Below are 72,089 nucleotides of genomic sequence, written 5' to 3'. Positions count from 1 at the left end.
AAGACCACATGACAGCCGTGATTGGCTGTCATGGCAGTCTAGAGATCTGAAAACTGAGTGATTGGGAGCTTTCGGTTAGGCGATGGTAACTGTGCCGGGAGCGCGCACGCTCTCGGCATAGGTGTATTGGTGGCAATTCACGCAAATATGCAGCCCCTCGATGCTAAGGACCAGGCACAGAGGGGTCACACATTTGTATAGCCAGCACCAAAGGGGTTAAAAAAATAAATAAAAAATCATCCTTTATTACTATCTTCTGCAGCCTTTTTGAACCCATGCCATACCTACAAATATGCAGCAGCTGAAAAAAGCATGGATGTTAACGTGTCCTATAGGAAACTATGTATATGAACTGTAGTGTTTCTGCAAAAAGCACCAAAAAACAGAGGTGTGACCTAGCCAATCACGGCTGAGATGTTTAGTAACATAATGGGGTAAAAAAACTAAAATGAGTAAAAAAAAAAAGAGCAAATAATCGCTACTGTAAGGGGTTAATTTTTTACTGTGGTACAGTGACTGTAATATTTACAGTAGCGATTTGATCTTTTTGTAATATAAAGGGATATTATTTAAAAAAATGTTAACCTCATTATGTTACTGACCGATTAATCGATTATGAAATTAATCAATTAGTAGTTTTGGCTATAATAAGCATACACGTGTGTGTGTGTGTGTGTGTGTGTGTGTGTGTGTGTATATATATATATATATATATATATATATATATATATATACATATATATATATATATATATATATATATACATACAGCCCTCAAAATTTCCACTCGCCTACTAGCATTTGGCGAGTGGATTTAAGCTGGGGGCGAGTGATGACAGGGCTACATGACCAATCTCCCTCCAATCAGACTTAGAGTCCCAATGAGATTGGCGGCCGAAGAGGAAAGGTGCATGCTCGGGAAAAGTAGTCTGGTGAGCCGCGCACAGGCAGAGCACTACACAGGTGCTCTACTTACAATTCTCATTGAGCCATGGGACCTAACAGTATGACCTCTCTGAGCCTGCCCCCCTCCCCCGGGCCCCGACCAATGTAGCTGGAGAGCAGAAAGTAATGAGTGAGGTGGAGGATTGCGAAAATTACCACTCCGGTGCAGCGCTCACTGAAAGTTGCCCTGACATGACAGCGGCAGCCTTCCAGTTTGTGCAGTTTTCTTCTCCTTGTGCTCTATGTAAGTGTCCAGCAGTTCAGCCTGAGCACTGTGAACAGACTGGTCTCAATGTGTGCTGTGCGCTGTCAGTGTGCGCTGTGCTATGGTGTCAATGGCTGTGCAGTTGTGTGGATCTTAGCGCTGGATTGTACTCCTTCCCGCTGTGCTGCACCTCCTCTCCTCACTGCCAGCCTGAATAAAAGGGGGAAGTGGGGACATGCAAGCGTGGAGCCGCACACACAGGCTCCTGATGATGAATGGGAGAGAGAGAAGATGGATGGGAGTTGCAGAGGAGACAGCAAGAGAATGGGCAAGAGACCCAGTTCTAGTGCCCTGTCCCTCTGGTCTGCCCCCAGTGCCCTGTCCCTCTGGTCTGCCCCCAGTGCCCTGTCCCATTTTGTTAAAGTTGTTGTTGTTGGTAATATTTAATTTTGTAACTTGATTCTGCATAAAACATTTAACAGTGTCATTCCATGAGATAATCTATGAGGGCGTGTTCACAGGCGCAATTAGGCGCAGGGCAGTGTATGAATTAGGTGGGGCAACTGGTGGCGAGTAACTCTTGAGGCCTGGCTAGTAGCTCAGGACTTGAAATTTTGAGATATATATATATATATATAATTATATTTTGTTTGTGTGACAGTAGGCAGGTTAAATCCCCTGGTTGCATCCAAGATGCTGTATATATTTCTCCTAGGTTCAGGCTTTATGCCAGTTTATACTTCTAGGGGGAGTGCTGGGAGGACTTGATGAGCCCAACTGTATCAGGTGGGCTCGTTGGGTCCTCTACAAAAACTCCCAGCATCCTAAGGGCTCTTTCACACGGAGCAGACCGTTTCTCCGTCGGCTCAGCGGGGATCCCCGCTGAGCTGTCGGAGCATAGGGCGGTCCCCGCACACAGTGCAGGGACCGCCCTGTCTCAGCTCCGCTCTGCCCTATGGGGAACCGGATGCAGACGGACCGTCTTTCCGTCTGCATCCGTTCCGCCGGACGGAAGAAAAATAGGGTTTTCTTCCGTCCGAAAACCGGATCCCGACGGACGCTAGCGGATGCTCCATCCGCTAACGGACACGATCCCATAGGGATGTATTACAAGTCCGTTAACGGACAGGCGGAGCGGACGTCTGAAAGGGGCCTAAGAGATCTGCTCCAACCTGGAACCAGACCTGTGTGAATAGTCTGGGGAGTGATCTTTGTGCGGTGAGACAAAGCCTGTGTGGCTACTATTACCAAAACTCTAACCAGCAGGGAGTTGGGGACTGGGGCAGCACTAGGCTGTACCCAGGCGTTAGTTAGGGACACCAATGTGTTTAGTAAGCGGTCAAGTGACCAGGATTTATTTCTTTATCGTACATCACGGGACACAGAGCGGCATTCATTACTATATGGGTTATATGGAGTACCTTCAGGTGTAGACACTGGCAATCTCAAACAGGAAATGCCCCTCCCTATATAACCCCCTCCCATAGGAGGAGTACCTCAGTTTTTACGCCAGTGTCTTAGGTGTTAGTCATGGTTTAGCTTGCCTCCGCATCCTTGGGATTAGGTGAGCTACCGGTTCTGTCCAAAAAAGCCTCAGCGCTAAAGTGGTCAGTAACCGGACCCCAAACCCTTGGGGTATAGCCCATAATGCTTTTCTTTTTAGAGAGCTGGACCCTGGGCCCAGAACTTAGAAACCTTTGGGTACCTAAAGTTTTCTGTTGCCAGGGTGCTATATGGGCCCAGGACAGTGGATCCTTCATAGGAACCCAGGGCCTGAAGGTCTAGACATCCCCACGGAGATGGGGGAAGATTGGGCCTCTTGCTTGGCAAAGTCCTGCGGCATGGAGCAGGTAAGTGAGGGGAAAACTTGCGGAACTTGGTTCTTAGCAGGTTTTTTTCTGGGGGGTCACAGGGGACATGCCTAAAGTTATGCACTGCATCTGGCAAACTAGTCACATATCATAAAGATAGGATGGCTCTCTATGTATTATTCCCCATAAGATGTGACCTCCCTTGTAGTGTTGGAAAAGCATTGAGTGGGGCCTGTGTTATATAAAAATATATGTGTGTGTCAGAGAGCTTTGCTTACCTGCAGGCCTCCAGGCGATGCTCCATTCAGTCTTCCTCCTCAGAGCCTGCAAGCAGGCAAAACGCTGACCTCCTCATGGTTCCAGGCTGCAGGCTGCAGTTTGCTGGAACAGAGAGGTCCCTTCCTCCCAAAATCCCCCCCCCTCCCCCTGTCGGGAGGGGCATTTCCTGTTTGAGATTGCTGGGGGGGAAGGGCGGGTCAGTGGCTTAAAGGAAGGGGCGGCCCTTTCTTGTTTGTTCCATTCAATACTTTGGAACTGAGGAGAAAGACCAGAGCGGCAGCACGGGGCGCCGAGGACACACAGTGGCCAGAAAGGATATTGCAGTCTTCAGAGGACTGTTTTTCAAGCCTAGAAATAGGCTGTTTCTTTTCCATCTCATAGTTTTTCTTTGCAATACTACTCAGGGGGACAGAATGTTTTTTCTTTCCTGGATTTGAAACAAAAACGAAAAAAAAAAAAAAAAAAAAAAAAGTCATCTAGGGGAGAGGAAGCATTTTTTATCCCCCAAACAGGTGTTTGGGCAATTAACTTTTATAGTTCCAAATACCAATAGGTAGCAGGTGTACCTCGGTATTGTACCATGGCATCCGGGTCAGAGGGTACAAGAGGTGGGGATTCCCCCAGAGAGTCTGAGGTCTCAGACATATGCCGCTGCTTTCCCTACAGGGAGCCTTGGGGCCATCGGGATCTGGGGCTGGAGCTGACGCGGGTCAGTCCAACCCTAAGATGGTCACGGAGGAGGTATTACTCACCTCTTTAAAAGAGATGCAGAAAAGCATGGGAAAAAATGATAGCCGCAGCTATGCGGGGCAGTAAGCGGAATAGATCTCCGTCGCCCGAGCGCGGACCCTCAGAAGAGGAGGTCCTTTCCTCAGGGGAATTGGACGACCTCTTGGACAAGGACCAAGTAGGTTCAGGGATCGAAGATCCGGATACAGAGGAGTCTGGGGCAGTCTTGTCAGACTTGGTCCATAGGGCATTCAACTTGCCAGTACCAGATCTCCAGGTATCAACGGTTTCAGCTTTGGGCTCACTGAGGGCGCCTCAAAGCAATGCTGTGTTTCCGATCCATCCTCTATTAGAGGGAATTTTGTTCCAAGATTGGAACAAGCCAGATAAGATCTTCTTACCACCTAAAAGGTTCTCTGTCCTATATCCTATGGAAGAAAAATTTTCCAAAAGATGGGCTACTCCTGCAGTGGACGCAGCCATCTCATGTATTAACAGATCGTTAACATGCCCTGTAGAAAACATACAGGTGTTCAAGGATCCAGTTGATAAGCGCTTGGAAGCACTACTTAAGAACTCCTTCACTACTGCAGGGGCAGTAGTACAGCCAGCTGTGGCTGCGATTGGGGTCGCTCAAGCATTATCGGATCAATTTAAGCAGATGCTTAAACTTATTCCGGCCCAGCAGGCAGAAAAATTTTCGGATGTCCCTAAGGCCATATGTTTTACGGTAGACGCAATCAAGGATTCTATCCAGCAAGCGTCACGTTTATCGTTATCCCTTATCCATATGAGAAGACTCTTATGGTTAAAAAGCTGGGAGGCTGAGCCCCCATGCAAGAAGCTCCTGGTAGGGTTCCCCTTCCATGGAGGACGACTCTTCGGAGAAGACAGGAAGAAGGTTCAGGGACCTGCGTTTAAACGACAGTATTCCCCTGGGCAGGGGCCCTCTAATGCCAAGCAGTATCGACGGCCTCCTGCAAAAGCAAACTTCGGCTTCAACAGCAGATCACAAGGACAGGCTGTTAGAGGCAAAAGGCAGTGGTTTCGCAAACCAGCAAAACCAGCCCCCAAGCCAACCTTATGAAGGGGCGCCCCCACCCACGAAGGTGGGGGGAAGGCTGCGACTCTTTTCAGAGATTTGGGAAGCCAGCATTCCCGACGAGTGGGTACGGTCTTCCGTGGCCACAGGCTACAAATTAGATTTCCTAAGGTTTCCTCCTCCTCATTTCCAGAAGTCGAGGATTCCAAACGATCCAGAAAAGGGAGCCGCATTAAGATCGGCATTAGATCATCTACTTTCCCAGGAAGTAATAGTAGAGGTACCAGTCCTGGAACAGGGGCTGGGTTTCTACTCCAACCTATTCATCATCCCAAAATCCAATGGAGATGTCAGGCCAATTTTGGACCTAAAGATGGTAAATGCATATCTAAAGATCCGCTCATTTCGGATGGAATCCGTGCGGTCAGCAGCTGCCACACTCCAGAAGGACGACTTCATGGCGTCCATAGACATAAAGGATGCCTACCTTCATGTTCCAATTTATCAGCCACATCAAAGATATTTACGCTTCATGGTGGCTTCGCGTCACTTCCAATTCGTGGCGCTTCCCTTCGGGTTGGCTACGGCCCCCCGGGTGTTCACGAAGGTCCTAGCTCCAATCCTAGCCAAACTAAGGATCCAAGGGGTCACGATCCTAGCATACCTGGACGACCTCCTAGTCATAGATCACTCGTCTCCCGGCTTGGAGCGAGCAGTGGCCCTCACGGTCCAATACCTCGAGAGGTTCGGCTGGGTCCTAAATCGAGAAAAGTCAGCTTTCCAGCCCACAAGGCAGTTGGAATATCTCGGCATGAGATTAGACACAGAACAACAAGGAGTGTTCCTACCTCTGAGGAAGGTAAAAGCCATCAAGGAATTAATCCTACTGGTTCTAAGCAAGAAAGAACCGACTATTCGCCTATGTATGAGGTTACTAGGCAAGATGGTGGCCACATTCGAGGCGGTACCATACGCCCAGAGCCACACTCGCATCCTACAGGCAGCCATCCTGTCAGCATGGAGCAGAAGGCCACAGGCCTTGGATATCCCGTTGCCGCTCTCATCAAGAGTCCGACAAAGTCTGTGTTGGTGGTTAGACCCCCAGAATCTACTGAAGGGGAAGTCTTTCAGCCCAGTGGCTTGGAAGATAGTGACCACAGACGCCAGCCTGACGGGCTGGGGAGCAATTTTGGATGGTTGCACTCGCCAAGGTACTTGGGCAAAGCCAGAGAAGCAGTTGCCCATCAACATCTTGGAGCTCAGAGCTGCTCGACTAGCCCTCAGGGCTTGGACGTCAAAATTGCAGGGGTTCCCGGTGAGAATTCAATCAGACAATGCCACGGCCGTGGCATACATAAATCACCAAGGGGGAACCAGGAGTCAAGCCGCTCAAAGAGAGGTGAGCTTGATTCTCCTATGGGCAGAGGCTCATGTGCCCTGCATATCGGCAATATTCATTCCAGGAGTGGACAACTTTCAGGCGGACTTCTTAAGCCGCCAGACTCTATGGCCGGGGGAATGGTCTCTGCATCCACAAGTCTTTCAAGCACTCTGCCAAAGATGGGGAGTGCCGGACGTGGATATCATGGCATCGAGACTCAACAAGAAACTAGACAGGTTCATATCCCGTTCAAGGGATCCAATGGCCTGCGGAACCGATGCGTTGGTTTGCCCTTGGCATCAGTTCAAACTTCTTTATGCGTTTCCCCCGCTCCAGTTACTACCCCGCCTGCTGCGCAGGATCCGGGTGGAGCACATACCAGTCATCCTGGTAGCTCCAGCATGGCCCAGAAGAGCATGGTACTCACTAATCTTAAGGATGGTAGTGGGAGACCCGTGGACTCTTCCTCTACGGCCAGACCTGCTATCGCAAGGTCCGATCCTCCACCCTGCCTTACGGCATCTAAATTTGATGGCCTGGAAGCTGAATCCCTGATTCTCAGGGGTAGAGGTCTGTCTCAGAAAGTAATCTCTACCCTAATCAGAGCCAGGAAACCGGTCTCTAGGGTGATTTATTACAGGGTCTGGAAGGCCTATGTAGGCTGGTGTGAGTCCAAGCGATGGCTTTCTCGCAAATTTACCATCGATAGAGTATTAAGTTTTCTCCAGCTAGGAGTGGATAAAGGATTGGCATTAAGCACAATCAAAGGACAGATTCTGCTCTGTCAGTGTGGTTTCAGCGGCCGCTGGCCACCCACTCGCTGGTTAAGACCTTCCTTCAAGGGGTCTTACGTATTAGACCTCCAGTTAAATCCCCGCTTTGTCCGTGGGATTTAAATCTTGTTCTGTCAAGTTTACAGAAACAACCGTTTGAGCCGTTGGCTGATATTCCTTTGGTTCTACTGACAAGGAAGTTAGTATTTTTGGTTGCCATAGTTTCCACAAGAAGAGTTTCGGAGCTGGCAGCCTTATCCTGTAAGGAACCATATCTTGTTTTTCATAAGGACAGGGTCGTTCTCCGCCCTCATCCTTCCTTCCTTCCGAAGGTCATATCCAGTTTTCATTTGAACCAGGATTTGGTATTACCATCCTTCTTCCCTAAACCTACTTCCAGAAAGGAAGGGTTGCTGCATACCTTGGATATTGTCAGGGCCATGAAGGCCTATCTTAAAGCTACAAAGAAGATCCGGAAGACAGATGTGCTGTTCATTCTACCGGATGGGCCCAAGAAGGGGCAGGCAGCTGCAAAGTCCACCATTTCTAGGTGGATTAAGCAATTAATCACTCAGGCCTACGGCTTGAAAGGGTTGCCTCCTCCAGTATCATTAAAGGCTCATTCTACTAGAGCCATGGGCGCCTCCTGGGCAGCACACCACCAGATCTCTATGGCTCAAGTTTGCAAGGCGGCAACCTGGTCTTCTGTCCACACGTTTACAAAATTCTACAAGTTGGACGTAAGAAGGAATACTGATAATGCCTTCGGGCAGGCAGTGCTGCAGGCTGCAGTTTGAGACCCTCGGATTCCGGGGGCTCCTCTTGTTTGAGTTAAATTTAAAAATTTTATTTTTCTCAACTAAGTTGGATTTATTATGATTTGAGTATATCTCTAAATTAAATCCTTTTGTCTTGGAGATGTTCTCCCTCCCCTCATTGTAAGCATTGCTTTGGGACATCCCATATAGTAATGAATGCCGCTCTGTGTCCCGTGATGTACGATAAAGAAAAAGAGATTTTTAATACAGCTTACCTGTAAAATCTTTTTCTTGGAGTACATCACGGGACACAGAGCTCCCACCCCTCTTTTTTGAGGACCATTTTGGGAGGCATACTGCTTGCTACAAAACTGAGGTACTCCTCCTATGGGAGGGGGTTATATAGGGAGGGGCATTTCCTGTTTGAGATTGCCAGTGTCTACACCTGAAGGTACTCCATATAACCCATATAGTAATGAATGCCGCTCTGTGTCCCGTGATGTACTCCAAGAAAAAGATTTTACAGGTAAGCTGTATTAAAAATCTCTTTTTTTGTATTTCTTTTGTTTCTGTCACATTTGTTTTGTATATAGTTCAAATGAAATCCGCACCTTTTTGTTTTCCTCCTACCATCGTCTGCTGTGCCTAATTGTTTTTGTGTGCTGAACCCGTCCAGGGGGTCACACACACCCGCTGACGGGCTAAACCCCCTCACAAAATTAGATAGATATCTATCTATCTCGCTAACAGTTTGCGCAGCGCTTTACATCAGGGAAGACCGTACAGTCACAATACAGGAGGGATCAGAGGGCCCTGCTCGTTAGAGCTTACAGTCTAGAAGGGAGGGTCAAGTGGAACAAAGGGTAGTTGGCTGTGGGGGATGATCAGATGGACTTAAATGAAAATACAGTTAGGTGTGGGTAGGATGGGCTTCTCTGAAGAGGAGGATTTTCAGGGATCCTCTAAAAGCTAATGGAGAAGATAGATAGACAGATTGGGGTAAGGAGTTCCATAGGCTTGGAGAGGCTCTGGAAAAGGCCTGGAGACAAGCATGGGAGAAGGTGTTGAGAGAGCTAGAGAGCAGGAGGTCTTGAGAAAAACGAAGAGAACGATTAGCTTGGTATTTAGAGACTAGGTCATTGATGTAGCTGGGGGCAGAGTTGTGGATGGCTTTGTAGGTAATTGTCAGTAGTTTGAATTTAATTTGTTGGGTGACCGGAAGCCAGTGGAGGGATTGACAGAGAGGAGTAGCAGAGACGGATCGGTTGGTAAGGTGGATGAGTCTGGCAGATGCATTCATGATGGACTGAAGGGGGGATAGAGTATGCAGAGGTAAGCCGATGAGGACGGAGTTGCAGTAATTGAGGCGAGAAATTACCAGGGAGTGAATTAGGAATTTTGTGGTGTCATTGGTAAGAAAGGGGCATATTTTGGAGATGTTGTGGAGGTTGAGGCGGCAAGATTTGGACAGTGATTGAACGTGAGGCTTAAAGGACAGTTCAGAGTCCAGGAGTACTCCTAGGACCTTGGCATGTGGGGATGGGCCGAGTTTTTCAGCACTTTTTTTTTGTGCTAAAAAAGCCCTCCTCGGCTTATACTCGAGTCACCTTTTTGCGCCTGATCTCCCAGACTTTGGGGACTGGGTATCAGCCGGCCGTAGGTCCCCTGGACCCCAGACTTGCCCCACTCTTCCTCTACTAGTGTGCAAAGTTGTCTGAGGGACCTACGACTGGGGAGCACCGATCAAGGCATATGAAAGTCAGGCAGGCTGCATTTTCCCACAGGGCAATGCTGTAGCGACAGCATTACTCCCTCTCTGGCTAAACCAAGCTTTCACTCCATTGCTGATCTCTCTCAGTGGTAAATGTGCAACATTTTATCTCTCAAAGTAGCAACGCTGTAGGGTTAAACTAGTTGTCACTAGTGATCGATCCTGTTGCTTGCAACATTGGTACCAATGACAAGATCTCTAAAGAGCGATGACTATTAGGGCATTGATGCAGCACCATTTGATGGATTACAAGTCATTATCAATTAAAGTTTTTGGTTAAAGCTGAAGTCTTGTAGTTCTAGGTTAGGTAGGCAGCATTTCTCCTTGTACTACTATTAGGTTTTTGTGTATGATGATTGTATGTTCTTAGTTTGCTAAATCTGTTATCTATATACAGTATACACTGGATTGCTCTTCAAATATCATGTCTCTATTCCCTATAGACTCTGTGCGTTCCTTCCTAAAGAAGAATAAGATGGGGAAGTTCAATGAGGAGGAGACGGCTCAGAAAGCAGAAGAGCAGCAGCGTAAGCTGGAGGAGGAGAGGCTGGCATCTGAATCAATTAAAGTAGGGTCTCGATGTGAGGTGCGGGCAGTTGGACAGCCTAATAAGCGGGGCACAGTTCTGTATGTTGGTGAGTAATCATCCTTGGGATGGCACAGAGATTTTTCTGGAAACTGATTTTATATCCCTCATGAAACTGTTAAAATCTAAAACTGTTCACACACCTAGCACTGAAGAAGGTTTTATTTCAAGCTGATTTATACATACGGTATTGTAGTTTCTACATTTATAACAGGATGACCACTAAACATGATCAGATGCAATTAGCCTGTTGTTGGCTGGTATTGCTGTTTGTAAATAGCTCCTATAGCAAGGTCAAATTAAAGGGGTTGTAAAGGTACAATTTTTTTTTTCCCCCTAAATAGCTTCCTTTACCTTAGTGCAGTCCTCCTTCACTTACCTCTTCACAAGGTTGTCACACACTATTGCTGGTATGTTGGCCCATTCCTCCATGCAGATCTCCTCTAGAGCAGTGATGTTTTGGGGCTGTCGCTGGACAACATGGACTTTCAACTCTCTCCAAAGGTTTTCGATGAGGTTGAGATCTGGAGACTGGCTAGGCGCTCCAGGACTTTGAAATGCTTCTTACAAAGCCACTCCTTCATTGCCCGGGGAGTGTGTTTGGGATAATTGTCATGCTGAAAGACCCAGCCACGTGTTATCTTCAATGCCCTTGCTGATGGGAGGAGATTTGCACTTAAAATCTCACGATACATGGCCCTATTCATTCTTTCATGTACATAGATCCTGTTCCCTTTGCAGGGAAACGGCCCCAAAGCATTATGTTGCCATCCCCCCATGCTTCACAGTAGGTACGGTGTTCTTTGGTTGCAACTCGGCATTCTCTCTCCTCCAACCATGATGAGCTGTGTTTCTACCAAACCGTTCTACTTTGGTTTCATCTGACCATATGACATTCTCCCAATCCTCTTTTGGATCATCCAAATGCTCTCTAGCAAACCTCAGACGGGTCCGGACATGTACTGGCTTAAGCAGGGGGACACGACTGGCACTGCAGGATCTGAGTCCCTGGCGGCGCTGACAGCGTGAGGAGAAAAAAAAAGCCGATCACCGGCTTATGTGCAAGGGACATCGGTCCCGAAGAGGATGGAGGCAATTCTGCCTCATCTGTAAAACCGTGCAATCTGTGCCACCTGCCAGTGCCGACGAGTGCCAAATAGGTGATCAAATACCACCAAAAGAAAGCTCCATTTCTGGGGGAAAAAAATGATAAAAATGTCACTTGGGTACAGTGTTGTATGACTGCAATTGTCATTCAAAGTGCATCAGCGCCGAAAGCTGAAAATTAGTCTGGGGCAGTAAGCAAGTGGTTAAATGAGTTGTAAAGTCTCAAGGTTTTTCACCTTGATGCATTCTAGCCGCCAAAGAAAGGGTTAATGGCACCCGTGTCGTGGCACCGTCCAAATCGCTTTGCAGGTGCTTCGGCAGCGCTGCCCATTCATATCAATGGGCAGGGCGTTTTGGGAGCGGTGTATACACCGCTGCCCCAAAGATGCTGTTTGCAGGCCTTTTTTTTTCCTGCAAACACATCACCCCAGTGTGAAGGCACTCAGGCTTTCACACTTCGGTGGCATGAGAGGTGCTTTTCAGGTGCTATTTTTAGCATTAAAATGCCTGAAAAGCACCCCAGTGTGAAAGGGGTCTTGGTGATACTTTTTGGGGACCAGTGACACCAATACAGTGATCGGTGCTAAAAAAATAAATAAACTGTCACTGTATAAATGACTGAGTAAAAATGTGGTTGCATAAGTGTGCACACCCTTTTATAACTAGAGATATGGATGTGTTTTTAGAATTAAGCTATCGCATTCAAACGGATGTTAACTAGGAGTCAGTACACACCTGCCATCATTTAAAGTGCCCCTGATTAACCAAAAATAAAGTTCAGCTATTTTCGTAGGTCTTCCTGAGATTTTTAGTCTCATCCTACAGAAAAAGCCATGGTCTGCAAAAAAGCATCAGAGGTATCTCGTTGTTAAAAGGTATCAGTCAGGAGAAGGGTACAAAAGAATTTTCAAGGCATTGGATATACTATGGAATACAGTGAAGACAGTCATCAAGTGGAGAAAATGTGACACAACAGTGACATTACAAAGAACTGGAAATCCCTCCAAAATTGATGGAAAAGACCAAAAGAAAATTGGTCAGGGAGGCTGCCAAGAGGCCTACAGCAACATTAAAAGAGCTACTGTAATATCTGGCAAGTACTGGCTGTGTGGTACATGTGACAACAATCTCCCGTATTCTTCATATGTCTGGGCTATGGGGTAGAGTGGGAAGACGGAAGCCTTTTCTTATAAAGAAAAACATTCAAGTCAAGCTACATTTTGCAAAAACGCATCAGAAGTCTCCCAATAGCGCGTGGGAAAATGTGTTCTGGTCTGATGAAGTTGAAATTTTTGGCCATCATTCCAAAAGATATATTTGGTCCAAAAACATCACCAAAAGAACACCATACCACAGTGAAGCATGGTGGTGGCATGCTTTTTCTTCAGCAGGAATAGGGGTCTTAGTCAAGGTAAGGCAAATTATGAACAGTTCCAAATGCCAGTCAATATTGGCACAAACCCTTCAGGCTTCACAGCGCATGCGCTGATGACATCATCTGCGCACTACAAGGTAAATATCTCTTAAACGGTGCGCGTTTAGGAGATATTTCCACTTCCTATAGGTAAGTCTAGAATAAGGCTTGCCTATAGGTAAAAGTGACACAGAAGTATTTACAACCATTTTAATCATTCCATGCCCCTTGGTTGAGTCTTTAAAACATAAATATTTGTTACTCCAGTGCTGGTCACATGAACATTGTCAAGGCATTTGTCACATGGTTTTTACTGAAGGAGCAGGAAGGAATGATCCTATAAATGCCAGTCAGTAGGTATGCCTCAGTTCTAATATTCCTTTTAGCAGAGAACATGTGACCACTGTGTTGGTACTGACCATGTGACTGGTACCAGAGTAAACTGTTTCTAGGATTCCAAGGTAAAGGTAAGTGTTTTGAAATATTCTGTAACTTTTTATTTTTATATTTTTTTTATTTTTTTTAACTCTGTTGGAGGATTACCCATAGTGTAAGCTTCATCTCTCCGTTGCTGTATTCAATACAGGGAATTACTGGGTCACATCACCTTTCTGATGCCTGTTTTTATTTGGTCTCCTTTTTTAGGTCTAACTGATTTTAAACCTGGGCACTGGGTTGGTGTTAAATATGATGAACCTTTGGGGAAGCATGATGGAAGGTAAGAAACATTTCTGCTAAAGGTTGGGTGAAAATCAAACTCTAGCATAAATTACCTAGAAAGATGTTTACATTTCCAAACCCAAACTTAAAGTGGCAGTAAACCGCTGAAACACCCCCCCCCCCCCCCCCACAAGACAATGGCATAATTTGGTAGTAGGCATCGCCTACTAGCACATTTTGAAATACTTGCCTTAGAACAAAGCTTCTGCAGTGCGCCTGGTCACCGCTGAGGGGGCTGACATGTTCCCTCTGCATTTTATTCCAGGTTTGTGGTCTCAGGCGCTGTAAAAGGGCTGAAGCCGTGATTACATCACTGCTGCGCATGTGAGCCGGAGTCCTTTGATCCTCTGGACCTAGAGACCGCTCAGGTTTAGGAGATATTTTCATTTTTACCTACAGGTAAGCCTTTATTATAGGCTTGACAAATAAAAAGAACCCCGTGCTAGGGATACCAAGTAAGAGCTGCTCCCCTCAAAGTGCTGGGTAGCTAACTATGTGGGGTGTATATTACAAGGGGCGCTTTTTAAATCTAAACTGTTTAAATGGCATAAGCCAATAAAGTGCACAGTGCTTTAATAATTCATAGTCATAAGTAAAAAATACAATGCTTGAAAATGTTATTCAAATAGAAAGTGCATAAAAAACAGCAAATAAGGTGATAAATGTTTGTATATATCAAAAAAGTCTATAAAATTTGGTGAAGCAACGTTGGTCTTTAACGCCATCACCACTGCCAGACAATTTTAAAGGACAACACCCGGTGAATACGGGTAAGTATCCTACTCACCAGACCACCATGACCTCGCTAATTAAAAAAAAAAGTCAGGTGGGGCTTTGTATGGTTGGGATCTGTGATCTGTGTTGGGTCCAAAGGAATATGCCTGGAAATTGCTCTGCCACAGGTGATTTGTGAAGCCGCTGTGGAGGCGCGTCCCGGTCACATTTGTACTTCCAGGTCCTGTATCTCCAGGCGGTGGAACACGCGCTGATCCACCACAGCGCGAGACAGCAGCTTCACAGCTCACCTGGTAATACAAGCAATCGCCATCAGTGCCGAGGAAAGGCACTTTTAAAGTAAGCGGCCATTTAGCTTGTTTTTACTACTCATTTTAATAAAAATTGAATTGCGCTATGGTCCCCCGCCTTTTTTTTAATTATAATATATATATATATATATATATATATATATATATATATATATATATATATATATATATATATATAATTTTTTTTTTTTTTTGTATAGCAACACTGTGGCAGAGCAATTTCCAGGCATATCCCTTTATTATAGGCTTACCTGTAAGTAAAAATGACCAAGCGGGTATACAACTGCTTTAAAGAGTTGGTTAACATTTATGAAAAAAACTGCATATGCAGATAAGGGATGTCTGTAGATTAAAAAAACAAAACAAAAAAACTCTACAGTTTTGACTAAAGTTGAATAAACCTCTTGCTATAGGTGTAGGCCATTTACATACCTCATGAATCCTGACTGGAATACTTCCAGAACGTTGCTGAGTGAGGCCTAGTCGTTACTGTTCACCTCCACCATCTTAGGAGTGAGCTATTAAACATTGAGTTCAGAGTTATTGAATTGGAGTAGAGGGAAAGCAGAGAGGGGGTTTGAATTGGAGATAAAGCTCACTCCTGTGATGAGAGGTGAGCAGTAATGACTAGGCCTCACTTGGCAATGTCCTGGGAGTATTCCAGTCCGGTTTTGGGAGGTATTTAAATGGCCTACACCTATAGCAAGGGTATTATTCAATTTTATTCCTGACTGTTAAAGAGAAAAAAAAACATAAACTACTGCACCTTCTTTTTATCCTCCACGTAAGCATTGGAGTCTGCCAGTGTCGGGTATGTCATAGTGAAAGCCAATCCTGACACTGGCAGACTGCAATGCTGGGCACCACCAGTAGGTCATTGACAACACTACTTTGTAGTAAAGTAAAATTTTTGCCTTGCTGATGCCACCATCTCTTGGAACTCCTGATGGTCCTGCAGCAAAAAAAAAATAATGGTAATTTAGGTGTGTCTGTGTGTCTGTGTGTGTGTGTTTGTTTTTTTTTTTTTTTTTTTCACTGTACATACTGTTTTTATATAGTTCTTTTTCTTTTCTCACTCCCACGGGGAATAGGCGTTCCTATGGAGAGGTGTAGATGATTGACGTGCGGATAAGGCGCGTCATGCGTTCTGAAAATAGCCGGACTGGGACTCGGCTCTATACGGCGCCTGCGCACAGACTAGGAGCCGTGTAGAGCTGACTGTGCAGGCGCCCTATATAGCCCAGTCCCAGTTTGGCTATTTTCGGAACGCGTGACGCGCCTTTTCCGCACGTCAATCATCTATGCCTCTTCATAGGAACGCCTATTCCCCGCGGGAGTGAGAAAAGAAAAAGAACTATATAACGGTATGTACAGCAAAAAAAAAAACAGCATACTGTAGCTGACGGAAGTATGCTGTATGTAATGGTATATAGATGTTTTAGGGTGAACCTCCGCTTTAAGGTTTTAAACCCGAAACTACTAAGCAACTAGAATTTTGGCAGAGGCTTGCGGTGAATAGTCTACATATTGGAATCGTTCCTATCTTGCTTTTTTGACCAGATTGAGTGACAGTGGATTTTCCCCGATGCAGCTTCTGGTCAGTCTTTGTTAAGAGAAAAAGCAATCATGCAGGTTAAAAACCCATCCAATCACTTGTTTCCCCATAATAAGCAGGCACTGGCTCTCTCCTTCTATTCTCTCTCCACTAATAGTTTAAGTGTTCTGCAGTGCTTGGCAAACAGGTAGACCCTGAAGCCTAGTAATCATGGGCTGAATGTTGGCTGCCATTGGCCGGTTCAATAGAAACCGGCCAACATTTGGCCTTTGTGTACTGGAGTCGGTCTATCGTTCGATCAGCTTCTGTCAATGGGTCATGACTGAAAGGCCAGCTCCACTGACTAAGAGTGCTGACCGGTGTTCTGGTGGGGGGTGTCCCCCAGTCAGAACACAATGAAACAGCAGGGGAGATCGCTGTACTAACATTGCATAATTAGTACCGTGGCTCCTTGTGACCTGTCAGGTTTTTGTTTTCATTCAGCCCTGTTGGGTTGAATGGGAAAAGGAAAATCGACTAGTGTGTATGAGGCTTTAGGGGAAGAGTTGTGCCAACAAGATCTACATTCCTAACTGTATAATTTAAATAGTCTGTCTGATCATATATCTTTTTTTTTTTTTTTCCCAGAGTTGAAGGAAAGCGTTACTTCGAATGTGCTCCAAAGTATGGCGCTTTTGTCAAACCGCAGTTTGTGGTTGTTGGGGACTTTCCAGAAGAGGATTATGGTCTTGATGATGAAATGTGAAAGCTTTGTGCGATTTCCTACCTTGGTGCCTCCTTGAAATTCGATCTACAACCTTCATCACTGCGTGTTTCATTCAGTGTATTTAATATTGTGAGGAAAGTAATATTTTTTATTTGTATGCACTCGGCAATGATCTCGTGCCCTTGCTTGGATAACTCGATGCTGCAGACCTGGGGACCCTGGCGATAATCAATTTATGTCACCGATGATAAAGAGGCGATTTCAAGGAACAAATCAGACTTTTGCTTAAATGGCTGTATCCATACAGACTTGAGTAGAATTTAAAGCATGTGTGATCATAACATATTAAACTAGCTTCTTGTACATTTCTGCACGTTTCTGGTAATTTGAACAGAGCCGTTTAGACTGATTTTTATTTTTTTAATATGGATTTGCAGAAAAGCAGAGCCAATTGGTGAAAATAGTAATCCTTCTCTGGACATTGATTGCGTTTTTATGAGATTTTCCTCTAAATATTGTACTGATGCCAGTGCAGGTGAAATGTTGCCCAGATGTGATCAGTGAACCAAACCGCTCTTTATTTCCAGTGTAAAAAAATAATCAAACATATCCACTCCCACTGTTGGTTCTCTTATGTTTGGAACGTTATTGGTATTAAAGGAGATACTGCCAGTCAAATATTTACCTGCCATACCTGACCTGATATTTCCAAGCAATATCGTGTATAGCTAGCAATGGTTGGGTGGTTCTAAAAGTCATAATTGTTTTTTTATCTAAATGCAGTCAATCAGATCCTGTGGGAAGAGAGTGGGGGTGGACCCAAGCCATGCTATGGGAGTCTATTCAGATGCAGCTCAAGAGCGAGCTTGCAGGTGTACCATCATAGCACACAACTTCCTATGGGGGCATACTCGGAAAAGGAGGTGAGCTGGGGGGGGGGGGGGGAGGTAAGGGGCTGCTCTGTGCAATAATATTGCACAGAGCAGGCAAGTTTAAAACCTTTTTTTATTTAGGTAAAAAAAAAAAAAATCCTTTTAGTACCACTTTAACTAATATTGGCCAAACTGAAGGGAATTAAAAAACATAACTTTTTATAATTTGTAGGTCGTCAGACTGAACATGGAGCCATCTTTCTCATTCATAGGTAAAATTGTCTGGCCACTCTGTTACACAAGCTATGGTAAAAACTTTGTTATGGCTAGTATACAGAAGACTATAGATTAAAGGATAAGGTTGCCTTTTGACCAAAAAATATAATAAATGCACTTTTTTTTTTTTGGTAACATTTTTAGCATTTATTACTTTTTGTTTTGGGAGCCTGTAAAGCATTGCACCAGCAATCAGCCTGTCTCCTGCAGATCTGTCTGTGTATTGACTTGCTCATACCTCGTATGAGGAAGATGATACATTCTGACAGGAAGACTCAATGAACTAACATAGTGCTCACTGCGCAGTGGTGGTGCATTGAAAAACTGCAAGCCAACAGCAGCAAGGGCTGCCGGACCTTGTTGTTTTTCCATTCACAGAGGACTTTGAATGAGACACACACCAGGCCTGTGTCTTTTTTGAATTGTAGCAGCAGAGAGGAGGAGAAGATCCCTGTCTGCTGTCACGGAGGGGAGGGTGCATTCATAGCATGTTGCACCCTTATTTTTGGGCGTAACATGTTCTGAAAGGTGAAATTATCATTTAATAGGTTACATCCGGTGGTGCAAGTTATACAGTAGCATGTGGCTTTAAATAATGATCTAAAAATTAAGCACTGTGCGATTAATCGTGGTTATATGCCATTTAGCTTGCGCTGTAGAAAGACCACAGTTGCCTCTGTTAATAATCACTAAGTTTCCATGATTAATGTTAGGTGCAAAATAAAGCTTAGATTCATGCAAGACCCTCATTTTCTTCAGTATGAAGAATGCCTGTGTCACACAAGCTCCCATACTCATGTAAAATTAAAATGCAACTATCCAAGGGCCATGCTAAAATGCATTGCATTATACACTGTAAATGTAGCGTGTTTGTTAATCAAAGGTTTGTTTGTGCAGCTTTAAGGATGCACTTCTGCAGCATTGCATTATACAATATCCTGCACATTGGTTGTCCTCTTTATTATGCAAGTTCCCTAGCATAGGTTGTGTCGTCCAATAGCTTGCTGAGGATCTGTCCACAAGTGCAGAGGTTTACACAATTCTAGGTGTATAGAAGTAGACATGTGTTATTTTACATTGTACATTGCTGATACTTTGCATTTTGTGATTAAATGTATAGTGTGTGAACTCACTTCTTGCACTGCTAATTCAAAGAGAAGCATTAAAAAAAAAAAAATAATTAAAGAGATAACTAGTACTTCTAATATTGCTATCCAGCAAACACTGCAAGCATGATTTTAAATATGTCTTTTACTGCACCCTTGTTTTGAGAATCAATATTTGCAATGAGCCTAGCACACTTATTAATTCAGTATTATGATTTTTTTTGTTTTCTATATAAGCTAAGATATTGCTTTAGTCTGCCTAACTTAAAGCCTTATACACACGGTTTGTTTGAGGACGATTTGAGAGTCAGATTTTTGCCAAAAAAGCGTGTGCAGGATTTTGTCTTGCATACTAACTGTATGCAAATTGACGTTTGACAAACGCGGACGTAATTACCGTATTTATCGGCGTATACCACGCACTTTTTTGCCCTGAAAATCAGGGCAAAATCGTGGGTGTGCGGTATACGCCGATGCCCGCTTTCCTACACCGAGTTTTGAATACTGCGCCGACATATACCGAGCGCAGTACATTCGGATATAGTCGGGCAGTCTCGGCTCCTTCCGCACTCACGTCCAGGACGTCAGCGCGGGTAGCCGAGCATTGCCGACAATACACGAGTGTACTGCACTCTGTATATGTCGGCGCAGTATTCAAAACTTGATGCGAGGACGCCGGACCCGACGAAGAGGACACCCGAAGCCGCAGAAGGACGCCGGACCCGACGAAGAGGACACCCGAAGCCGCAGACGAACGCCGGACCCGACGAGGCCGCCGCGCAAGACACCAAAACTGTAAGTACAAAAAAAAAATTTTTTTCCACAGGATCTGGGGCAACTTTAGGGGTGCACGTTATACCGCGATAAATACGGTACGTACTACGAGTGTATAAAGAGGAAGTTAATTTCCCAAGCGCCACCCTTTGGGCTCCTTTATGCTAATTTCATGTTAGAAGTTTGGTACAGTGTTAATTTTGTCGACTAAAATGAATACTTATTTTTTTAACAGTAAAAGAATACTTATTTTTAATAGACTAAAATATGACTAAAACAATTGAGATGTCTAAAATGCCATTTTAGCCAAAAGACTAAAATGGGACTAAAACGCCATTTTAGTTTTAGGACGAAGACAAAAACGAAATCGAAATTTGCTGCCAAGCTTGCCACTTGGTGAGCGTTGATTTACGATTTTCAGATCGTACAAAACGAATGCCTTTTTAAAATACGTTTGGCATAACTACAGGTGAAACTCAAAAAATTTGAATATCGTGCAAAACGTCATTTATTTCACAAATGCAGCTATGAACAGTAGTTTACGAGACCGAACTCTTCCGGCTCGTTCCTTGATTCCGAGCATGCATGTTTGTACTTTTGTGTGACGGACTTCTGTACTGACCATCAGAAAATTACACTGAGTTCACATCAGACAAATAGGCCCGGATTCTTAAAGCACTTACTCCGACGTATCTTTATATACGCCGCGTAAGTGCTCAAATGCGGCGTCGTATCTCTGCGCCTGATTCTTGAAATAAGATACACCTGAAATTTGGTTCTATCTGACCAACGTAAGTCTCCTACGCCATCATATCTTGGGCGCATATTTACGCTGGGTACGCTTCCATTGTTTTACATGTCGAATATGTAAATGAGCGAGATACGCCAATTCACGAACGTACTTACGCCTGTCGCAGTAGTCTACGCCGTTTACCTAAGGCGTACGTCCGGCGTAGAGTTAAGCCACATAAAGCAGGTGTAAGTCATGTTAGGGTATGGACGACGGAACAGCCGTCGTATACGTAAGTCGTACGTGAATGGGGCTGGGCATAGGTTACGTTCACTTCGTAGGCATTGAGCCGTCGTATCTTAGGGAGTATATGCGACGTGATTCTGAGCATGCGTCGTTCGTTTGGCCCTTCATGTACATGGGGTCACACTTAATTTTAATAGAGCACGCCCACTACCTTCCTACTTTGAATTAGGCGGGCGCAACAAAGGGCGCAAGTGCTTTGTGAATACTGTTCTTGCCTCTCTGTTATGCCGGCGTAGCGCATATGACATGCGCTACGCCGATCTACGTGAATCCGGGCTCTAGTTTTTTTTTTTTTTAGCCTGCACATCCATCTTTTTGTCTGATATAAAATCGTCTTTCGAATGCACCGTACTAACGATCCATAAATCCGCAGACCGCTCGTCTTCAGACTTTGCCCTTCTGATTTTCGTACCGTGTGTAAAAGCTTTTATTCTGTTGCTGAAATGGTGGCCATTTACATAATCGCTAAATAACCAGCCAGGCTCCTATGGAGGAAAATGTACATGGGAAGCACTTTGCTGTGCTCTACAAGTTCCAACATTCACTGCAACTGAGTAAACTGCTAACAAATTGGCAGGTGAATGGAATGAAGCTGACAGGTTGAAACTTGAAGATTAGAAAAATCCTGTATGCTTACTGACTCGCTTTCATTCCTGGGGATATTGGTGAGCAGAACAATTAGAGAGAGTTCTTCTCCCTAATGGGGACACAAAAAGTAACAAAAACATCAGGAGGTAAAAGAAAGGTGTGGGGTGCTGGATTGTTTAAAGAAGTCTGTGTTACTAAACCCAGGACCCTGCATTCGCTATATCTGGTCTCCCACAGAACATGGAAATGCAATCATTTTAGTAAATATAAACTGCTACATACCTTTTCTCCTCAGCAGTATATAGCAGACACAGTCTTGTGACTTCTAGAAGTGTCGGACCGAGCACTGGATAAAGCTTGTCGGAGTGTTCATTCTCTTTGACTGTCCTATGAGGCTTCATGACCCCTGGCCCTCTGGACAGTGCTGATCACATGCACCCTATCCCCCCCCCCCCCCCCCCAAAAAAAAACTCTCTAGCAACACACATCAAATGGAGCATGTGTAGAGTGCCCCTAAGGCTCTGTACTAGCTGCAGATGGATTGGAAGAGGAGAGGACAGGATCAAACAGCCTTTTTACACAATGTGGAGAATAAACTCCTTAGGTTCCACGGTGAGAACAAAAAACATGCTTTACTGCATATACAGACGGATTTTAACTGTTGTGGTTTTAGTAAGTCCCCTTTCGCACTTATACGACTTGTCCCACGATTTTGGACTGCAAAAATCGCATGACAAGTCATTCTTCATGATTTTCAATGACTTCCATTTATTTTTGCATGACTTTAAGTCGTGCCAACTTCAAAGTAGTCCCTACACTACTTTGGTCCAACTTCCATGCGAGTTGATGTCCATAGACCTCAATGTTAAACCCTCAAGTAGCATGCAAATCGTACTTGAATAATATAGATACAATTTCAGTACAACTTTGTAAGCACAAGCAGCTTTTTGACCCTTGTCCCACCCAATCCTTTCAACATAGTAGACCCTCCAAAGCACATTTTTCTAGCATACATTCACTTCCTGGTTATTCCCTCAGGAACAATGTGCTCCAAACAGCCCAAAAAAATTGACATCCTTGTCCTTCACTTCTCCGCCTCTTCTTCCTCATGCACTGCTACTGCTGCAGCAGCAGCAGCAATGACAACTGCCGTGGCAATACATTGAGTAGCAAACATTTTCTGTCACAACAACCAGGAAGCAAACAGGAACTGGAAAAACAACTATGGCAGTAAAAGGAATTACCTCACACCATGTATTTTTTCATTGGTTAATGCCAAAGTTGTGGCAAAGTAGTACTGATCCAAAATCACGGCAAAGTCGTACGACTTTGAAGTCGTAGAAGTGTGAAAGGGGCCTAACACTTTAAGTAGTGTCAAGGGAATGATTCTACTTAGGCCCCTTTCACACTTGTATGACTTTTCCCACGATTTTGGACTGCAAAGTAGCATGACAAGTCGTTCCCCATGATTTCCAATGACAACCATTCATAATAGTACAACTTCAAAGTAGTCCCTGCACTACTTTGGTCCAACTTTGATGTGAGTTACACAGGCATTCCCTAAAATCGCGCAACTTCGAAGTAGCGCTAGTGTGAAAGGGGCCTTAAGCAGTTCTTTCAGGACTGGTGACCAAATGTAAGCTCTGTGCTGGCATCTGGAACAATCATGAAAATTACCCATCACAATCCCTTCCATTTTAGTCCCATACTCAGCGTTGACCAGTGCCAACTCCTGAGGCAGGGGGACCCTTTGACCCCTCAAATGCATTGGCTTTTATAATATACAGTAAGAGGGAAAAGAAGTATTTGATCCCCTGCTGATTTTGTATGTTTGCCCACTGACAAAGAAATGATTAAGTCTATATTTTAATGGTAGGTTTATTTTACCGGTGAGAGACAGAATAACAAAATATCCTGAAAAGCACTTTTCAAAAAAGTTTTAAATTGATTTGCATTTTAATGAGTGAAGTATTTGATCCCCTATCGATCAGCAAGATTTCTGGCTCCCAGGTGTCTTCTATACAGGTAACAAGCTGAGATTAGGAGCATTCTCTGTGCTCCTAATCTCAGCTTGTTACCTATATAATATAACACCTGTCTACAGAAGCAATCAATCGGATTCCTATCTCTCCACCATGGCCAAGACCAAAGAGCTGTCCAAGGATGTCGGGGACAAAACTGTAGACCTACACAAGGCTGGAATGCGCTACAGGACCATCGCCAAGCAGCTTGGCGAGTGGGTGACAACAGTTGGTGCAATTATTTGCAAATGGAAGAAACACAAAATAGCTGTCAATCTTCCTTGGTATGGGGCTCCATGCAAGATCTCGCTTCATGGAGTTTCAATGATCATGAGAATGGTGAAGAATCGGACCAGAACTACAAGGGAGAATCTTGTCAATGATCTTAAGGTAGCTGTGACCATAGTCACCAAGAAAATAATTGGTAACCTACTACGCCGTGAAAGACTGAAATCCTGCAGCGTCCGCAAGGTCCCTCTGCTCAAGAAAACACATGTACAGGCCAGTCTGAAGTTTGCTAATAAACATCTGAATGGGTCAGAGAAGAATTGGGTGGAAGTGTGGTCAGATGAGACCAAAATCAAGCTTTTTGGCATCACCTTAACCCGCCATGTTTGGAGGAGGAATGCTTCCTATGACCCCAAGAACACCTTTGGGGGTGTTTTTCTACTAAGGGGACAGGACAACTTCGACGCATCAAAGGAACGATGGATGGGGCCATGTACTGTCTTGGGTGAGAACCTTCTTCCCTCAGCCAGGGCATTGAAAATGGGTCGTGGATGGGTATTCCAGCATGACAATGACCCAAAACACACGGCCAAGGCAATAAAGGAGTGGCTCAAAAAAAGCACATTAAAGTGGAGTTCCACCCATAAATATAACATTACATCAGTAGTTTTAAAAAAATGTCATTAGTCCTTTAAGAAAAAAAAAAAATATTTTTTTAGATGCCTTCAAAGTGTTGTTGCTAGGCAGAATAGTTAATCTTCCCACTTCCTGCACCTAGGTGCTTAAGCTTCCTAACCTACACCGCACAGACTCCTGGGAATGTAGTGGGTGTAACTTTCCAGGAGTCTGTGCACTCCCCAGTCTCGAAGAATCATGTGACTTGGACAGTACAGGTGCTGAAACCTGATCTGAAACCTATTACACTGCTTGTGCAACACTGAGCATGTGCGAGATCTGCAAGGTTGAAATCCAGGAAGTCATACAGTCTGGCTTCATGATGCCCACACTTAAGATGGCCCCAGTCAATTTCTATTTTATAAAGTGTCTAAATGCTGTAACAACCTAACAAAACGGACCTTAGTTTACAGACTAACTTTACTAGAATACATTAAGCTTGTGTATTACAGGGGTATTTATATATAAAAAGTGAAATTGTGTCCGGAACTCCGCTTTAAGGTCCTGGAGTGGCCTAGCCAGTCTCCAGACCTTACTCCCATAGAAAATATGTGGAGGGAGGTGAAGGTTAAAGTTACCAAACGTCACCCTGGAAACCTTAATGACATGGAGAGGATCTACAAAAAGGAGTGGGACAAAATCCCTCCTGAGATTTGTGTAATACTGGTGGCCAACTACAAGAAACGTCTGACCTCTGTGATTCACACCTGTGCAGTTTTATTGCTTTTTGCATTTTGCAGATTTGCACTATGGTCCATTTAACATTGTTTCCTATGGAACACGTTCTGTAGTGCAAATCTGCAAAATGCAAAAAGCACTAAAAATGCATAGATGTGAATCCAGCCTAAGTACTATGTTTTGAGAAGGGGTCAAATACTTATTTCACTCATTAAAATGCAAATCAATTTATAACTTTTTTGAAATGTGTTTTTCAGAATATTTGTATTATTCTGTCTCTCGCTGTTAAAAAAAAACTACCATTAAAATTTAGACTGATCATTTCTTTGTCAGTGGGCAAATGTACAAAATCAGCAGGGGATCAAATACTTTTTTTTCCCCTTACTGTAGGAGTCTGAATAAAACTGAATCTGAACTTTATATGTTCTGCTTTTGGAGCATTCCTCTGTGTATACACAACAATAAAACCTGACAGTGGTGGCATAGCGCCGCTATTTTTAGCGGTACTATACCGTCTGAATTGCGGCGGTATTCGGCGGCTAGCGGTGCCGTATTAACCCCCGCTAATGGACAAAAAAGAGTTAATACCGCCGGCAATACGCATCTTTTATTTTGGCGTTTTTGCTGTGGCCAATAGAAACCTGTGTTAAGCTGGATACACATTATGCAATTTTTGAAACGCTTGAAAAAAATGCAAATTTCTTGCTGTTCGGGCATATTTCATGAAAGTCTATGGCAGTGATGGCGAACCTTGGCACCCCAGATGTTTTGAAACTACATTTCCCATGATGCTCATCTACACTGCAGAGTGCATGAGCATCATGGGAAATGTAGTTCCAAAACATCTGGGGTGCCAAGGTTCGCCATCACTGGTCTATGGGGACAAAACTCTTAAATCTGCCTGAAAAGTAGCTCATGTACTTTTTTGAGTGACAGGCATTTTGCTACAGGTGATGGAATGCATTAGGCCCCTTTCACACTGGGGTGGGAGGTGCGGTGGTGTTAAAGCACCACAATTTTTAGCTGCGCTTTACCGCTAATTTTGCGGCCCTATTCGGCTGCTAACGGGGCGGTTTTACCCGAGAAAGGGTTAAAACCGCCCGCAATCAACTCTGCAAAGGCGCATAGCCGCGGTGTCCCATTGAAATTTCAATGGGCAGGAGCGGTATACACACCGCTCCTTCACTGCTCCAAAGATTTGGCTAGCAGGACTTTTTATTCCGTCCTGCCAGTGCACCGCTCCAGTGTGAAAGCCCTCGGGCTTTCACACTGGAGAAACAGCTGCCACTGTTTCAGGTCGATTTGCAGGCGCTATTTTTAGCGCAATAGTGCCTTGCAAACCGCCCCAGTGTGAAAGGGGTCTAACGGGCCATTGAAATGTCTCCAAGGTCTAATAATGCTTTACTTTGGATGCAATAAAATTGATTTTTTCCTGTGATTATCGACGGTATATTATGGCCATAGTATAGTATTGTTCTTGAAATACCTGGAAAAATACCACATTATGGCCACTAGATGGCAGAGCCAATCATATGAAATAATTCTACTGTATTAGAAATATTTGTATCAGTCTGTGCAAATGTTTGTTACATTTGTAACATCAAGATTTTTTTAGAAATAAACCCCAACGTGAGATTTCTCTGTGGTGACCTATCCTACGCCCTCACCTACCTGCATAAACTTTTATGTAGCTGCCAGGGGAGGCAAAAAGGGGAATAATAGAGTATAACTTCAGTAACAGTTTTGTGTTCGTTGGCGCTGCTGACATCATATCCAAAATGGTGGCACCCAGCAGAAGACTTCGGAACTTCGGTTAAATAACATGCATTAAGGGCCGGTTCACACCAGGAATCACACAGGAACATGCTTGTATTTCTGTGCAATTCCTTTGCGATTTGAGGGCAGTGCATTTTTAGCACATTCATTTGAATAGGCTGAAATCGTACTGCATTGCAAGAAAAGCAATGCATTCATTATTTTTAAAACATACCAACTGGATTGCGTGGCACGTTGGTACCGTTTGTTCTGGTACAGGCAAACACCACTGCCTTTGCTATTTGTGTTTGTGGTGACGTTAACTTTTCACTGACACCCGCTGCAGATTGTGGACTGTGCGTTTTGAGTGTGGTGTGGGAAACGCACACAGAACACAGGTTTCCTGCACCACGATACAGTGTGAACTGGCATGAAATACTTGTTTGACCTTGCTTCTGCCTGCCGCTCCTGCTACCTCGCTGCCAGCCCAATACCAACCCAGCCTGCACCTTGACTCCGCTCCTGCCTCCGCTTCGATTCCTGACGTGCCCGCCAGTGTATGACCCAGCCTGCCTGCACCCGCTTCCTTCTCAGTCCTGTTGAGCATCCATCCATCCGCAGCTTCTTCTGCCCTACTGCCTGTGGTGCTCCCGCATGAAGCCGTTCCTGCTATCTGCTGACAGCTGCTCTTGGGCTTCTCCTGCACCAGTGTCCTCCTGCAGTTCTTCAGAGATTCCAGCCCAGCGACTTCATCAGCGATTCTGCCAGGCACTCGTGCGACTCTGCACTCTTGCGCTTCCTGTCTGCTCTACCAGGGGCTCGGAGTCACAGCTGTAAGAGAGGCCGTCCTCTGCACATCAGGCTCTACCGCCAGGGACGTGACACTGGTAAGTAAGTTCTAATTTTCTTATCATTACCTTTCTCTCTATACAACTTTTATAATCTGTTTGCTTGCAAACTTCTTCCCTACTTATCCAACCTAGCTTAGGTGTGTAATTGCATGCCACCTAAGGCCCCTTTCACACTGGGGCGGGAGGCACGGTGGCGGTATAGCGCCGATAAAAATAGCGGCGCTATACCGTCAGAATTGCCGCGGTATTTGGCAGCTATCGGTGCGGTATTAACCCCCCGCTAGCAGCCGATAAAGGGTTAATATCGCCCGCAATGCGCCTCTGTAGAGGCGCATTGCGGGCGGTATTACTGCGGTTTCCCATTGTTTTAAATGGGAAGGAGCGGTGAAGGAGCGGTATACATACCGCTCCTCTGCAAAGAAGGAGAGTTGGGACTTTAAATGAAGCAATTTAAAATGCAGAGGTAAGAGTACATAACAAATAATTTATTAGTAACAAAATTGTAGTAAACCAATAATTTCATGTATATACATATTTGAATTGCACAAGGTATAAAATATGATGTATAAGAGAGTACATGTAAATCCAAACATAAAACATAATCATAATAGATACATAATAGTTGATATAATTATACAAGAATGACCGGTAAACTGGCCTACAAGTGCCAAGGAGGCATGCCCGTTGGCTGTGTCTATATTCACAAAATATATAAATATATTATATATTGGGTAGATGGATGACGGATCATATCAAGTATGACTGTGGCATCAAATATAGCTCGACGCGTTTCGTGGATGTCTCCACTCATCAGGATCAGATGCGACAGAATCCTATAGGATATTAAAGTATAATAGTATATTAAACCACACTCTGTATATAGAGGGGAGAGGTAAAGTATGTGATCTTTTTCTGTAGATGGTTAACCAACCACACTTACCAACATGGGCAGTAAATGTAGCATGTGGTAACTGGTACATGGTGAGCCGGGAGCACCGACCCCGCCACGGGAGCTGAGGTGGCGATATATGTGGCCGCAGCATCAGAAGATGTTGGGAAAAGCCTGGGTGTGGGGATAATCTCCAAGTGACAACAGTGATAGTTGTAGCTCATCAGGCATGAATATTTAGGAACAAGTATTAAATATATAAATGATTGAAGTAATAAAGGATTGCAAGTAGTTCATAGAGATTAATCACAATGTGGCTACATCTAAAGTGATATTGGGAGTAGGACTGATGAGCGGCCAGGTGAGGACATCGCTGGATGCTGGGGCAGGTGAGTGTTCTATTATTAAAAGTTAGCAGGTACAGTTTTTGTAGCTGCTGACCTAAAAAAATGTATTACTAATCAACCGATTTTAGCCTTGGTGTGTGATTTCCGACTTTACTGATAGTTACCTTGGTAAAACCAAAGTCAGCAAAGGCGTCTTGTTGCACAATTTTCTTTTTCATGTCATTATGCAAATCATACTATTACTACCAAGTCCGGTACAGAGGGCAGGAGCCATTACAACTGACGGAGTCAATGGCTAGACGAACTAATTACTGCTTGAAAGTAGCTTAACACGAGTAAGTGGAATGTTTTCTTGTATTTCAGAAGGGGTATAAAAGCGAGCATTTATTTCAAAATGTCTTAGTTTATATTTTAACTATTTGGCTTTCTTGTGAAGGGGCTGATAGTGATTGATTGTTATGCTGCAAATGGATATCTATTATATAGTATAGCCAGAGAAAATGACAGCAGAAACTAGAATTGAGGTAACACACATTACTTCCGGATCCTTACTAGCTAAAGAATATCAGTGAATGGACGTCCACTGGTCTCTCTACCCTTACCCTGCAACACCCACCATACAGGTCATGGGTCGGCAGGTGGGATAACAGAGCCCAGGAAACATGGCAGTAGGAGGCACATAGGGGGCAAAGGGTTAATCCACAGTGCCTTGAAAAAGTATTCATACCCTTTGAAATTGTCCACATTTTGTCATGTTACAAACAAAAACGTAAATGTATTTTATTGGGATTATATGTGATAGACCAACACAAAGTGGCACATAATTGTGAAGTGGAAGGAAAATGATAAATGGTTTTCCCCCTTTTTTTTTTTTTTACAAATAAATATGTGAAAAGTGTGGTGTGCATTTGTATTCAGCCCCCTGTACTCTGATACTCCTAACTAAAATCTAGTGGAACCAATTGCCTTCAGAAGTCACCTAATTAGTAAATAGAGTGCATCTGTGTGTAATTTAATCTCAGTATAAATACAGCTGTTCTGTGAAGCCCTCAGAGATTTGTTGGGGAACCTTAGTGAACAAAAGGCCAAGTAACACACCAAACAGGTCAGGGATAAAGTTGTGGAGAAGTTTAAAGCAGGGTTAGGTTATAAAAAATATCCCAAGCTTTGAACATCTCACAGAGCACTGTTCAATCCATCATCCGAAAATGGAAAGAGTATGGCACAACCTGCAAACCTACCAAGACATGGCCGTCCACCTAAACTCGGGCATGGAGGGCATTAATCAAAGATGCAGCCTAGAGGTCGATGGTAACTGTAGAGGAGCTGCAGAGATCCATAGCTCAGGTGGGACAATCTGTCCACAGGACAACTATTAGTCGTGCTCTCCACAAATCTGCCCTTTATGGAAGAGTGGCAAGAAGAAAGCCATTGTTGAAAGAAAGCCATAAGCAGTCCCGTTTACAGTTAGCGAGAAGCCATGTGGGAGACAAAGCAAACATGTGGAAGAAGGTGCTCTGGTCAGATGAGACCAAAATTTAACTTTTTTGGCCTAAAAGCAAAACGCTATGTGTGGTGGAAAACCAACCGTGCACATGACCCTGAAGACACCATCCCCACTGTGTAACATGGAGGCGGCAGCATCATGATGTGAGGATTCTTTTCTTCAGCAGGGACAGGGAAGCTGATGAGAGTTGATAAGAAGATGGATGGAACCAAATACAGGGCAATCTTAGAAGAAAACCTGTTATGCCGCATACACACACGCAAAAGTGTGATGTGAGCTTTTCATTGGAAATTCTGACTGTGTATATGCTCCATCAGACTTTTGCTGTCGGGAATTTCCATCAGCAAAAGTTTGAGGGCAGGTTCTCAATTTTTCAGATGGAAAAAAATCCTATCGGAAAATCCGTTCGTCTGTATGGAATTCCGACGGGAAAAAAAACACTCATGATCGGAAACAATTCGACGCATGCTCAGAATCATTAAACTTATTTTTCTCGGCTTGTCGTAGTGTTGTACGTCACTGCATTCTTAACGCTCGAAAGTTCAGAGAACTTTTGTGTGACCGTGTGTATGCAAGCCAAGCTTGAGTGAAATTCCGTCGGAAAAACCATCCAACTTTTTTCTAACGGAAATTCAGCTTGTGTGTACAGGGCATTAGAGTCTGCAAAAGACTTGAGACTGGAGTGGAGCAGGACAACAACCCTAAATATAAAGCCAAAGTTGAAATGAAACAGTTTAGATCATGTGTTAGAATGGCCCAGTCAAAGTCCAGACCTAAATCCAAATGAGAATCTGTGCCAGACTTGAAAATTGCTGTTCAGACGCTCTCCATCCAATCTGACAGAGCTTGAGCTATTTTGCAAAGAAGAATGTGCAAAAATATCACTCTCTAGATGTGCAAAGTTGGTAGAGACATCCCCAAAAAGACTTGCAGCTGTAATAGCACTGAAAGGAGGTTCTACAAAATATTTACACAGGGGAGCTGAATACAAATGCACGCCACACTTTTCAAATAATTATTTGTGAAAGAAACTGAAAACCATTTATCATTTTGCTTCCACTTCACAATTATGTGCCACTTTATATTGGTCTATCACATGAAATTCCAATAAAACACATTTACGTTTCTGGTTGTAACATGACAAAATGTGGAAGATTTCAAGGGGTATGAATACTTTTTCAAGGCACTGTATATTCCATTTCAAAAGCTGCAAGTGTTCTAATTCTGAGAAGGCACTTTATGACTGACAATACTGGTCTCGCACTAATGAATGGGAAAACCATGGTTCCCCATCACGTGATTAAAGTGATTGTAAAGGCTAATTTTTTTTTTTACCTTCCTTTCATGTTTTGCCCACCCCCCAGCACCCCATAAATACTTACCTGAGCCTGATCTCGATCCAGCGCTGTGCCTCAGAACAGTGGAGCTGAAGTCTTTTTCTTTCCTTACTGGCTCAGAGGAAGCAGAGGGAGTCATTGGCTCCTGCTGCTGTCAATCGCAGCCTGTGAGGAGAGGATGGGGCGGGGCCAAGTCTCGCTGTCTGTGTCTATAGACAAAGGCAGTGCAATTGCAAGAATCCTTTTCTTTACTGCTTGCATCAAGGCTGAGAGCTGTTGAGTGGAAAACTGTGGCAGAGTGTGCGTGATGTTTTCAGAAAGCACAGCACCCTGCTGGCCCCTTATACCAGCCATGATCTGGCTGTATTACATAGGGAAGCATAGATACCCAGTGATTATGTCACTAGGTCTAAATAAAGGGGTTGTAAAGTCAGAAGTCATTCTATGCATTAAGATGAATGAATGAATGAATGAATGAAAAACGTATAAAGCGCGGCGCATGCGAACTGAATCGCTTCTGTGTGCCAGTGCCTTGGCCATCCGGGACTCTCCCTCCTGATTGGCCGAGACACAGCAGCGGCACCATTGGCTCCGGCTGCTGTCATTTAAAGTCAGTTAGCCAATCACGAGAGAGCGTGTGGTCAAACCACGGCTTCATGTCTGAATGGACACAGATCAGCAGCAGCTTGGCTCGGGTGCGCCCATAGCAAGCTGCTTGCTGTGGGGGCACTCGACAGGAGGGAGTGCCGAAGGGGGACACGAGAAGAGGAGGATCCAGGCTGCTCTGTGCAAACCATTTTACAGAGCAGGTAAGTATAACATGTTTGTTATTTTTAAAGATTTAAAGACATTTATTTACTGGCCCTTTGCTTACGGGAATCCCAAACATAAAAACCCAGACCCACAAAAGGCTTTCCACAATTTCCTTGCAATGCCATGGTTTCCATCAGACCTTATTCTGTGCACCCTATTTAGGCTGCACAACAATAAAATGATACTTGGGGTTGTCTTTCGATAAAAACATTTTTTTTAGGGTAAGATCTTATTTTATATAATGTAATTTACAAAAAAAGCAAATAATAGTAACTACAATTGTATAAATATGATGAATCCTGAGGAGTGGACATCTCCATGAAAACGTCTTTTTCTACATCATTGCAATCGTGATATTGAGATTTATTAACATGAATTTTATCATCAATTATTAACATTATTATCTTTATTATGAATTGGAACTTTAAATTACTATACATGAATGTATATATCATTATTACTGTGAATTATGTTTAAAAGCATTAAAGTGTCACTAAACGCACATCATAAATACCTATCAGTAAATGTAGTATAACATGCTGTTCTCAGTCACTGTGGCATTTCTGTATTCCAAAAATCTGGTCATGTCCCCAATTCAGCTAGGGATACTGCAGCTGTGGTGGCAACTCTGCACATGCTCTGTTTTCAGTGAGCTTCTATACTGATTATTTCCTCCCTATCACATCTGAGCAGCCCATGTGACTATAGAATCACACATGTGGTAAATGACAGCCCCTCCCTGCTCTTCCATGCCCACCAACCAGCCAAACACAATGGGGGCAGGATATTACATGTAGTTTATTCATTTATTTTTACTCTGTATTCCAAAGGCTGTTTTTTACTTATATTTTGAACATGTGACCTGAAGCTGCTTGCTCTGTAGGCAATTGTGGGTGCTTGCTCCCGAGCCACCTCTGTGTATCCGTAAGACACACAGAGTGGGGCTCAATCCCACCACTGATCCCTCCTAACTGGCTATAATTGACAGCAGTGGGAACCATTGGCTCCTGCTGCTGTGTTTTAGCCAAGGAGGAGCGAGAGACCCAGGAGAGAGGTTGCTCTTGTGCACATCGCTGAATTGAGATGGGGCTCAGGTAAGTATTAAGGGGTGGGGGGGGGGGGAGTTACACACAAGTTTTTGTTACCTTCATGCATAGAATGCATGAAGGTAAAAAACCTTCAGCCTTTTCAACCGTTTAAAAACAGCTTACTGACTTGAATGGTATCAGCTGATCGGTTAAAAGCAAACGTGGAATAAAAAATGGTTATTCAAAAAGGGCAGAGATTTATACCTGGAAACTACAGACCAGTCAGCCTAACATCAAGAGTATGTAAATGATTAGAGGGAACGATAAGCAACCATATTCAAGAATTTGCGGATGAAAATTAGTTCATTAGTAGTAACCAGCATGGATTTTAGAAATATTGTTCTTGCCAGACCAACCAATATCATGAGAAGGTGAGCTATAATCTGGATAAAGGAACAAGGTGGCAGAGAGAAATCACACTCAGGTCTTGTTTATAGCTTGTGTAGTAGGAGTGTGCATTCCTGATGGTGTTTTATTAATGTGATTTACATGCAACTCCACGTGTTGCGAATAGGGCAGCCCAATCACTCGAGAGAATGGGCTGCCATATGCGTGCTTGTCGTGGCAAAGAAACTCAAGGCCCGAATTTGGGCCCTGAGCAAGGTGCATTTTAACACTCACATTTTTGCTGAGAATCATGTGATAAGGAATCACCCAAGTGAAAATGGGGTCTTAGTGCTTCAGATAGAGACAGGTGTAAAAGGATGTGTTGTGTTCATATTTAAAGGGGAGTTCCAGCCTTTTTAGGTTTATTAAAAGTCAGCAGCTACAAAAAGTGTAGTTGCTGACTTTTAATAAACAGACACTTGCCTGCTCCGCAGTCTAGCGATGCGGCCGCCCAGAGCGTCACTCCTCTCCAACCCTGTCCACCGGCACCTCCATTAACATTGTGGGCACCCGTCAATGACAGCAATCGGCTTCATGGCCGGGCACTCACTGTGCATGCGCGAGCGCCCTGCGCTCCCTGAGTGGACAGGCGATCTCCTGGGACCTGACACGTGTAACAGGAGATCGCCTAGAGCATGGGTGCTCAACCTGTGGCTCTCCAGCTGTTTCAGAACTACAATTCCCATGAGGCATTGCAAGCTACTGACTGTTACAAGCATGACTCCCAAAGGCAGAGGCATGATGGGACTTGAAGTTCTGCAACAGCTGGAGAGCCACAGGTTGAGCACCCATGGCCTAGAGGGAGGGGCCGCCTAAGGCGAGAGGAGGAGTCGCCGAGGCGGTCCCTGGGCGGAAGGATGAAGTGGGACAGGAAGTTCTACTACTACTGAAGCCCCCACTCCCCCCCCCCAAAAAATGACATGCCAAATGTGGCATGTAAGGGGGTGGGGGGTGCTTAAAGTGGAAGTTCCAGTTTTGGGTGGAACTCCGCTTTAATGTTTTAGGCCCCGTACACACGACCGGATCGATCCGCTGGGATTTATCCGCGGATCAGTTCCAGCAGATAGATCCGGTCGTGTGTACGTCCGAGCGGACATTTCCCAGCGGATAAAAATCCAGCCGACAGATTCCCAGCGGATAAAAATCCAGCCGACAGATTCCCAGCGGATAAAAATTTCTTAGCATGCTAAGAAATCTATCCGCAGGAATCCAGTCCAGCGGACTGATCCGGTCGTCTGTACAGACTCACCGGATCAGTCCGTCCGCTCCCATCCCTCGCATGCGTCGTAATGATTAGACGCATGCGTGGAAGTATTTACCTTTCAGGGTTGCGCACGTCGACGCGTCGTCGCCGCGTCGTCGCGGCGACGGCGCGGCACGTCACCGCGGATGTATTCCGCAGGGATTTTGATCTGATGGTGTGTACAGCCATCAGATCAAAATCCGCCAGAGGATTTATCCGCTGGAAACGGTCCGGCGGACCGTTTCCAGCGGAAATCCTCTCGTGTGTACAAGGCCTTATACAAACATCTAAATGGTGATTCTAGCATTGGAAGACAACTATTCAGTGGTAGGTCTCCTAAGAAGGGACACAGCCTCTCAACGAAATTGAACGACAAGAAGTTTAACCTTAAAATTCATAAGGGGTTCTTTACTGTTAGATCAGTAAGGATATGGAACTCCCTTCCACTGTTGGGGGTGTCAGCGAGTGTCGATAATTAAAAAAAAAAAACTTTTAGATGTGTATCCTAGGCAATACAATATACAGGGATATGGGAAATGGTAGTGACACACACACGTTGAACTGGTTGGACTGGTGTCGTTAATCTACCTTACCAACTAAGTAACTATGTAATTATGGAGATTGTGATATCACCACCTCTTCTCTTCATTTCATCCAAATAATCTCTTGTATTTATTGTGGAAAACACAAGGCATTCTATGAATGGTGGTGGCGACGAGTGAGCGACCCCCTATGGCCAGTGTGAAGTGGGGCAGTCAATCGCATAGAACCTGAGAAGGACCCAGAAGACGACAGCTATCACTGTAGTAGGCCAACTACTACAGTAATTGTCAGCTTCCCCAGCAATCCATCAGGTATGAGAAATGCATACTCACATTGTGCCAAGCTGCACTAATGTATACATGCAAAACAATTAATTCCTGGGGTTCAGCTCTAAATGAAATTTCCAGAAACTGATGTATTGATTGAGGCTATGCAATTAGTCATCTGGTACTATATGGCCTTGGCGAGGAACCTGAAGCTTATCGGCATATGTGAATACGACATGCAGATTATACAACGTTATATTGTACATAGGTACATATTGCATAACCTGTTCATCATTTCCATACGTAAGTGTATGTATGCTGGTAGTGCCCCCTAATCACTTTATTTGTAAGGGTAAAGTCCGAGCCAGGCCCATGTTGACTTTAGAGTGAGTTGTACTGCAGCCCATATCTATTATACCATAATCTATTGACAAACAGGCGTGGAATCTGTTCCTCTTACCGGGAAAGAAGCGAAGAAGGTCTAATAGGCAAGACGTCTGTCTGGTAAGTAGAACATTGTGAACTGGTCACCTAATTAAAATGGGTATTAAATGGGTTTGTGTAACAAATGGAGAAATATTCCAGTTGCTCCTATTTTCTCTAAGCACTTTGATGATTATTATTTACTTTTGTAGTTTAAATACCTGTTACCAGCATACAGAATCATAATGAATCTGCTTATTGTCATCATTATCTGCTCAACTTACTTATAGATGTTAGTATACTCGTTTTGGCAATAGTGAATTGCCTGTGATTTGTTATTCATTGTTGGATGGTGTGACTGGTATGAATGGGCACGTATGAGATGTTAGGGGTAAAGCAAAAGGGTGACTGGTTAGGATGGGAATAAGTACATTTTCTTCATTGCTTCCAACAGTGATTGCATGCTGTGTTCTGTGTCCTGCTCATTTGATGTTCCCTATGCATTGTGTAGTTGTTAAAGATTAGGAAAACTCTGCAGATCTAAATCTTTATTGTTTGACATGGAGTTTGCTAAAGTACTGTGGGCCATATTCTCAGTGAAGTTACGATGGAGTAAGTCAGATACTCCATCGTAACTCCCTTTTTTGGCCAGTGTATCTATGCTCCTGATTCTCAGAATCATTTTTGCATAGATACACTTAAGATCCGCCATCTGTAAGTCACTTACACTGGCGGATCTTAAATGCAATGACGCCGGCCGCCGCTAGATGGCATTTACGTGAAGGAGTCATTTGCATATGCAAATGATCCTTCTACGCCGATTCCCGAACGAGTTCGCATCGCGTAACCGTCGCTAACGTCGTTTGCGTAAGCGGAAACTTACTCCTGCTATATGAGGGGTAAGTTTCCGCAAGTCTCGCGTAGGCCATGTTACGGATGGCGTCGGGTCCCCGTCGTGTTTTTTCGTCGGGTACGTCGTTTACGTAAGTCGTTCTTGAATACGACTTTACGTCAATGACGCACACGTCGGCGTCATTGACGTTTTCCGCCGAGAACTGGAGCATGCGCACTGGGCTTTTTGCAGCCCGGCGCATGCCCAGTTCTTTCGCATCGGGGGCGCGCTTCATTTGAATAGAAGACGCCCCCTTGGAGATCCGCCAGGCTACGCCGGGACACTTACACTCCGCTGTCCCAACTTATGGAGCAAGTGTTTGGGGAATACAACACCTGCTCCAGTAAGTTGGGACAGCGGAGTGTAAGTGCCCTAAGCGCAGCAGGCGGATATTTTTAGAGAATATGGCCCTGTGTGTTAAAAAGGAGTTTCCAATTTAATTTATTTTTTTCATAAATGCAGTTTTGCCTTTTTTTTCTTTATGTACATCTCAGGCCTCGTACACACAGGCAAGAATCTCGTCAGGAAAAAACGGTAGTTTTTCCAGACGATATTCTTGGCAAGAATCTCTTGCCGCCCGAGTGTACACACTGACCTTTCAAAAGAACCGCGGTTCTCTTGAAAGGCAAGAACACGGTGACGTCATGCGCTCGTCACATTCGATGCCGTCGCCGCCATCTTGCTTCACCCTACCTATGCCGTGGAAGCTACCACGCATGCATCAAAGTCATTTCAAGCATGCACGGGTTTCCACGTGACACGTAAGTATACACACTCTCGGGTTTCTCCTCGGGAAACAGGCCGACAAGAATCTCGACGAGAAAATAGAGCGCAGGTTCTCTATTTTTCTCGTCGAGATTCTGCCCAAATTTCAGGACGAGAAACCTGAAAGCCTCGTACACACGAACGTTTTTCTCGGCAAGAAAGCTCTGCCAGCAGTTTTCTTGCTTTTTTTTTGCAGAGAAAACCGATCGTGTGTACGAGGCCTAAGTGTTGCTGATCCCCTGTGTTTCCTTTTTCAGCCACTTCCTGTCTACATGCTACTCCAAAGACATGCTGGTAGGTAAATTGGATCTTGTCCAAATTGGCCCAGTATATATATGTATATCTGTGTGTATGACTGTGTGTCCCAAGCGTGTCACGATCCTACGGAGTAAAATGACCGCACCAGCCAAGCAGACTCTGGCTGGAAAAAGCGCCCAGAGGCGATTCAGTTCGCATACAGGTCATACATTCATTCATACAGGTCATTCATTCATTCATTCATGCTATCCCTACAGCATTATCTGCACATCCTGCTATAGGCTGTGGTCAATGGGAGAAGGCTGTTGCCCTATACAGAGATTGCCTGAATAATGCCAGGTACACACGATCGTTTTTCGGCATGAAAAAAAACAATGTTTTTAAAAACGTCATTTAAATTGATTGTGTGTGGGCGTCACATCGTTTTTCGGCTTCTGAAAAACGACAAAAAAAAAATTCGAACATGCTGCATTTTTTCACGTCGTTTTTTTAAATGAAGTTTTTCGTATTGTTAAAAATGATCGTGAGTGGGCAAAAACAACGTTTTAAACCCGCGCATTCCCAGAAGCAAGTTATGAGATGAGAGCGCTCGTTCATGTAAAACTACCATTCATAATGGAGTGAGCACATTCATCACGCTGTAACAGACAAAAAAGCGCGAATCGTCTTTTACTAACAAGGAATCAGCTAAAAGCAGCCCAAAGGCGAATAGAACTTCCGCTTTAGAGTGCCGTCGTACGTGGTGTACGTCACCGCGCTTTGTTCATCATTTTTCAAAAACGATGGTGTGTGGGCAACATCGTTTTTAATGATGAAATTGGAAAAACTTCGTTTTTTTTCATGCCGAAAAACGATCGCGTGTATGCGGCATAAGGTTTAGAACCCATTCACACCGGAAACTGCACATACATGTTATGTGAAGTTGACTGCGCATTTTTGACTGCATGTTTACATGCATCTGAAGCGTGTATAAACTGCGTTTGTCTCGTGCTTGAATGCATTTTGCGTTTTGCTCCGCGTTTATCACAGTGCATTTTTCTATACGTTTGTGGGCTGGGCTTTCTTGGCTTAAAGGGGCGCAGTGCGGTGCATTGGAAACGCGTTTGTAGTGCGTTCTCTGCAGAAAAATGCAGCATGCTCTACTTTTCTTAACTGTGAACTGCACCCGTAGGATTACCTTGGTTTTATGCTGTCTATGCAATTGGAGTGCAGTTCAAAATGCATCCAACTGCAGCCAAGTTCAGCGTGAAAGGGTCCTTAGGGTTAACCCTATTTCTTCACTCATTTGCCAAATTTTAATATATTTAAAACATTTAAAAAAGTAAAATAAAAAGCTGTTAAAGTTACTTGAATAAGTCAAAGCTTCTAATTGATTGTGTTTAGATATACTTGAAGGCTGGGTTCACACTATCGCCACATGCAGCTCATAGCAGGGGTCCAATGCGTCTCTATTCAACATTTCAGGTCCGATTTTAGCCCGAATTTTTGGCTGAGTTCAGACCTGAAACGGACCAAAAGACACACAGGGCTCCTGTGCAAGTTCGCACCAGAGCCACAGTGGATAATATGTGAACCCGCTCCATAGAGAGCCAGTCAAAATCTCTTGCTATTGCAAATTGGATGCGGGGAGGCGGCATCCAATTCGCAATAGTGTGAACCCAGCCTAAAGATTGGATTGTTCCTAATAAATTTGTAAACTGTAATGGTATCTTTACAGTTAAATTGGTGTATGGTTGATTTCAAAATAGTCATAATTAGTCATTTTAATCCCAATCTGCCAAAAATCCCCTTTGATTTTTAATGGCTGATGGGCTATAAACAATAGCTTCATACAAAGCTTCTCTCAAAGGATTTATGTGGGTGTCATACAGTATAATTCACATTGCGTTCAGTCTGGATTAGCCAGGAAGACTAGCAGACAGATCCAGACTGACTGCTCTGTGGGTGAGCACATGTGGACTTTCTGGACTGCTTTGACACATCTACTTCAGCTGTGTCAGGATTAAGGATAAGCTCCGGCGTGTTCACAAAGCCCACGTGCAGAGCCCGCCAGGAAGTCGGCACTGCACTGCGCTAATCACAGGCAGTGAGACCAGTGTTGCCAACCGTCCATATTTTTACGGACAGTCCGTAAAAACGGGCACTTTTTTCCCCCGTTCGTAAATGTCCCTGGTTGCAGGAATGTGCCAGTAAAAATAGCCAAAATCGGTTTGGCTTGGAACTGCGCATGGAGATTGGAGGCAGGGGATGATTGGAGGCAGGGGGTGATGGTGGCTGCGGTGGCACCGCAAAGGGAGATGGAGGAAGGGGGTGTTAGTGGCAGGGGCGGATTGGAGGCAGGGGGTGTTAGGCCCGGTACACACTAGCAAACATGTACGGTGAAAGCGGTCCTTCGGACCGTTTTCACCGTACATGCCTGCCAGAGGGCTTCTGTACGATGGTTGTACTAACCATCGTACAGAAGTCCGCGCGTAAATAATACGCGGGGCGTGTCCGCGTCGTCGCCGCGACGATGACGCGCCGATGACGCGGAGACGTGGGCGGGCCTGCCATTTAAAGGCTTCCACGCATGCGTCGAAGTCATTCGACACATGCGAGGGACGGCGGGTGCTCGGACATGTACGGTAGGTCTGTACTGACGACCGTACATGTCCGAGCGGGCAGGATTCCAGCGGACGGTTTTAAAACACGTCCAGGAATATTTGCCCGCTGGGAAAAGGCCCGGCGGGCAAATGTTTGCTGGAATTCGGCCCGCTCGCGCCTACACACGACCAAACATGTATGCTGAAACTGGCCCGCGGACCAGTTTCAGCATACATGTTTGGTCGTGTGTACGGGGCCTTAGTGGCAGGGGCTGATTGGAGGCAGGGGGTGTTAGTGGCAGGGGCTGATTGGAGGCAGGGGGTGTTGGTGGCACTGCAGAGGGGGATGGAGACAGGGGTTGTTGGTGGCACCGCAGGGGGAGATTGGAGGCAGGGGGAGATTGGAGGCACCACAGAGGGGAGTGAAGGCAGGGGGTGTTGGTGGCAAAGGGGGTGGAGGCAGGGGGTGATGTGACTAAATAATTTGCCCTTATTATATCAAAAATAACAAATATGTTTTTTTTACCTTAATATCTACCTTAAATCACATTGCTATTTGCCTAGCGTACTTGTTTGTAGCCTAAATGCTCAAATTTGCACCTGAAAATGTAATTTAGTAACATTTGTGAAATGCCAGTAAAAACGTGGCTGCGCCAGTAAATTTCGGGTGTCGTGCCAGTAAATTTCAATCTAGTAGGTTGGCAACACTGCGTGAGACATTGTCCCAATGCGTGGCTGCAAAGATCGGGAAATGTCTCACTGCCTGTGATTAGCGTTGCGCAGTGCAGTTTCGACTTCCTGGCGGGCTCTGCACGTGGGCTTTGCGAACACGCCGGAACTCATCATTAGTCAGGATGGTTACAACTGGTCAGAGTGTAACTAAAGGCAAAACTTCCTTTTGAGTTTTGTATAGAGTAGAGAGGGGTTTGAATGACTGTCAGATTTGTATTACTATCTGTACCCCCTTGTTGGCAGTGGTGGCTGGCGATTTTTTGTTTGGCTGAGGGCGGCAAACAACTCCCCCCCAGGCCACCGGCCTGGCACAACTGCCCCTACCCCCTACCCGCTGTCTGCTGGTCAGTCCTTACCCTGGATGCGGGCGGTGAGAGCATCGGGTCTTTATGGAGTGCGGGAGCTGATGTGGCCATCTTCCAGCGCGGTTGCCCCTGTACTTAAGCGTGGCGGGCTTGGGGAAAGCTGCTCCGATGTCCTCTTCTGGAGCAGCTTCCGCTGTGTTTTGTATTTTACACTTATTATAACAGTAAACTGAGGTTATATAGTCAAATTCAGTACTTAGAACTCCATCTGACTGTTTAGATGCTGAATTTTAAAAGCAGCCAACTTCTGTCATATTAGCAAACCTGTGAGATCAGCAGGCTTTCCGTTGCTTTTAACCACTTGACCACCAGGCACGTAAACCCACTTAATAACCAGACCAATTTTCAGCTTTCGGTGATCTCACAATTTGAATGACAATTACTTAGTCATACAACATTGTACCCAAATTAAATTTCCGTCCTTTTTTTCACACAAATAGAGCTTTCTTTTGGTGGTATTTAATCACCATTGGGTTTTTTATTTTTTGCGCTATAAGAGAAAAAAGACTGAAAATTCTGTAAAAAAAATGAATTTTTCTTTATTTCTGTTATAAAATGTAGCAAATTTAGTATTTTTTCTTCATTCTTTTGCATAATGTAAAAGATGAAGTTACGCCGAGTAAATAGATACCCAACATGTCACCCTTCAAAATTGCACATGCTCGTGGAATGGCGCCAAACTTCGCTACTTAAAAATCCCCATAGGTGACGTTGCAGGGTATTGTGGGGTATTGCAGGGTATTGTGGGGTATTGCAGAGTAGTGTGGGGTATTGCAGAGTAGTGTGGGGTATTGCAGAGTATTGCACAGGAGAGTAGTATTAGTTTGGGGCAGGGATGGCTGAGCAGGGATGGATGGTTGGATCTGTGACTGCATTTGTCACAGATCCAGCCCACAGCACTCGTGCTGCATCCGCTCTCTCCCCTCTCCTCTCACACTGTACCGTTCGGTACAGAGAGGGTAGGGAGGAACTGGCGTCATCACATGACGCCGGTTTGTTTACAAATGATCGCTCCGTCATTGGACGGATAGGTTTCTCTCACTAGCCTAGCAGCCAGGGTGATACACGGAAAATGGTACAGTCTCTGCCACAGACCTTCCCATAGACGGAGACACTTTTCAGTCCAGAATCCTCACAATACAGGATTCAGCACCCGGATCTCTCCAGAGTAACTTCTTGTAGAACTTGAGACTGACAGGCGATCACCATAAAGCCTTTCAGTAAACGGTGCGTCCTTCGATGAAGTTCAAGGAGGCCTCTCTTGAGACACCAGCCTCGTGCTCGGTCTTCTCCAAGATAGGTCCTTCATCAAGCGGCTTCCTCCCTCAGGACGGACAGCACAGGATCACCTTCCCAATGCGTAGACCCAATCTGCTTACTGGGCCTACTCGGAAGATTACAACCCCGGATCAACGTGGTCCTGGAGCCAGGATCACAGAAACACGCACCCCCCGGCCAGGAGGGCCACACATGGGGGGGTGGTGGGACGACAGACTCAGGATCGATGACCCCAGTCCAGTGACATCTGTCCCTTAAGTACCCCTCCCAAGCATGCACAGCGGGACGATCAACCACTGATTGGCTGCCGAGGGAGAATACTCAAATCACCTTGACCTAGCTGCTGCCACCCTTGGCCTGGAGTAACAACTACACCCAAGGCGAACAATAGTGGTCACTCACAGCACAGCTGGCTGGAACAGAAGCCAAATTTGCTCAAAATTACAAATCTCTGAGTAAACTAACTCTCAGACTTCCCTCTAAATTTACAATAGCGCTGGCTTAAAAAGAGCAATCCGCTACATAAATAAGTGTAAAATGCAAATTTCCGGTGGGTGTAACAAGATTGCCCCCTTCTCACTGTATCCTTACTGTGGATGGGTGTGGGGTGTAGCAAGATGGCGGCGACGAAACGTCACTTCCGTTACACATTCTGAGGGGTCGTCTAATCTGACGGAAGACCAGCAATAGAACGCTAATGACAGCTGTGACCTGGATACTGCATTGGGCTCCCTGACAAACTGCAAATCTACCAGACAGGGCTGTCTGACTGGAAACAATAGGCCTCTAGTTTCTAGTCAAATAAACACTGACTATGCTGCTAACCAGATACCTTGTGACCTCTACTTAGGCTTTAGGTCACAGGAGAGAGCTTAGAAAGTGTTTGTTTTATTAGTTCATAAAAGAAAGGAGTTTATTTCTACACAAACTATGTGACGTGTGGCATTGATTCAGGATAAAGTCAGAGGAGCGATTTGGAAGCGCGTCTACCAAAATAAATCAGCAATTTTTTAACTTCAGTTCTATTTTGAATGCTAATAAAATGAAAACTGTGGGTTCTGACAGCAAGGTGTATCCTTAGACACTTCCAAACTAAGGGCTTGTTCAGACATGAGGCTATACTATCGCCCCTCTGAAAAGCAATCCTCGGTCAATCACTTATCAGAGGGCATTTGACAAGTGGTGAGGAGGTAATATTTTGTCTCCACTGCAAAATGCAACCCACTGCATAGCAAGTGGGTTTACTTGAATGAGTCATGTTCAGTGATGGTACCACCTACCAAGAGTAGTAACATACTAGTGACATGCCATTTAATTTTTGCTCTGGCATGAGTACAGCCCTGAGCATGCCCTAGTTTTGGTGGGTGGTTGGGGGAAGTAAAACCACAACTCAGCTGCCTGCTTTTCCTGGACGCCCATGTAAACAATCCCTTTGGATGACAAAACTAAAGCTGGTCATACACATATAGATATTTTTTTTTTCAGCCTGAGAGCTGAATAAAAAAGATCTAACAGATTCCTCCATCCACGAGAAAGAGCGTCCCACTGTGGCTATTTGTTACGGAACCATGAACCAGACGTACAACAAGAGATAAGTGAAAATAAGAAGGCTTTATTGAATATCAAGCATTAAAGCAAAAGTCCAAACGGATGGTGAACCCGAAGCAGAGTCTTGCGAAGCCAGAGGTCAGGAACCAGAAGGGTAGTCAAACGAAGCCAGGATCAGGAACCAGCAGGGAAGTCAGACGAAGCCAGGATCAGGAACCAGCAGGGAAGTCAGAGGAATCCAGGATCGGAACCAGCAGCAGTCTTAGAAGCATGTGAACACAGGAGGACCATGCAAGGAACAGAGCCACAGACCTCCTCTATATATATGAGCCAGGCATCCAGCTCCTCCCAGTGGGAAGGAGGAGCCGCAGGGTGGGAGGCTACAAGAGACCCAGAAACCAAGATGGCCGCCAGCACATGTCAAACGAAGGAGACAGGAGAGAGGTAAGACCATGACACTATTGTACTCTGACCTTGGCTGTCCAACAGTGCTTGCATCAGACTGAATACAGACACTGTTCGGCTAACAATTTTCTGCATGACAGCATTCTGAGTTAAAGGATATTGGGTATGAGGGTGCTGATAGGGCCACCCATACAGGACCATATTTATAAGGGGGCAATTGCCACGGGCTTCCCTAACAGAAGGGGCCCCCCTCTATACAAAAATTATATTGCACAATATAAATAAATTATACAGTAAATTATGAAAATTAATAATAACATAATATAAAATGTATAATAATAAACATACTTTCTTTTATTAAATGTATCTTGGGAAGTACAATTTTGCCAGCCATCATCTGTAAAATTCTGGACTGGTATATTGTACCATTTTTGTGGCTCAAGCAAACCACACATAGAGCACTATGACTGCGTGTGTGTGGGCATGTGTGATAGGGTTGCCACTTTTCCTTCAAGCCAAACCTGAACACTTTAGCGGTGCACAGCAATTTCTTTTAATATACACTATAGCAGGGGTAGGCAACCTGTGGCAGTTACAATTGTAGTTCTGGAGTGCCAAACTGCCAACCCCATCATGCCTCTGGGAGTAATTGTAACTGCCAACCTTGCAATGCCTTGTGGGAAATGTAGTTCCACAACATCTAGAGTGCGACAGGTTGCCTACCCCTGCACTTTAGGATTGTAACAGACCTGGGACACCTTTGGGCACACCAAATAGAATAGTAATGCGGCATGCATAGTGCCCCCTCACCCTCCTGTCAGGCCCTGTCCCAAACCACATTCCTGTCTGAATAATGTGTCTGGGTTTCAGGTGGATTGAAACCCAGACACATGATTCAAAACCCGAACTGTCCGGGTGAATCCCGGAAAGGTGGCAACCCTAATGTGTGACCTCAAAATGACATTGGGGTTGATTTACTAAAGAGAAATCCACTGTACACTACAAGTGCACTTGTAAGTGCAGTCGCTGTTGATCGCTGTAGATCTGAGGGGAAGCTCTAAAATGAGGGGACGCTCTGCTGATTTTAACATCCAATCATGTGCAAGCTAAAATGCTGTTTTTTATTTTTCTTGCATGTCCCCCTTAGATCTACAGCGACTGCACTTCCATGTGCACTTGCAGTGCACTTGTAGTGCAAAGTGGATTTGCCCTTCGTAAATAACCCCCATTGTGTCATGCATTTTAAAATGTGAGCTGCTCTTAATAGGTGTGAAAACAAAAGTAGTGCTTAAACTATGATTTGTATACCATATGTGAATAAAGTGGTACCATGCAGTATTTGCTTACTGTGCCTTTAAATATGACATCAGTATTACTGATTATTTCATCATCCATTCATATGCATGATCACTATGTAGGATAATATTATGGACCAAAAGCAATGATACAGTGGTGCAATATATGTGTATAGAAGGGAAGGGGAAAGGGGAAAATTTGCGCTTGGTAAAATAGATAAAATGAAAAAAAAATATGTTGATAATCCCTGAGGGTAATATCAATAATCCCTGAAGGTGTCCTGCAGCTAAACACTAAAACCTTGATACCAAGTCAAAAGAAACATATAAACAAACAGTGTAGCGCTGGAAATAAATCAAAGTGTATGAATCAATAGTCATATATTATTACAAACAATCAAAATCAATAATGTGAGGATCATAAGATATATGCTGAGGGCATATATTAAATATAATGGTGAATGTTCAGTGAAAAAAACAAACAACAATAAGTCCAATGAATCAGCAGATGAAAGTCCAAAGAAAAGGATTCAGAGGAAAACTGTGCATCCAGTGTAGGTTAAATGATTCCAAACAAAACGTGAAGTCAGCCCATCACCTAATAGTAAAATTAAAGGCTTACCAAAAAGCCTGTGACCACCCTTCTCAGGGGGGTCAAACAAGCTTATAAGATGAGGTTATCCTGCAGGTCAGCTGAAAGGATCCTCCGTCTCCCACACCTTCACTGGCTCCAAACCACAGCTCACAGGTGTTTTCAGGAGTGTCACAGGTGTATGTGTGTGGTAATGAGATACACGCTCAAAGTGGGGATGAATATGCCGCAATGGAAAAGAAACAAAAAAAGAGTTCCATAGTGCAGGCGTTTTAAAAGGTTAAAGGATTTATTGGTGGCAAAAAAATTAAAAACTCTTGTATTTAGCGAGAGATAATAAATGTCCTTGCAAGGAAATAAAATCAGATAGTAGCTCCGTTTGGCGTCAGGCCGCCTATGGGAAGAAAAAACTGCGCATGCGCAATGCATGTGCGTGTCGCCCGACGGTCGTTTAGTCACACTGGCCCAGATTCAAGAAGCACTTGCGCCCGCGCAACCATAGGTTACGCAGCGCAAGTGCTTACTTGCTCCGGTGTAACGAGTGCTCCTGATTCAGGAACCTCATTACACCGACTGCAGGCTAAAATCTGCACGGTATAAGGCTCTTATGCCTCGCAGATTTTAGGCTGCATTCTTGTGGGGGCCGCTAGGGGGCGCTCCCATTGTGTATCAGCGTGTAGTATGCAAGTTGCATACTACCACTGATTCACAAGCTTGCGCAAGCCAGGTACGGAGTTTCCGTACGGCTACTTTTAGCGCAAGGCTGCCCCTTCTAATACTAGGGGCAGCCAATGCTAAAGTATAGCCGGCCTTCCCGCGCCGTGAAATTTGAATTTCACGGCGTTTGCGTAAGTGAAACGTGAATGGCGCTGGACGCCATTCACGTTCACTTAGAAGCAAATGACGTCCTTGCGACGTCATTTGCCGCAATGCACGTTGGGAAAGTTTCCCGACGGAGCATGCGCTGTACGCTCGGCGCGGGAGCGCGCCTAATTTAAATGATTCCTGCCCCCGGCGGGATCATTTAACTTGCACGCGCTTACGCCGGGCAAATTTGCCAGCGCGCCCTCGCAATTCAAGGAGCTATTGCTCCGTGAATCGAGGGCAGTGCAAAATATTTGCGGGGGCGCAGGGCAAAATCGTTGCCCTGCTCCCCCACAAATATCGCGCAATTCTACTTGAATCTGGGCCATTGACATCATCAGGGGGACGCACACGCGCACGCGCCTCTTATACCATCCTGAACCACAACGGAACATAGCCATTGGTTCAACAGCGGGGTTGTTATACGTCCATATCACACCACTTAGGACATGAAACTGTACAATTTTTTCTTTCTCGCGATTCCAATCTGTCCAAAACACATAGTAATTTTGTGATGGAACTATTGGACCTCGCAATGAAACATAACCATTTTAGGCATAATGGCACCCATTACCTGCAAACAAGGGGCGTGGCTATGGGGGCTAAATTTTCCCCCAGTATGGCCAACCTATTTATGTCAAAATGGGAGGAGGACGTAGTCTTTCGAGATAGATCATCTAGCCTTATATTATGGAAAAGGTTTATAGACGATACACTGTGCGTCTGGGATGGTGATGTTGAATCTGCGGATGCTTTTATCTCATTTTTAAACCTAAATGACAGAGGGATTGTTTTGACTCATGAGCGAAGCCCTATCCGTATCCATTTCCTGGATCTCGACATTCGTATTGAAGAGGGTAAAATTATTACATCTATGTTTTTCAAGCCGACAAGCAGGAACGGTTATATACCACTTGACTCGTGTCATCACCGCTCCTGGCTGTCGGCTGTACCCAAAGGTCAATTTTTGCGCCTAAGGCGAACTTGCACAAACCTTTTGGATTTTCATTAAGGAGCTGAAATACTACGCTCTAGATTTTTAGCAAAAGGCTATGATGTGGCCAGCCTTGATCTCACCATAAAAGAGGTGGGGACAAGAGATCGTCACACACTCCTCTCTGAGAGACCACCCGAATGGGACACCAGGGAGGATTTCGGACTGGCCTTTCTGACGACCTTTTCCAGCCAACATTGGGCCATTAAACGCATCATTAAGAAACACTGGCCGGTAATTAAAAATTATAAAATATTGGGTCCACTTTTTTGTTTTTGGGGGATTTTAAAGGTTTTTATCCCTGTAGGAAGTGTAGAGCCTGCAATATTAATGCCCTTCGGGGTAGGAGATTTACAGACTTTACTTCCACTAAGACAGGTGTCACGTATCCGATCAAATCCTTTATCACTTGCAGCAGGAAATGCGCTGTATACTTATTAAGGTGCCCCTGTGGGCTTGAATATGTTGGCCGCACTGTCCGTAAACTTCAGGTTATATGGGGCGAGCATATTTCCAATATCATAGGTGGTTTTGACAAACACAATGTGTCTAAATACTATGATTTGAAACACAATAGAGACCCAACTGGGACGGTGTTCATAGCCCTGGAGAAATATATGCCTCATTGGCGCGGAAGCAATGGTAAAAGGACAATTTCTAGGGCGGAAACTGGCTGGATCAACAGACTTGAATGTCACTTCCCGGGAGGTCTTAATGTGGAGTGGGACATCAACTGCTTTATTAATAATGGTTCATGTCCCTTCCCATTAATGATGGCTCCATGTCCTCTTTCCATATCTTTTTTTTGAGAAAATCTTTTTCCTATGATGGTCTTTTCGTAGGGGTTATTCCTCCTATAGGAACTTTCTCTGGAAGGTGATAATGTCTAAATTACAACCACTAAATTTTTTTATTTTTTGGATTTTTGCAATATACATTCCAAAATTATGAGCTTACTAAAAGGACAATTTCTAGGGTGGAAACTGGCTGGATCCACAGACTTGAATGTCACGTCCCGGGAGGTCTTAATGTGGAGTGGGACATCAACTGCTTTATTAATAATGGTTCGTGTCCCTTCCCATTAATGATGGCTCCATGTCCTCTTTCCATATCTTTTTTTTAGAGAAAATCTTTTTCCTATGATGGTCTTTTCGTAGGGGTTATTCCTCCTATAGGAACTTTATCTGGAAGGTGATAATCTCTAAATTACAACCACTAAATTTTTGTATTTTTTGGATTTTTGCAATATACATTTCAAAATGCCGAGCTTGCTCTCATGTATTGTTGAATATATGAATTTTTACTTTGTTAGCTCGTAAGGGTTTTTAACAGTGATAATATTAAGAAAGGAGCAAGGTGATGTTATTTGAAATGTTGTACACTGCTTCTATTGTGTTTATGAGCATTCTGACAATTGTCCACAAGATGTCACTGTGTTTTTGTACTAATATACATCCTATTAATTGCTGCACTGTGTTACCTATCCACCAGATGTCGCTGATGATCCTGATAATTTCCGGCTCTCTGTGTACACCTGTTTTTAGCTCTGTGGTGGCCCCGCTGTTGAACCAATGGCTATGTTCCGTTGTGGTTCAGGATGGTATAAGAGGCGCGTGTGCGTGCCCCTGATGATGTCAGTGTGACGAAACGATCGCCGGGCGACACGCACACGCATTGCGCATGCACGTTTTTTTTCTTCCCATAGGCGGCCTGACGCCAAACGGAGCTACTATCTGATTTTATTTCCTTGCAAGGACATTCATTATCTCTCGCTGAATACGAGAGTTTGTATTTTTATTGCCACCAATAAATCCTTTAACCTTTTAAAAAGCCTGCACTATGGAACTCTTTTTTCGTTTCTTTTCCATTGCGGAATATTCATCCCCACTTTGAGTGTGTATCTCATTACCACACACATACACCTGTGGCACTCCTGAAAACACCTGTGAGCTGTGGTTTGGAGCCAGTGAAGGTGTGGGAGACGGAGGATCCTTTCAGCTGACCTGCAGGATAACCTCATCTTATAAGCTTGTTTGACCCCTCTGAGAAGGGTGGTCACAGGCTTTTTGGTAAGCCTTTAATTTTACTACTAGGTGATGGGCTGACTTCACGTTTTGTTTGGAATCATTTAACCTACACTGGATGCACAGTTTTCCTCTGAATCCTTTTCTTTGGACTTTCATCTGCTGATGCATTGGACTTATTGTGGTTTGTTTTTTTCACTGAACATTCACCATTATATTTAATATATGCCCTCAGCATATATCTTATGATCCTCACATGCTTTTGATTGTCATAATGTATGATTTATTCACTTTGATTTATTTCCAGTGCTACACTGTTTGTATATAGTGGTGCAATATAAACATTAGTGAAAATTTGTTATATTGCACCACTGTATCATGGCTTTTGGTGCATAATATTATCCTACATAGTGATCAGACATATGGATTGATGGTGAAAGAATCAGTAATACTGACGTCATATTTAAAGGCACAGTACGCGAATATTGTATAGTACCACTTTAATCACATATGGTATACAAGTCATAGTTTAAGCACTACTTTTGTTTTCACACCTATTAAGAGCAGCACAACATAATTTTTCTTTAACACGAATAGTTGTGGAAACACTATTAGATGTCTGCAGCAGCCACTGAATTTATTGTTGTTTTTTTTTTATTATTGACATACACTTATGAAAGTGGTTGTAAAGTCAGAAGGTTTTTTATCTTAATGCATTTTATTCTGCACGGAAATGCTCCTCTAATGCAGGAATACTCTCCGGAACAAATGAGTCAGGCAACATGGAAGGTTGGAAACCATAGTTCGCCATAAACAGGGACAATGGGGAAGCAGAATTCAAGGCACTATTGTGAATGAATGAATGAATGACATGTATAGTGCTACACATGCGAACTGAATTGCCTCTAGGCGCTTTTTCCAGCCAGTGTCTGCTTAGCTGGTGCAGTCATTTTACCCCGTAGGATCTCGACACGCTTGGGACACACAGTCATACATATATATACTGGGCCAATTTGGACAAGATCCAATTTACCTACCAGCATGTCTTTGGAGTGTGAGAGGAAACCGGAGTAAACCCACGCAGGCACAGGGAGAACATGCAAACTCCAGGCAGATGGTGTCGTGGTCGGGACTCAAACCAGCGACCCTTTTGCTGCTAGGCGAAAGTGCTACTCACTACACCACTGTGCTGCCCATAGTGAGCAAACTTCGCCCACGGTGACCAGTTGTTATGATGGTCAGAAATATTGCAACGTAGGAACTGCTCCAATGACTGATTGGCTCGTTCTGTGGCCCCCATTAGACTGCGGGTAATACGCAGAGGAGAAAGCAAGCTGAATTTCCAACTGTGCACAAAAGGCTCGCCAGAACCGGGACACAAACTTACTACCCCTCTTCAAGATGATCACCTTGGGTAGCCCATGTAAGCGAAAGATCTCCAGAGCAAAAATGGAAGCCATTTCCTTAGAAGTGGGCAACTTCTTAAGTGGAATACAATGAAACATTTCCGAGAACCGGTCAACCACCATAAGGATAACTGTGTTGCCCTGGAAGTTGGGTAACCCCACAATGAAATCCATAGACAGGTGGGTCCGGGCCTCTCTCCATTGGGTATGAGTTGTAGGAGGCAAACTGGAAGGTGTCGTGGAGTCTTAGTCTGAGCACACACAGAACAGGCAGCTACAAAGGCAGTTACATCAGCACGTAGACTAGGCCAACAGAATTGTTGGGAAATGGCCCAAAAGAGTTGATTCTTCCCAGGGTGGCCAGCAACCATGGGAGAATGGTAAGTCTGGAGCACGGCACTATGGAGACTCTCTGGGACAAAGCAGCGGTCACACGGTTTCTCAGGAGGAGCATGGACCTGAGCGACAAGAATTTTGTTACCCGAAAGAAGAGAAGTGAGACTGGTGCAAACCGTAGCCAGAATAAGATCAGAATAAATCACAGGAACTGGAACCGACTCCATCTTGGAAGTGGAGGAAAATTGTTGTGACAAAGCGTCAGCCCTTACATTCTTAGTACCGGGGTAAAAATGAGACAATGTAATTTAAACTTACCATCACGTGGGAGAGAGGTGTTTAGCCTCAGACAAGAATGTGAGATTCTTATGGTCAGTAAGAATAATAACCAGCACAGTGGTACCTTCGAGGAGATGTCTCCATTCTTTCAGGGCTAAAATGAACAGCTCTCTGTCCCCAATCTCGTAATTGCACTCCGCAGGTGACAATTTCTTGGAAAAGTAGCCACAAGGATGTATAGCGCTCTAGTTGGCAAAGCCAAGAAAATGCTGCAGAAAAATGCCAAGAAAATGCTTGCAGACTGCTGAAAAATGTTTTTTTGGGTCCATCAAAAACCCAGCAGTGGAAATGATATAACCCAAGAATTTAACCTGTTCACGATGGATTTTGCACTTTTCCAATTTACAATAGAGATTGTTCTCTCTTAGTTTCTAGAGCACACAACAGACATCTATGTGGTGGCTCTCCAGGGACTTAGAAAAAAAGAAGATGTCGTTGATATAAACCACAACACATGCAACAAATCTCAGAGGACATTGTTAATAAATTGCTGGAGCGTTACAAAGGCCAAAAGGCATTACAAGGTACTCATAATGGCCTATTCTGGTATTAAACGCAGTTTTTCACTCGTCGCCCTCCTTAATCCTCACGAGATTGTATGCCACTCTCAAATCAAACTTTGTGAAATAATTCCGTAATCAACGGAATCGGATAAGCATTTTTAATCGTGAAACGATTGAGATCCCTATCATCCAATACAAGGTCTCAGTTCACCACTCTTCTTCTTCACAAGCACCAGCGGGAGACGAGGATTTGTGGATGAAACTTTGAGAAAGCGCGTCTGCATATGTCAGACAGTGGCTGCCCTCATAGAGTTAATGGGTTAGCCTAAGTGCACACAGGTGTGGACACTTTACATGTTTCAGACCATTGTAGGTCATTCTTCCGAGGTTTTTAATTCATATGGGTAATAGCTTAAAATTGCAAGGATGGTAATTGCACCTGGCTGGTAAGTGAAAACTCCCACTGGTGTATCCTAAGGCTGGCAGCTGGATGATCAACAGTCCCACAGCCGCGACACTGCACGAGGAAACTCCCCAGAAGGGTGAGCCAAACACAATAAGGGAGATGAAACCCTCCAAACTTCACAGACAAGGACCCTACAGCTATGGAGTGTGAACTCCTGCTGATAAATGTCTGGCAGCTCAAGGGTTTACATGTGTTCAGATAGGAGGGTGATAATACATGTTGATCTGTTGTTCCTGTGCCTCAAGTGCTTGGGTTTGACACAGAGCCCCTCTTTGCAGCTTGGTGCTCGGGTTGATTTACAAAAGCTGGAGGGTGCAAAATCTGGTCCAGCTCTGCATGGTAGCCAATTAGCTTCTAACTTCAGCTTGCGCAATAAAGCTTTGACAAAAAAAAAAACTGGAAGCTGATTGATTTCCATGCAGAGCTGCACCAGATTTCTGCAGTTTTAGTAAATCATGACTTTATCAGAGTCAGATTAAAATGTTATCAAGTGGCTTTGATGTACCCATTGACTAAATTGTCAGTGGCTAGATTGGGCAATGATGCCACATCTAGGGGTTGGGCCAACACCAGATCATTGACAGCTATTGGGGAAAATTACCATCCAGACAAGTTGGAAAACATGGCTTCTGCTTCTTTTAATATGCTGGTGTCATCAGCCCTATTGTCTACATCCGGGTCCTCAAACTATGGCCCGCAGGCCAGACATGGCCCACTAGGCCAATTTACCCGGCCCGCGCATTGCCCCATCCATGAGATTGCAGCACGACAACCCCCTCCGCCACCCCAACCACACAAGATCATAAACAAGACAGGTCCGGACAAAGGGCGGGACCCCCAGAGTCATGAAGCAGGTGACTGGTTACTAGGCAGTGGGGTGGTCCCAGCAATCAATCACCTGCCTTCCACCCGAAAAGTCTATGTTGATTAAAATTATTCTTTATTTTAAATATTATATTGTTTTTTCCTGTTTTTTTGCACAACAAAGATGTGTGCATAGGAATTTGTTCATATTTTTTTCAAACTGTACTCCGGCCCCCCAACAGTCTGAGGGACCATGAACCGGCCTCCCGTTTAAAAAGTTTGAGGACCCCTGGTCTACGTAGACATAAACACAAACTCTTAGCTGACCCAGTTGGGCCAGATTGTGTCTGCATCACCCTCTTGTGTCTATGGCTACTCCTACATCTCTACACCATTCAAAAGTAAAAGCTTTAGGCCTCGTACACATCGTTTTCCTCGACGAGTTCCTTGTTAGGCTTGTCGAGGAACTCGACAAGCTTTCTTTGCGTACACACTGTCAAGACAAAGTCTCCTCGTTCTCAAACGCGGTGATGTACAACACATACAACGGCAGGGGAAGTTTGATTCCACTGGCACAAGCCTTGGGGCTGCTTTTGCTAATCTCATGTTACTGCGTGTTAAGTAAAAGTTTGGTAAGAGACGATTTTCACTTTTCAGTCTGTTACAGCGTGAAAAATGTGCTATCTCCATTACAAATGCTACATTTACTCCCGTCTCATACTTTATTCTGAGCATGCGTGGGTTTCCTAGCATACACACGCTCGAGTTTCTCGTCGAAAACCTGCCCGACGAGGAACACGACGAGGAAATTTACACTCCCGTCGAGGAAAAAGAGAACTTGTTTTTTTTTTTTCTCCGTCGAGGTCCTCGACAGTTTCCTCAATGAAAAACGTACACACAACCGTTTTCCTCGGCAAAAAAGCTCTGCCACCAAGTTTCTTGATGGATTCTGTCGAGTTTCTCGGTTGTGTGTACGAGGCCTTTCTGTTGAGGGTAAACAGCAACATAAGAAAGCTTGATGACAACCATGTGCGTTTATTCCTGTCTGTAAAAACAAAGTTATTAAAGGCATGGAAGTGCTCTAACATAATACAATTCTTTTGTCTTCTCTTTCTTTTTTGTATTTGCATTTTTACAATGGCATTAAAATACCTTGTGTGCAGCGACAGTTCTTGTGACTTTTGTATGTGTAATTACTAATTTTTTTTTTTAAAGCACACAACCCTTAGGCCCCGTACACACGGACGGATAATCCGCTGAAAACGGTCCGGCGGACCGTTTTCAGCGGACATGTCCGCCCGGAGATTTCTGTCTGATGGTTGTACACACCATCAGACAGAAATCCGCGCGTAAACAATACGCGGGGCGTGGCCGCGCCGTCGCCGCGCCGTCGCCGCGACGATGACGCGGCAACGTGGGCGGCCCTGGAAGTTCAAAGCTTCCACGCATGCGTCGAATCAGTACGACGCATGCGAGGGATGGCGGTCGGTCGGACGTGTCCGGTGAGTCTGTACAGACGACCGAACACGTCCGACAGACAGGTTTCCAGCGGATAGATTTCTTAGCATGCTGGAAACTGTCCGATCCGCCGGAAAATTGTCCGCTCGGGCCTACACACGACCGGATCTGTCCGCTGGAACTGGTCCGGCGGACCAGTTTCAGCGGATCGATCCGGTCGTGTGTACGGGGCCTAAGTATGCATACATGTACTATCAAGTGTTAATAAATAGTGCAATATTGTATTAATCAGTAGAGAATGGGATTGGAAGCATATTGGAGGGAGGAGATAGAAGAGTACTATGTTTCTTTCCAGGAACTTAGGCCTTGAGATGGTTGTGAGGTCACACTAACAGAAGGATTTGCTGGTTTCCACAGGTCGCTGGTGAAGCTTGTACATTACTAGATGATGATATGGTGTGTCCTAGTAAGTAACTTCTAATGTTCTTATTACATTTCTTTCTTTCTTTTTTTCATCATCTGGTTGCTTGCACACTTCTACCTTTCTTATCCAATCTAGCCCAGGTGTGCAAACGCATGTCACATAAAGCAAACATGTTATCTGTGCTACTCTACACTTTATCTCCCCCTTCATCAGTCATAAAGGTAAGGGATTACAGTAAACAAATATTGCTCATACATTTAGTATTTATTACAAAGGAGACTATTTATTATATTTAAGCAATCAAGAGACTCTTGATCCTAACATGCACATTCACAAGAAAGTTCACATCGAACGATCTCCCCGGCTTCATGTTGGACACTGAGTGCGACCAAATAAATCAAATTGTACATTACAAATCTATTTTAGTAGTTAGCATTTAATACAATTTTGAATAGGGAAGTCATTTGTTTTTTGCTGACTAAGGCTGGCCATACACTATACAATTTTCTGACTCAATTTCCTTTAGATTATATGAACCATGTAGTGCAAGGGAGTGCTTGACTGCATACAAATTGAAAGAGTTTAGATTTGACCTCAAATTATATGGTTTTGGTAAATCTAAAGGAAAGTTGAACAGGAACATTGTATGGTGTATGGCCAGCCTAACTCTCTATATTTTAGTGCATGTATCAAGAACACACAATCGTGCTTTGAATCACAGTTTTATTAAATTGTATGCTGGTAATGCAGCATCATACAGCATGGACATTTGTAAAGTATATATCTTACCTGATCAGTATTATCATAAAACGTGATTGTTGTTGGTTGGATTGGATTGTAAATTCGGCTAGTACCGGGTCCCAAATCAACCAACTTTCTGAGATGAGAAAATAGGACACAATCGGGTTGATTTACTAAAGGCAAATAGACTGTGCACTTTGTGAGTGCAGTTGTACTTATTTTCCACAGAGCTTAGTGAATGTGGTGAAGCTTCTCTTTGTAAAGAATACCCAATCAGGTGTAAGAAAAAAAAAACACTTTTTTACTAGCACATGATTAGATTAGGGAAATCAGCAGAGCTTCACTACATTCACTAAGCTCTGGGGAAAATGAGAGCAACTGAACTTGGAAAAGTGCACAGTCTATTTGCCTTTAGTAAATCATCCCTATTGCGGCAAAGTAGGCAAAATTGTAGGCAAAGGACACGCACATGCCATGCCTCTAGATATATAGTTTAGAATCAACTAATACACCAAAATTATTGTTTAACCCCACAAGTGCTTCTTAACCACTACATTTCCTTCATACAAAGTTTTCAAAAGAACAAATGTATTATTTAGTGGATGGATGAAATATTTAGTGTGATATAACAGTTTTAAAAGTTACCGTATTTATCTGCGTATACCGCGCACCAGCGTATAACGCGCACCCCAAGCTTAAGGGAAGTTTTAAGGAAAAATAAAAATGACATGAAAAAAAACCTTACATTTTAAATGCTCGTCGGTGCGGCTTTGTCGGTGTCTGTCTGCTGTCTTGCCCGGCGTCCATAGGCGGCCTTGTCCGGCGTCCGTCTGCGGACCTGCGCAGAGTCCATCCAGCCTTGTGGGTGTCCATCTGCGGCTTGCCCAGCTCCTCTCGGCGGCCTTGTCCGGCGTCCATCGGCGGCCTTTTCCGGCGTCCGTCTGCGGACTTGCTTGGAGGTGTCCGTCTGCTGTCTTGCCCGGCGTGTATTTTTGAGTTTGGCGCCTCAGCCGAGCTGTACAGAGCCGGATTTCCTTTCTGTTCGGCTCCTCTCGGCTTCTCTCACGGTCCTGCGGGCGAAAACGAGCGTGGCCGAGCCTAGCCGAGTGCGCAGTACACTCGGCTCGATCTATTTTGGCGGCGCCCAGAGACAGCAGGATCGGCGTATATCGCGCACACACATGATTTCCCCCTGATTTTAAGGGGAAAAAAGTATGCGTTATACGCCGATAAATATGGTAAATAATATATTTTTTTGAAAAGTCCTTTATTAATAATAATAAAAAAAGAAACAGCCGCAAGCAGTTTTAAGTGACATTTTGTCCTTTAGAAATGTAATTTTGCTGCTATCATTCATTACATACGTAAATACGGGGGTTATTTACGAAAGGCAAATCTACTTTGCACTACAAGTGCAAAGTGCACTTGGAAGTGCAGTCACTGTAGATCTGAGGGGGACATGCAAGTGAAATAAAAGAACAGCATTTTAGCTTGCACATGATTGGATGATAAAATCAGCAGAGCTTCCCCTCATTTCAGATCTTCCCCTCAGATTTACAGCGACTGCACTTCCAAGTGCAATTTCCAGTGCACTTTGCACTTGTAGTTTGCACTTGTAGTGCAAAGTGGAGTTGCCTTTAGTAAATAACCCCCTATGTACGGCCGCTATGTAAGCAGTCCTACATAGTGTGGAGCATGGACTCTGCACCCTGCCTTTGGCCAATCATGGCTCTCACAGCAGAGTGCACTATGATTGGCCAAAGCATGCAGGTCAGGTGCATGCTTTGGCCAATCAGCTGGCATCAATGTACTGCGATATCGTAGTGCATTGACAGTCTTACAGTTCATTATGCTATCACTCAAGGGATTACTGAATTTACACAATAAATCCACTATAAAATGCCAACTGTGAGTGCTGATCTGTAACAGCTAATCAGCTTTTATCAGTTTAGAGACAAAGGATCAATTAAGCTTGCTTTTATTCTTTTGCTTAAGCTGGGTACACACTATTTTTATTTATTTATTTTTTATTAATTTTTTTACGGCTATGCAAGGTTAGATCAGCGATCTTCCACAGTCCAATCAGCGCTCTCTGCCATTGGCTGATCAGGAATCGGTCGGATGCTGGTTCTCCAGCATGCAGGTCCGACAGAAACCGGCCAAACGGACGGTATAAACACAAACTGATATACGCACAGGCCAAATGTCGAGCATTTTTTTTTTAACCGGCTGTTGTCTCCCTACATTCGGCCTGTGCGTACCTGACTTTATTCAGATATGCTGGCCATAAACAGCTTTGTGTTAAATGTAATCTATCAGCTCATCAAAAATGAAAAATTGTGTATTGTAGTGGCCTAACTGATTGTAAATAGATTATTGAGCTGGGGCCACATAGTATTTTGTTTTTGGTAAATTTTGAGATCTAGGAGACTAAAGAATTTGACGCTTTGGGGCCAGTTTTATATCCAACAGACTTTGTGGTAAGGATCTATCATGATCCTAGATAGAAGGAGAGAGAGGCTATGTTTGGACTTTGATGGTACCGTATATTAACTGGTATTAGGCAGTCAAAGTTAAGGAAATTAAAGAGATTGTTATTACAAAAATATATATAATGACATATTCACACGAGTCATGACAATCGAAAAATAGTCACAAATAGAACATAAATACCATCCATATATTGGTTACTCTACATGTTTCGCGGGTTTATATTAGCCTCTTCTTCAGGAGATTTATATGATCAGGTGGCATAGAGAAATGATTGTCATGTAACTATGAAAATAGAAAAGACATGTACATAATATTCATAAAATACATTTTGTGAGTACAAATGGTTATAATTCATGTAGACAAGAAGACATCTGTTATGAACCACCTATCCTTCACATGTCTTACCAGGGGGAGCCCAAAAAAGCAGAGGACTTGGAGAGGAGGTGACCCACCCTAGTGGGCGCGGAAGCACTTAAAATCATGATCCTAATTTTTTTGGCTAATTGTTTTTATTTTCCTGAGCAAAGGTTTCCACCTGAAAGTCATGCAACAGTGACAGAGACAAAAACGCAGTTTTTAGTGGAGTGGGGCAGGAGTACATTTTCTGACATTGTTTTTTTATTGCTATCTCTGCCTTTGCACCTCGCTGACAATCACTCTATTCATTTTGTTCTTAAAGGATTTGAAACCAAAGATGATGTCTACTGCTTTTCTCTGGCCAAGGCTCTATACTATGTTAGTTCTCCTGTGACAGTGGGATTTTATGCCCCATGGGGTAGACGCAAGGACGTTCTACTTAACAAAATTGAAAGTAAGTATCAAGCACCACATTGCCCCCTACTTCAGTTGACAACAGAGACCTGCTGGAGCTTTGAATCGCAGTGTGAATTCAGCCTAATACTGGACTACCCAGTCTTTGCACGCAAGGTTAGCCATAGACCGATGGTTCCTTAAAGCGGGATTCCACCCGTGATTTTTTTAAAAAAAAATCAGCAGCTACTAACACTGTAGCTGCTGACTTTTAATAAGGACACTTACCTGTCCTAGTCGCCCGCGATGTCGGTCCCCCGACGGCGATCACTCTGTGCTGGCACCTCCATTTTTACTAAGGGAAACAGGCAGTGAAGCCTTACGGCTTCACTGCCCGTTTCCTACTGCGCATGCGTGACTCGCGCGGCGCTTTGTGAATGGGCAGCTGCCTCCTGAGATACACACAGTTCCCAGAAGGCAGCGTGGCTCATTCATCAGAAGACACCGCAATGGAGGACGAGCCAGAAGATCCACCGCGGTGGAAGAAAAGGCAGAAGACCTACTTCCGCATAGAAACAGCCCTTTCAGGTGAGTATAAAATGTATTTATTTTTCAATTTTTTTTTTATTTTAAGATTTTTTAGGGAAAAAAAAAAAACGGGTGGAACTCCACTTTAACAACAATTTCAGGGAGACTGCTGATCGTTATCTGTAGCACAGTTACCCACCACTGCTTCACATGCAATTTGCCCGATGAGCATAAACAGCCAAGTCTGGTTATTGCTATTTTAGAGGACATTAAGTTACTAGATAACATTCTCACAATGTTGAAAGCACTGGCTGTAACCAACTAGAAGGGCCCATACAATGGCCCAGTACATATATTGCATGCTATCAAATCAGAGTAGGATATTTGAACAACCCGAAGTTAACTTTAATACAAGACAAATGTAAAAAGACTATAGGATGAAGGCCAAGTGCAGCATTGGAGCTAATAACTGCAAGAAGTAAATGGAGGATGGAGGGGAGTAATAGTTACCTGCAATATGATGAAGAGTGGAGACTGGTGGTGAAAAGGAAAGGACCTAATCATGTGTGAGTTTTCAAACAATTATTTGAGCGAAATTTAACATTTCCTTTATGCTAGAATCGAGGCACTTAGGTATTTACAAAACATGTGCATTGCCGAAAAATGCATTCGTTTTCGTTTCATTTGTTTGTTTGTTTTCTTTATGGTTCAAATTAGTTATTTTGAATAAATTCGTAACTTCAGAAAATTTGAATTTGTTATTTCTATTCGTTTAGGATGCAGTATTTGTTATTTCGATAATTTGTAAAAATCCAAAATGTGAAAATCTGAAAATTCGAAATTATAACTAACTAACTAATAATAAATAACTATTAAATTATAGGTATTGGAATTTCCTTTCAAATTTGGCTGTTAGTGAACGTAAGGAATATGAATTTATCCAAATAATTCGTAACTTCGGATAAATTCATATTCGTTACTTTCACTAATAGCCAAATTTTAAGAAAATTCCAATACCTATAATTTATTAGTTAGTTATTATTTTGGATTTTCGGATTTTTGTTCTTATTTTCGGATTTTCACATTTTCAGATTTTCTAATTTCGGATTTCCTAATTTCAGATTTTTGTTCTTTCGAATTTTTGGGTTTTCAAATTTCAGATTTCCGTTCTTTCGAATTTTCGAAATTTCAGAAAAATTCATCAAACGAGCCTTCGTTAATTTGGATATTTCCAAATTAACAAATTTGTTGAATTTTGTAAAAAACTAATTCGGGAAAAAATTAATTGCACGTGTCTAGTCGTTACTGATTATAAATAAAGCAAACATGTCATCTGGGATTGCTGAATTGCAGCTGGTTTAAAGCGGTATTAAACCCAAAAGCAAATATTTATTATGATGCAGCTTACCAGTTCTTAGATTTGATGGTGGCATTGGTTTTCTTTTTTAGGCTTTCTTCTTTCCTTTATTTTCATCCGGTGATCCTGCCAGTGATTATGTTGTTATGTTTTCAACAAAGCAAGATCCCCTACAAATGAAACAGTTACTTAGAGTCGAGACAAACCATTTACCACTGACAAGGATGTTTACGATGATCAGCTTTTATTTATCCATGTAAAACATTTATCCCAAAAAGAAAAAAATATTGCTGTAACTGCTTATAATGTATTAGCTGGAATTTGGCTTCAATTTGTTAGTGTATCTTTGCCGGCCATACACGGTTCGAATTTCAAAAGAATTTTCTTTCGAAAATCGTATATAAGAATTTTCGGACGAATTTCGCACCATTAGTCATTAATCAATGATGGGAGAATCGTGAGTGAAATGTAATAGAAAAAAAATGCGTATGTGCAGGAAACGAAAATTCCTGGAGAGAAAAGAAGATTCCCGGCCACGAAAATTATTTTCTGTAGCAACATAAGGTGAAATTTAAGGCTTGGTCGGCTGAATTTCAAAACTCAATGGTGGCATCATCGGATCGCAAAAAAAAAAAACGTTCTGATTTTGAAAAGAAAATTTGTTCGAAATTTGACCGTGTATGGCCTGCATAACTCTGCTAGTCCATCTAACATTCTTCTTCCCCCAGACTGGCAATGCTTCTGTCCAAGGTTGCCCTGTACTCCTAAATCCAGAGTGGATCACCAGGTAAAAAAAGGTAAAAAAAGATGGGAAAAGCCATCAAAGAAAGCTAATGCAGTTAACACAACTAATGAGTGGTAAGCTGCAATATATTACATTTTTAGTTTTAGGTTTAATACCACCTTAAAAACTGAAGCAGTATAGCTTCTACTACTGCGTTTGCAATGACTTCATATGACTTTTTTTACTTACACTTCATTCTTGTCATCATTTACAGAATATCTATGTTGGGAATCATGGAAAAAAGAACAGGATGAAGTTGCCAGAACCACACAGGAAACAAGAAAATGCACAGGAAAAGACCTCATCAAGCTTATCCTCTATATGATATTTTACCATCCTGTCATCACAGAAAAGCACAAAGAACGAGAGAATATACGTTTTATCTTCATCCGTTTCAGTGCATGGGAATACGCAGGTAGTGACCAGCTCTGGGCTGGTATTGTTACCACCCTCTGTGATGGTATTGAGAAATACTTTGGACTGGCTCCTATTAGCGTCTATCGAGCTGTAGCCAGAAAAACCAAAATTATAGATGCACCACTCAAACAAGAATGGGTTAGTAAGAAGTTTCTATGTATCCCACTCTGGATTGCCATCATTTTAGTTATCTTGATTGGAATTGGTGTTGGTACTTTGTTTATAATATATGGCTTTCCATTTGGTAGCCCAACTGGAGATATGATGGCTGCTGCTGAAGGTGTTGGAGCAACTGTTGTTGGCATCTCGGCAGCAGGGATATTGAGAGTAGCTGTTATGACTATTAAAAACACAATTATTACCCAAAAGGGTGTGGTGCAGCAAAAGATGAACCGGACAGACATGAGTTCCCAGCTGGGCTTCATGAGTGATGTAAAGCGGGAGGTTAAGGTCATCACCCGTTACCTCCAAGTCATGGAAGTCTTCCAACGGCAGAAAATTAAAGTGGTCCTAGAGATAACAAACCTGGACAAGTGCATGCCAAACAAAGTAGTAGGAGTCTTAAATGCCATGAATATTCTACTTTCTGATCCCAGTGCCCCATTTATTTCTATTCTAGCCGTGGACCCCAGGATCATTGTGGAATGCGTAGAAAGCTCACTATTGTTAAAAGGCATGGCAAACAATGGATATCTGTTCCTAAACCGTATTATAACTCTGCCTTTTTGCATTCCCAAAATGGACTCTACGACTAAGTGTAACTTGATGAAAAATATAGTTGAAGGAAAAGGTGAGCTGATAAGAGAAACTGAAGAAGAAAATATAACAGATTTAGCAGAGGTTCCAAATGAGAAAGTACAACTCCTTCGACAACGAGTTCCCCATCAAAATGATTTAGCAGTCCAGGACCTTCCCTTGAATGTTGGATGGTCTGGAGAACTAATGCAAAGCAGCAATTTTCTTGCAGATAAAGGACCACATACAAAAACCTTAATTGACGATGCCTTCAGATACCTCTTTAATGATGTAATGAAAGATTATATTACTGACAATGTTGTCCACATCCGAAGGATAGTAAACACCATTACCGTAACAATCAGACTTATGATAAGAGATGTGCCAAGGACTGAGATTAGGCCTCACAAAGTAACAGAATGGGTACTTCTGGCAACACAATGGCCTTGCCGACTTAGTTGGATATTGCAATGTATTGAAGACGAACAGCAGAAGAGGGGCCTTGATCAAACTGATGCAACAGGAGAATCATCCATATACACTCGAACATTCCTTTGGGATGTTTTTGAGAAGTCTTTGGAAGAATTAGATGCCATAAAAACAAATCTCAAACAACTTTTGGAGCTGGATGGGGACCCAGAGATTTTCCACAAACTATTGTATGGTAATTTCACAGTAGCAGATGCCAACTTTTTTTTGCCATTCACTGTCAATTTGGACCAGTCCATTAAAAGACAGATGGAACTTTTAAGAGGCAGCAACAACTTATGGGAATCTAAGAAGAACAACAGACTGACCATGTTAACTTTACTGAATATGACCATAGATGAAGTCTGTAAAGAAGTAAGTGTGTTCTTTTATTACATTCACTGCATGAAAATAAATGTTTCTATGCTAATACTTTTTCTACAAGTTACTGCACATTGCTTTGTTTAAATAAATCCACTGGGGTTAGGTGAGGTTAGACAAGATCTTTACCAAATAAGCAATAAGTGTATTACTATCAGGCCTCGTACACACGACCGGTTTCCTCGGCAGAATCCATCAAGAAACTTGGTGGGAGATTTTTTTTGCAGAGGAAACCGGTCGTGTGTACATTTTTTAGCGAGGAAACTGTCGAGGAACTCGACGAGCCAAAAAGAGAGCATGTTTTTCCTCGACGGGAATGGAGAAAATTGGTTCGTCGAGTTCCTCGACAAGCCTAACAAGAACTTGACGAGGAAAACGATGTGTTTCGCCCGCCGAGTTCCTCGGTCGTGTGTACGAGGCCTCATACTACAATACATAGGACAGTTGTCCACCAAAAAGCCCTTTCACTCTATATACATTTCACATACACATCTTTCCACTTCCATTCATATTTATGCGCTATATCCTCTTTCCTTTTTTCCAGATGACTAAATTATGTTTCCGAGAGGACAACTTCCAGATGTATGTACAGAAGATAAAAGAGCACAATCTGAATGGCAGAGCCCTGGTCTACAGTGATAATAATGAGATTAAAGATGTTTTATGTATGGGTCTAGGAGACTGGACACTCTTCAGTGTATACTTCTTAGGTGTACTTCCACCACCTCCTGCTGCCCCTACAACAGCCCCAGCTTTTGGCAAGCAGGAAGCACAAAAACTTGGTGTTGGATCCAATGACAAACTATTAAAACAAAGCAAAATGTCACTTTTTATTTCAGATGAAGATCTTTCCTAAACCATGTTCACATATACTGTATAAAAAACAAAATGTATAAAAACCTGATGATCACACCTATATGAGCTTGATAGACATCTCATTCCCAAACCATGAATGTTGATGTGAAGTTGCTGTCCCCTTTACCACTAAAAAAGCCCCCACTCCTTTGGGAAGGCTATATGACCTGGCTTTGTGCACAGGGGCAAGCTCATGCTGTAAAAGGAAAGAACCTTACCTACACTGTTGCCACAAGATTGGGAACTTCTTTGTATGTTGTAGCATTAACAGTACCCCCCCTGGAGACACCTGAACTCAATAATTTAGAATGTGAATTCATGCTTTTGGCCATATAGTGTTGTAAATAACTCCTTTTTACAGGTCCTCACATTTCACTGGCACTGTTGTTATTCCTCACTTTTCCTTTGCATACATCTATCCTGTAACATTGACAATAATATCACAGATCCCACCATGTTTTGTGTATAGCTAAGCTGCTCTGGGCACAAAGGCAAAGTATAAACCAATGCTTCAAGATAGGTTCCCATTGTCAAGAAGCTTACAAAATACATAAATTGCAAATTGCCATCATTGTTTATCTCCTGTTCCCCTGATGACGCTCTTTGGTGGTGAAACATGTTTGGTGGGGCTTAACTTGTGATGTCAGTGCGCTCACCGTATGGCCAGTGGCAAGGCATCATTACATGCTGTAAAATGCTTTATTTTCTTTTACCTCGCTAAGTACCTCTCTATTGTTTTAATACATTTTTGGCAGTTTTATACTATGTGTGGCCTCTGTTCTTCTCGATGCGGCCTGATCTGACATGCTGATCCTTGGAATCACTGAAACCTAGGTGTCCTGCTATTGCCATTGATGAATGTCTAGAGGTCTGATTATTACTAGTGTTGAGCAGAATATGCCATATTCGATTTCGCGATATATCTCGAATATATATTCGAATATTCGAGATATATTCGCTAAATTCGAATATTCGTGATATTTTATCGAAATTAAATGATTGCGATTTTTCGCTATTGCGAATGCGAAAATAATTGCGATTTTTTGATAACTGCGGTAGGAGCACTCTGATTGGCTCAGAATATTCGTGATATTTTATCGAAATATCGCAACATGCGAATGCGATATTTATTGCGCAATTTCGAGAAATGCTGGAGGAGCGCTCTGATTGGCTCAGAATATTCGTGATATTTTATCGAAATATCGCAACATGCGAATGCGATATTTACTGCGCAATTTCGACAAATGCTGTAGGAGCACTCTGATTGGCTCAGAATATTCGTGATATTTTACAATACAAAATAATTGCGAATATTCGGCAAATGCAGAAGGAGCACTCTGATTGGCTCAGAATATTCTTGATATTTTACAATACAAAATAATTGCGAATATTCGGCAAATGCAGAAGGAGCACTCTGATTGGCTCAGAATATTCTTGATATTTTACAATACAAAATAATTGCGAATATTCGGCAAATGCAGAAGGAGCACTCTGATTGGCTCAGAATATTCTTGATATTTTACAATACAAAATAATTGCGAATATTCGGCAAATGCGGAAGGAGCACTCTGATTGGCTCAGAATATTCTTGATATTTTACAATAGAAAATAAAAAGTGTTTTGCATTGGTGGTGATTCTTTACTCTATCCATCTGTCACAGCCGTTTGTCAATCAAACACCTTGAAGATTGAACACGTTCATGCTGCATGCTTTGGACTTTTTTCACTTCACATATCAAAGACATTTTTATGAAAGATTATTTTTCTATTATTGGGATTATATTTCTTTATATATTTGTTTCACTGTGTATTTCACAAGTTATTTGCGCTTGCTTATTTTATAATTTGCCCACATGTCTTGTCACTAGACATATTTTTTATTCTTGTAGAGCGACTCCATTTTCTGTCTTGTATTAAATTATGTTGTATAACATTTTTGAGTTGCTGCTGTATTCTCCCCTTTTTTTAAGGTATGCGCAATTTTTTCCTTCTTACAAAAAAAAATAATATCAAACATACAAATATTCATAACAGAAACATACACAAAGCCCCCCCCCCCTTTTGCATCAGAGACAATCAGAGTTCTCCTACCACAGTTATCGAAAATTCGCAATAATTTTCGCATTCGCAATAGCGAAAAATCGCAATTTTTTTTTTTTTCAATTTGGCAACATAAAAGGATCGCCTCAGCTTAGCTACTCGGCCCAGGGTCTCTAATCATACCAGCAATGCTTTTAGACGTCGATAGGATGTAATCTGTTTTAAAAATCAAATTGAAAAAATGCGAATATTCGGAATTGCGAATATTCACCGCGAAATTCGAAATATAGCGCGATTTCTCGAATATGCTATATTCGAGTCGAATATTCGCAATGCGAATATTCGTGAGCAACACTAATTATTACTAACCGGGCTCTGTGGTGGGGATCTTTCATATTTGGTAAGAGGCCAATCTTATTAGTGGTGAAGGGTACAAGTGTCTTGGTCATCTCTTCAAGATACATTCACAGAGTCGGTGGATAGTTGAATGTTTTTACTTATTCCTGGATAAAGTATTACTAAAATCAGGACCCTGCATTTACTATATTTGGTCTCTCACAGTACACATGGAAATGCAATTATTTTAGTAAATATAAACTGCTAAATACATTTTCTCATCAGCAGTATATAGCAGACTTGTGGCTTTTATCAGTGTCTGGCTGAGCACAGGTTAAAGTTTGTAGGAGGAGTTTTCTTTCTCCTCTGATTGTCCTATGAGGCTCTGTTCTGTCAGCAGATGGATTAAGGACAGTGGAAGAAGGGGAGGATCACAGAAGGTAGGATAAAACAGCCTGTTTGTGCAATGTGGAGGATTAACCTCTTATGTCCAACAGTGAGTATAATAAGCATGCTTTTCTGCATATACAGACTGATTTTACTGTTGTGGGTTTAGTAACACTTTAAGACCCTGGACCCTGGGTTTGGTCTGCTTTATGCAAGTGGGAGGAATCGGGAAAGGTTCCTGTGGGGGCAGTACTATTGATAGGGAAAGGTTCCTGACGCGGAGGGAAAGCGTAAGGTCGGAGCTCTCTGGATACCTTCCTGATTCGGCACGAGACAGCCAGACCGCGTTCTTTTCCCACTCAACAGATGCTGTCAGTTGGAATCTGTTCTTCACGTTACTGGAACTGTGAGTGTGTGCAGCTGAGTAGCTGTCCCACCGGGTTTGTTGTGAGCTGTTGCTGTATTACTTCTATAAAGGTTTTTAATTGCACCTGACTGTGTGCATTACTGCCGCCGCACCACGCTGCACCCCACCTATACACTGATTATTCTCATTACTATTTTCACCCCTTCTGTACTACATATGGTATGGTTGTTGGAAAATCTAGGAGGCCTGAGGCTTCCATATGGGTTGCTAGGTCTAGATTGAGACTACAGCACTGCAAAGCAAATTAATGAACTATAAATCCTTAAAGCAATTAAAGGGACCTAACTGCATGCAAACATTGTCAGATACAAGCCAAATTATTTATTTATTCATTGCCAGTAAAAAGTTCTCTATTTTTTACTGCCTCTGGAGAAGAGCTGGGCCCATTCACCCTACTATCTTTCAATGAAACATCTTGGCAGCAAATAACTAATTACACACAGACTTCAGAGGACCCAGAACTAACTGATACATTGTGTTGCATGGTATATTCTAAAACCATATGTACTTTTCATTATTTAAAAAAAAAATACATTAATTGGGCAGCCCAATCAAATGAAACAAAATTCCCCTTTAACCACTTCCCGTCCGTGCTATATGCTATAGCCAAAAGACGGCTACTGTGATCACTAAATCAATGAGACTCGGCTGATCACAGATTGGAGTAAGGGGCTGATCCCGGCCCTTTACCACATGATCAGCTGTCAGCCAATGAGTGCCACCTTATCAGTGGCCATCAGTGCCTCCTATCAGAACCCATCAGTGCCACCTTATCAGCGCACATCAATGAAGGAGAAAACGTACCTGTTTGCAGAATTTCATAACAAACTATACATTTTTTCAATATTTTTTTTTCAATTTCAGAAAAAAAACACCAGCAGTGATTAAATACCACCCAAAGAAAGCTCTATTTGTGTAAAAAAAAAAATTATAAAAATGTTATTTGGGTAGAGTGTTGCATGACTGCGCAATTGTCATTCAAAGTGTGACAGCGCTGAAAGCTGGAAATTGACCTGGGCAGAAAGGGGGTTTAAGTGCCCAGTAGGCAAGTGGATAACAAATAAATGGCCTTTAACTACATAGGCTGATTGTGTCTTTTTCAACTTGATTTTATAAAATGAAGCTAAAAAGCAAGTCACATCATGTCTCCTTATCCATAGCCTACGCAAGTCCTCCTACTACCTTCTACTCATGAAAAGAAAGCAAATAAAGGCTTGCCAAAGTAAACCGTTTTTTCTTCATGAAGCTCCTACCTAGCACAAACATATTGTGGAAAATTTGGTTAAACTGATAACAAACGGTCAATATATTGCAGAAGCATAAAAGCAATGACTATTTTCAAGTGATAGTCAGTGAAAGACTTCATGCCACCACTACCTGCATGCAGGAATTACATCTCTACACTATCCTGGCCTTGAATGGGTTCTGTTTGCTCTGACCTTGGTCTGGAACCTGACCTCAATCTGTCTTGTCTACAATCTTGACTTCCAAATTCTCACCTAGTTGACATATCTCTAAAGCTGTTTTTTTTTTTTTTAACCACTTGCTTACTGGGCACATATACCCTCTTCCTGCCCAGGTGAAATTTCATCTTTCGGCACTGCGTCGATTTAAATGAAAATTGCGCGGTCGTGCGACGTGGCTCCCAAACAAAATCGACGTCCTTTTTTTCCCACAAATAGAGCTTTCTTTTGGTGGTATTTGATCACCTCTGCGGTTTTTATTTTTTTTGCGCTATACACAAAAAAAGAGCGACAATTTTGAAAAAACACAATATTTTTTACTTTTTGCTATAATAAATATGCCAATTAAAAACAAAAAATTCTCAGTTTTGGCCGATACGTATTTTTCTACATATTTTGGGGGGGAAAAAATTGCAATAAGCGTATAGTGATTGGTTTTCGCAAAAGTTATAGCGTCTACAAAATAGGGGATAGAATTCTGAAATTTTTTTTTTTTTACTAGTAATGGCGGTGATCTGCGATTTTTGTCAGGACTGCGATATTATGGCGGACACATCGGACACTTTTGACACATTTTTGGGACCATTCACATTTATGCAGCGAACAGTGCTATACATATGCACTGTTTACTGTATAAATGTGACTGGCAGGGAAGGGGTTAACATTAGAGGGCAAGGAAGGGGTTAAATGTGTTCCCTACTAGTGATTCTAACTGGGGGGAGGGGACTGACTGGGGGAGGTGACCGATCAGTGTCCCTATGCACAAGGGACACAGCATCGGTCTCCTCTCTATCTGACAGGGCGTGGAGCTGTGTTTACACACAGAGCTCCACGTCCCTGCTCTGTCACTGCCAATCGCGGGCACCTGGCGGACATCGCGGCCGCCAGGCACGCGTATCGGCATCTCAGTGACGTGCCAGGCACGGAGGACCCGAGGCCGTAAAAAGACGGCCTCCCGGGTTTTTAGAGCCACCGTGTGGCCGTCTTTTTACTATGGCCCGGATCTGAAGAGGTTAATACTGCATCCCTGTGAGGCCCTAAAACATTGGCAGATTACAGGTGATAC

At 43.4% G+C, this 72,089-nt stretch overlaps 2 protein-coding genes across 6 annotated transcripts in view; both read left to right on the top strand.

The window, feature by feature from the left end:
* The window catches only part of TBCB (tubulin folding cofactor B), a 22,923-nt gene extending 5,726 nt beyond the window's left edge, over positions 1–17,197 (top strand). The window contains exons 4-6 of the mRNA XM_040323597.1: positions 10,138–10,329; positions 13,447–13,519; positions 16,750–17,197. Of these exons, the coding sequence (XP_040179531.1) occupies positions 10,138–10,329; positions 13,447–13,519; positions 16,750–16,867 (383 nt within the window). The 3' untranslated portion in view covers positions 16,868–17,197. The remainder of the gene's footprint in view (positions 1–10,137; positions 10,330–13,446; positions 13,520–16,749) is intronic.
* A 19,289-nt stretch (positions 17,198–36,486) lies between these two features.
* Positions 36,487–67,130, top strand: LOC120913569 (NTPase KAP family P-loop domain-containing protein 1-like). Of its 5 annotated transcripts, none has more exons than XM_040323593.1 (5): positions 36,488–36,612; positions 56,855–56,903; positions 60,775–60,906; positions 63,729–65,509; positions 66,060–67,130. In XM_040323593.1, the coding sequence occupies exons 2-5, from the start codon at positions 56,891–56,893 to the stop codon at positions 66,369–66,371; spliced, it is 2,238 nt and encodes a 745-aa protein (XP_040179527.1). In that variant the 5' UTR covers positions 36,488–36,612; positions 56,855–56,890; the 3' UTR covers positions 66,372–67,130. The 5 variants fall into 5 exon arrangements, with proteins under 5 accessions (XP_040179530.1, XP_040179529.1, XP_040179527.1 ...); XM_040323592.1 differs by having other exon boundaries at positions 56,793–56,903; XM_040323594.1 differs by lacking the exon at positions 36,488–36,612 and adding an exon at positions 50,991–51,170.
* The last annotated feature ends 4,959 nt before the right edge of the window (positions 67,131–72,089 follow it).

Source organism: Rana temporaria, chromosome 9, assembly GCF_905171775.1.
Source record: "Rana temporaria chromosome 9, aRanTem1.1, whole genome shotgun sequence".
In the NCBI taxonomy this organism is placed as follows: domain Eukaryota; kingdom Metazoa; phylum Chordata; class Amphibia; order Anura; family Ranidae; genus Rana; species Rana temporaria.
This window is presented reverse-complemented; position numbering and strand designations above follow the sequence as displayed.

What these genes read in the sequence shown, in the direction of transcription:
- LOC120913569 (XM_040323593.1), top strand. An exon ending in TCTACTTAACAAAATTGAAA is followed by an intron (nt 60,907 to 63,728) that starts GTAAGTATCAAG and finishes CATCATTTACAG; the next exon opens with AATATCTATGTTGGGAATCA. An exon ending in TAGATGAAGTCTGTAAAGAA is followed by an intron (nt 65,510 to 66,059) that starts GTAAGTGTGTTC and finishes CCTTTTTTCCAG; the next exon opens with ATGACTAAATTATGTTTCCG.